The 72,089-nt window shown below is 43.1% G+C and overlaps 2 protein-coding genes across 7 annotated transcripts; one reads left to right on the top strand and one right to left on the bottom strand.

Annotated features, from left to right (window-relative positions):
* Positions 1 to 7,474: 7,474 nt before the first annotated feature.
* On the bottom strand, positions 7,475 to 33,224 carry NUDT22 (nudix hydrolase 22). 6 transcript variants are annotated; one of them, XM_073658517.1, is made up of 7 exons: positions 26,202 to 26,481; positions 19,560 to 20,134; positions 18,879 to 18,986; positions 16,807 to 16,904; positions 16,633 to 16,726; positions 7,695 to 7,862; positions 7,475 to 7,568 (listed from the first exon to the last, which is right to left on the bottom strand). In XM_073658517.1, exons 1-6 carry the CDS (start codon positions 26,359 to 26,361, stop codon positions 7,737 to 7,739), a joined length of 1,161 nt encoding a protein of 386 aa, XP_073514618.1. In that variant the 5' UTR covers positions 26,362 to 26,481; the 3' UTR covers positions 7,475 to 7,568; positions 7,695 to 7,736. The 6 variants fall into 6 exon arrangements, with proteins under 6 accessions (XP_073514618.1, XP_073514622.1, XP_073514620.1 ...); XM_073658521.1 differs by lacking the exons at positions 7,475 to 7,568; positions 26,202 to 26,481 and adding an exon at positions 33,096 to 33,224 and having other exon boundaries at positions 7,592 to 7,862; XM_073658519.1 differs by lacking the exon at positions 7,475 to 7,568 and having other exon boundaries at positions 7,592 to 7,862; positions 26,413 to 26,491.
* On the top strand, positions 26,412 to 47,106 carry DNAJC4 (DnaJ heat shock protein family (Hsp40) member C4). The gene is made up of 7 exons (XM_073658522.1): positions 26,412 to 26,549; positions 33,759 to 33,856; positions 39,077 to 39,170; positions 43,786 to 44,012; positions 44,331 to 44,489; positions 45,746 to 45,832; positions 46,911 to 47,106. Exons 2-7 carry the CDS (start codon positions 33,774 to 33,776, stop codon positions 47,011 to 47,013), a joined length of 753 nt encoding a protein of 250 aa, XP_073514623.1. The 5' UTR covers positions 26,412 to 26,549; positions 33,759 to 33,773; the 3' UTR covers positions 47,014 to 47,106.
* Positions 47,107 to 72,089: the final 24,983 nt, after the last annotated feature.

Below are 72,089 nucleotides of genomic sequence, written 5' to 3' on the forward strand. Positions count from 1 at the left end.
GAGGAGAGGACGGAGAGCAAAATTTGTCCATCTTATTTATTTTGTCATCCGAGTGCAGTCCGATGATTTCCACGCACCCATAGACTTGAATAGAAAACCGTTTGATCACGGACCGCTAATGTACAGGCTGACCGACCCAAGTGTCACAACTTCATACATTTCTATGAGACTGTCACGCCTCGGGTCGGGAGAGATGCAGCCAGCCTGTGCATTGCAGTCCGATTTGCACGGACACCTAAATGCGCCCTAGAGCAGGCTATTCTTTTAGACCGGGGGTGCATAATATTTTTTTGATCCAAGGGCTATATTGTGAAATCAAATCGATCCCAAGGGTCACAATAAAACTTAAAGGGGTTGTCCACTGAAAACAAATTATCACCGATCCCAATCCATGCATTAGTAGTTCGTGAGCGGACCAAATTGCATGGACGTCTGCATGAGTCCTCAGTCAGAGCTGTGCATAGCACTAAGCTGCCCATAAGCAGAGTTTTGTCTGCAGATTTCAGTCTGAGGCACAATGTGCGATTGCTACAAGACGCTGTAAAACATGAGGATTCTGGATATTTTCATTTGAGTCTCTTCTGTTCTTCTGGTGGAGGAGTGGCGCTGCAGCTTCCTTGCAACCACTCATCCCTTCATCAATATAACATGCACGTTATCCAAGCTGATTGCTTTTCAGACAAGCCATTCGGCGGACAGCTATGTAGGTATAGATGCACTTCGAACCGTCAGTGCCAATTTCCCAGTGATCATTATTGCTGGTTCAATGCTATTTAATTTGCCTTTCTACAATCCTATACTTTACAGTAAAGAAAACCATGGGGAAGGAGGGGTCAACAGAACGGTCCTGATCCCAGAGAGAACAATTTCTCCAAAAATGAAATCTATGTATCATTGCACTATATTGTGTATTGTGGCCTTAGGCATGTATTCGTTTTTCAGCATGATGGCATCTTAACGTTAGGCTCTTATTCAGACTTGCATATTTTGAATCTCTTTCCCCTTTTCTGCTCTAGTTTGCCATTTTCCAGGACGTCCCTCCTGACAGCACCCTCAAGAGGATGTCCTTCATATCTCTGATAGGGACAGGAAACAGAAGAGTTTAAAAGGCCCCCCTCCACCCATACCTTCAGTGTTTTTCCTGTCCCTATCGGAGACAGGACGCAGAAGACAACTCACCTCCAGCGAGCAGGAGCTCCTGATGCCGGACGCAGGAGGATCGGGATGGGGTCCTCGCACTGCTCCCCTTCCTTCTGTGAGGTCCAGAGGCCAACACCCCGCCAGACAAAGGGTCCCTCAGCCTGGCTGGTTCCGGTGTTCATTTGAAAAAAAGGGCGCCAATCCAATGCAATTAAAGGAGAAACGCCTAAATTTGATGAATCAGATGGAAGACAGGTTAGACAAAGGGCTATTTAACTGTGGGTGCTAGATCTGAAGGATCACTGTGTCTTGGTCACCAGCCATGGAAGGACTAACCACTGGTCGCCCCGATACGCCAGCAGAAACCCTGGTGCAAGTGAGTTAAACGGGAGTTCCTTTGTCTAAATTACCCTGTTACCATCTGTCTTCGGTAGCATACTATTATGATCCCTTGTTGTTTGTAGGACAAAGAGAGGTCTAAAAAATCCACAACGTCATCAACCCCTAAGAAAAAAGGGAAAAGATGCGCCATCTGTAACTTGAAGCTAACGGACACATATGGGAAGCAATTATGCACCGACTGCATTGCCCAAATAGGTAGGGATGAACATTCCTCCTTTATGTCTGACATAAGATCCATAATAAGAGAGGAAGTCCAAAGATCAGTTGCGGATTTAATCCCCACACAAGCCTCCCAGCCTGGACCTAGGCAAAAGAGACCCTGGTGGGAGATGGAATCTAGTTCAGAGGAAGAGGAAGAACGGTCAGTTTACTCCGACCCTGAACAGGATGAAGGAGAAGGCTCTATTTCAGTTCCCCCAGAAGAAAGGAAAAAATATCTCTTTTCATGGGAGAACACTGAACCACTTTTATCAGCAGTCAGGAAGACTATGAAAGTGGAAGACACCCTACAGCCCTCCTCGGTACAAGATGAAATGTTCGGAGGGTTGAGAACCCGAATGAACAGAGTATTCCCTGTCAATCATATTAAAGCAATGATTTTAGAGGAATTGGAGGAGGTAGAGAAAAGATTAGTCATTCCCAGAAGTTTCAGATCCCACTTGCCTTTTGAACCAGAGGAAATCAAACTGTGGGAGGAAACTCCAAATATTGATATTCCAATATCTAGGGTAGCAAAAAAGACGTTGATCCTCTTTGACGACTCTTCATGCTTAAAAGACCCTATGGACAGGAAGGCAGACAACCTCCTCAAAAAAAAACTTGGGAAACCGCAGCTGCTGTAATCAAAACAAACATCGCAGCAACCTCGGTAGCAAGATTCATGATCATTTAGTTGGAACAACTGGAAGACCATCTGAGAAATAAAACTTCCAGAGAAGATATCCGAGACTCCATCCCTCTGCTAAGAATGGCAACAGAGTTTATGTCTGACGCCTAGAAGCATGGACGGGTGTATCCAACAATCCATGGATACTCTGGTTAATTGCAGATGGGTACAAGATAGACATGGTAAAGGTTCCCAAGGAGAGATTCCATCTAACGACTGCCCAGTCCCCACTTGTCCAACAAAGGTTGCTGACAGATGTCGGAAAGCTGTTACTAGCAGGCGTAGTAATACCGGTTCCAGTGACCGAACAATTTTCGGGATACTATTCAAACCTGTCCAAAAAAGACCAGTTCTCGATAAAAAAGCCAGGAGGCGACTACCGCACAATTATAAACCTAAAGTCGTTAAGCATGTCGGTGGCGTACAAAACAATCAAAATGGATCATCAGATCCACCATTCCCCTGGTTAGAGAGAACATGGTGATGTGCATGTTAGACCTCAAGGAGGCATACTATCATGTACCTATTCACCCCCACAGTCAGAAATATCTGAGATTCGCGTTGAAAGACGGGCAGAACATACAGCATTATCAGTTCAGATGCCTCCTGTTTGGTCTCTCCTCGACCCACGCATTTTCACCAAACTAGTAGCCGGGGTTATGGCTTTCTTAAGGGAGCAAGGAATTCTGATTGTCCAGTACCTGGACAAATTCCTACTAATTGCAGACTCTCCCCAACAATTAAGAGCCAGTTTATCCTCAACCACCTTAGTGCTAAAGAATCTAGGTTGGATTATAAACTGGAAAAAAATCTGACTTGTTACCGGGAAGGAGAAACATCTTTCTAGGCATTCTCCTGGACTCAGAACGGCAGATGTCTTTCCTTCCGGAACTAAATCGAACAGATCTCAGAGATAGAAACATGGCTTTTGGAAAGAAATCAAAGGTTGCAATCAGAGAATGCATGAAAATCCTGGGTCTGATGACAGTCTCCATAACCGCGGTTTGGTGGAGCCAATTTCATTCAAGGCCTCTTCAGCTTCAAATCCTAATGTCCTGGAACAGGAAGATGAATGGTCTGGACAAGAAGATAACCTTGTCAGGAACAGCAAAGAAATCTCGGAAATGGTGGATTTCAAGAACCAAATTTAGAAAAGGACTTATGTGGAAGTTAACCCCCTTCATTAGCCTTATCAGCGACGCAAGCAGCAGAGGCTGGGGAGCACATGTGGAAGATCAGTACCTACAAGGCACCTGGCAGGCACAATACCTTCCTGGATCATTGAACCTAAGAGAACTCCTAGCGGTCTGGGAAACATTGAAAACATGTCAGACGGATCTGAAGCATGTCAGAGTCCTGTCAGACAATATGACAACTGTGGCTTTCCTCAGACATCAAGGGGGGCCAAGACATCACCAACTGCAAGCTTTATTGAACAAAATGTTTCAGTGGCCCGAAAAAAACAGTACTTTCAATAACAGCGATACAATTGAAAGGGTCTCAAAACTTGATGGCAGACTTCCTCACTCGGAAAACTATACAACAAACAGAATGGGAGCTGAATTGGACGGCGTTCCGTCGCATGGAACTCAAATGGAGTTCTCTTCAAATCGATTTATTCGCCACCCGGAAAAACGCAAAAACAAAAGAATTTTTCTCCCTCAACCCAACAGACAGACCAACAGGAGTAGATGCTCTGTCCCAGAAATGGGACATGGACCTGGCTGACGCATTCCCCTCCTCTACCCTTAATTCCGCTAGTGTTAAAGAAGATACAGGAAGAACGGGCCAAGGTAATAATAATCCTACCTTTCTGGCCCAAGAAGAGGCCTTATGAACCCCTCGGAGAGGCAAGTGAAAAATTTCTCTCCTTCAAGACGGCTTTTCTAGTGGCTATAACAACGGCGAGACGCATTGGGGAGATACAAGCATTCTCAATAAAGGATCCCTACCTAAAGATTCTGGACGACTGTATCATCCTCAGACTTGATCCAGCATTTTTTACCAAAAGTGGTTACACCATTTCACATGAATCAAGAAATAGTTTTACCCTCCTTCTGTCAGGACCATAAAAATGAGCAAGAGCTAGCCTTTCATTCCCTAGATGTCAGGAGGGTAGTTCTTCAGTATTTAGAAACAACAAAAAACTGGCAAATTGACTCTAACCTGTTTGCACAGTTTGCAGGAAGAAACAAAGGGAAAAAGGCTTCAAAAATGACTCTGGCAAGATGGGTCACATCTGTGATATATCTAGCTTATTCTTCAGAAGAAAAAACTCCTCCAGGTAATATCAGAGCCCATTCTACTCGTGCAATGACCACATCATGGGCAGAATGAGCAGGGGCATATATGGATCAAATGTGTATGGCTGCAACATGGACAAGTTTAAACACCTTTTGAAGACACTATAAGCTGGACATTCTGACCAAAAAAATGGCTTTTGGAAGTAAAGTCCTCCAAGCTATAATGCCTCCCTGAATACTCTGGTGATATCCTGAGGGTGCTGTCAGGAGCGACGTCCTGGAAAGTAGGTAATAGGTTTTCCAGGAGTCCCTCAGTTACATTCTCTCCCTAATATTCCATTCGGCTGTGTGATGTTAACATAGATAAAAGGAAGCTAAATAAAATAGCGCTGCATCCATCCTGGTGTGGTACTTTGAAAATCAATGAAGGTATGGGTGGAGGTGGGGGGGGGGGGGGGGCTTTTAAACTCTTCTGTGTTTCCTGTCCCTATCAGAGATATGAAGGACATCCTCCTGAGGGTGCTGTCATGAGGGACTTCTGGAAAACCTATTACCGGTAGGTCTAATGCCTACTTTCAGGGTACCTTTGAAGCAGTTTGTATTCGTTATGCAACAGATCCATCCACTCAAAAATTCTGTTCTTATCGGTTCTTGAAACGCAACAGAGAAAAGGAATTCAGAATTGCAGTCATGAACAGAGCCGCATTCATGTGGAAGGAGGGACTTAAAGCTGGCCATGCACATTGGATTGCCGTCGAGTGATTGATTGGCAGACAGAAATCTCTCCCAACTCCCCAATACACAGGACTGCTGGGATATTGTTCCCGTGTTCTCTAATCGAGCAATGCTGGATTCATCTTGGTCTCTCTCCCGTCAAACAAAAGGATTAGCCTTTAAACTTCCAATGTGATGTGATGAACTTTCCCTCCGTGGGCGTCATATTAGGAAGCGTCCTTTTATATTATGTGTATAGGGTTCTTTATGTGCAGTCATATACTTTTGTCATAGGTGGACTATAATGAGGGCAATCTTGGCTACCAGCCGAGGCTCTGGGGTACGCATGGCAAGATTGCCCTGATTAAAATGTTAGCGGCCCACATATCTCGGCAAGGAGCTTTCCTGGAGCTCCAGTGCCGACAATACAGAATGGCAGTGCAGCTCCAGGGGAGCTCCCGGAACCTCTGCTGTAATGTGCCAGCGCGATGACGTCATCAACTGGCGCCGCTGCGTGCCAACATATACACGCTCACCACAAGTAGAAGTGGAGCCTCGGGCCTCAGAGCAGAACGCTGGGGGAACGGGACCTAGGTGAGTATGTGTTGTTGTTTTTTTGTATGGGATGTGTGCCTCTGTATATGGGCTATGTGAGGGCTCATACTGTATATAGGGAGTTATGTGGTGGCTCATACTGTATATAGGGAGCTATGTGCAGGCTCATACTGTATATAGGAGGCTATGTGCGGGCTCATACTGTATATAGGAGGCTATGTGGGGGCTCATACTGTATATAGGAACCTGTGAGGGTTCATACTGTATATAGGGAACTAAGTGGGGGCCCATACAGTATATTGGAACCTGTGAGGGCTCATACTGTATATAGGAATCTGATGGCTCATACTGTATATATGGAGCCATGTGGGGCTTATACTGTATATAGGGAGTTATGTGGGGGCTCATACTGTATATTGGAGGCTATGTGGACTCACTGTATGTAGGGGGCTATGTGGGGGCTCATAGTGTATGTAGAGGGCTATGTGGGCGTTTATACTGTATATAGAGGAATGTCAGCATACTTAATTCTGCTCAATAATAAGTCATACAATATAAAAACATAACAATATGTTAATATTGAGCAGAAATAATTTCAGCCTATTGGTTCGGCCTCCACAACAGTCACGGTCTCTCATGTGGCTCCTTGGGAAAATCTCCCACTTCTGCTCTATTTTACATAGCGCTGTACATAAGGGAAAAATTTGAACACCGCTATCTCGTTTTCCGTCTACAGATGTGCAAAAGAGCACCTGAGTGTTACTCACATGACCTATCAAAGGGTATCATGTGACATGTCACATGATACATTTGGGTACCTAAGGGGTGAGGCCCACACCCTCTAAACTGCGCGGGGCCCTAGCTATGGTAATTATATTTTATGTGAGGCATTTGATTGGCTCCAAATTTATTCTGCAGCCGGATAAAGACCATCCAGCCATGTAACTAAGAACTATCTTCAGAGTAAAGAAGAACAAGGAGTCCCGGAAGTGATGATATGGCACCACAGAGCCCTGATCTCAACATCATCTAGTCTGTCTCGGATTACATAAAGAGACAGAAAGATCTGCATAAGCCTCATACACAGAAGATCTGTGGTTGGTTCTCCAAGATGATGGGAAGAACCTCCCTGTTGAGTACCTTCAAAAATGGTCTGCAAGAGGCAACTGTATCTAGAAGAATTGATGCTGTTTTGAAGGAAAATATTCTTGCTTTGCAGGATTTTTTTTACTTTACACACCTGCCTAAAACTTTTGCACAGTACTAATACAGTATATTCACATGAACATACATACTACTGATTTGCTACTGGTACATTTGGGTTTTATACTTGAAAAAAGATGCCAATCCGGCGTGGAAACGTGTTTTGGAATAAAACTTCTTATTTATATTTTTGATCAAGGATCATTTCGGTTAGCGCAGCCCAAAATCATCAACTATTTTGCTTTGAATTTCGGGGAGATTTCGAACCCAGCCCTCATTTGGTCGATGGTATTAGTTTGGATTGACCATTGATCCATCCTATTTTTCTCAACGATTCACTCAATTTACATCAGTAAAGATTCTCAACTTGCATCTTTCGGTCATCCACATCTGATGTGCGATTTCAGCGTTCACTGGATCCATAACTAAACAAATCAAATCCAAAATATACACTTATATTAAAAAAAACGTATTTATTACAAAACATAGTAAATATTCTACCAGAACGTGTGCTTCTTTATATACAGCGAGTTCAGACCACCATGTCCTACCTAGGAGTAAAAATTATTTTTGACATAAAGAGAACAATGCCGTCAGCGTACGTCCAGGTGTCCGGTCTCAGGCCTTTGCTCTCGTACCATGAGGTACAGTTTTGCACAACCTTTTGCAGAAGGACATAATTCTTTCCACATTTCTGAGTTTTCAATGGTCAGTAAATCCTGGGAAAAAAAAAACAAAACATACAATTAAAAAGAAAAACAAAACAAAACAACACCTTTTTAACCCCTTAATAACATTTGACGTACTAATACGCGTCTGTGCCCTGGGACTTAAGAACCAGACCCGTATTAGTACGTCATGGCGATCGCACGCGCACAGGCTGTGCGGGCGCGATCGCCGCCGGGTGTCAGCTGATTGTCACAGCTGACACCCGGTACTATGTGCAGGGAGCGGTCCTGCACCGCTCCCAGCACATTAACCCCCGCGATGCTGCGATCGAAGTCGATCGCAGCATTGCGGTGGCAAGGGGAGGTGATCGCAGATACTCCCCTCCTCTTCCGGCTTCCAGCGCTGACTGCCGTGGCTTCCAGGATGTTGCCATGACGACCCGATGTCGTCATGACAACATCCGGGTCACCAGACAACAGGAAGATTTTTTGGACATGCGCAGTGCATCTCCAAACAATCTTCTCCCTGTCCAGCGCTGACAGCCTGCATGACACAGGGATGGTGCTCCATCCCTATGCTATGCAGGCGATCAGAGAAAAAAAAGTGAAAGTCCCACAGTGGGACAAAGTAATAAAGTATTAAAACTATCAGAAAGTGAAAAAAAAAAAATTGTAAAAATATTTAAAAAAAATAATCCACCAAAAATAAAAATATAATGTACCCATCAATAAATATTATTATAAAAAAAAAAAACAACAAAAAAACCCAAACAATAAAAGTACACATATTTGGTATCGCCGCGTCCGGACCAACCGGACCTATAAAACTGTCCCACTAGTTAACCCCTTCAGTGAACACGGTAAAAAAATAAAATAAAAAACGAAGCAAAAAACAATGCTTTATCACCATACCGCCAAACAAAAAATGGAATAACACGCGATCAAAAAGACAAATATAAATAAAAATGGTACCGCTGAAAACGTCATCTCGTCCCGCAAAAAACAAGCCTCCATACAGCTCCATCAGCCGAAAAATAAAAAAGTTATAGCTCTCAGAATAAAGCTATGCTAAAAAATATTTTTTTCTATAAAATGGCTTTTATTATGTAAAAGTGCAAAACATAGAAATACGATATAAATGTGGTACCGCTGTAAACGTACTGACCCGAAGAATAAAGCTGCCTTATCAATTTTACCACACGTGGAACAGAATAAAAAAAAAAAAAAAAACAATTCCTGAATTGTTGGTTTTTGTTTATTCTGCCTCCCAAAAATCGGAATAGAAAGCGATCAAGAAATGTCACGTGCCTGAAAATGGCACCAATAAAAACGTCAACTCATCCCGCAAAAAACGAGCCGTCAAATGACTGTCGGCCAAAATCTGGAAAAATTATAGCTCTCAAAATATGGCGATGCAAAAACTAGATTTTACAAAAAATGCGTCTTTTAGTGTGTGACAGCTGTCAGTCATAAAACCCCATATGATTCTGGTATCGCTGTAGTCTCACCGACCCGAAGAATAAGGTCGTCTAATCACTTATACCGCATGAGGAACGGCGTAAAAAATAAACTCTCAGGTTAGGGTGGTGCTAGGGTTAGGGTGGTGCTAGGGTTAGGGTTGTGCTACGGTTAGGGTTGTGCTACGGTTAGGGTTGTGCTACGGTTAGGGTTGTGCTACGGTTAGGGTTGGGGTTGGGGTTGTGATGGGGTTGGGATTTTTTTCAAAAGTAAGAAAAAAAGATGACGATATGGTGACTAGTGTTGAGCGCAAGTGCTCGCTACTTGAGTTTGCATCGGGAGTTCTGGTATGCATTGAGTATCGTGGGTATTTGAGTGACATGCTCGAGTCTCCGCCCCATATGCTTCACGGCCCAAAAAACTTTGCGGGGATTGCCTGCCATGCACGAGCGATCCCCGCATGTTTTTTTTTGGGTGTCTAATAACCGTGAAACATCCAGACGGGGACTCGAGCATGTCACTCGAGCACACGCAGTACATGGTGCATACCTGAGTACCCGATGCAAACTCAAGTAGCGAGCACTTGCGCTCAAGACTAATGACAACTTATTCAATATGATGACCTAATGTTATCAAATTCTGTGTCGTACCTCTGGGTTCAAAATGTTCACTATACACCTTAATAAAATCCTTGAGGGGTATAGTTTCCAAAATGGGGTCACTTGTGGGGGAGCTCCACTGTTTAGGCACATCAGGGGCTCTCCAAACGCGACATGGTGTCCACTAACAAATTGAATGGAAAATCGGCTCAAATTGTTAGCGGACGCCATGTTGCGTTTGGAGAGCCCCTGTGTGCCCAAACATTGGAGCTCCGCCACAAGTGACCCCATTTTGGAAACTAGACCCCCCAAGGCACCTATCTAGATGCATAGTGAGCACTTGGAACCCCTAGGTGCTTCACAAATTGATTCGTAAAAATGAAAACGTGTTTTTTTTTTTTCACTTTTTCATTTTTACGAATCAATTTGTGGATCACCTGGGGGTTCCAACTGCTCACTATGCATCTAGATAGGTGCCTTGGGGGGTCTAGTTTCCAAAATGGGGTCACTTGTGGGGGAGCTCCAATGTTTGGGCACACAGGGGCTCTCCAAACGCAACATGGCGTCCGCTAATTATTCAAGCAAATTTTACAATCAAAAAGTCAAATGGCGCTCCTTCCCTTCCGAGCGCCCAAACAGTGTTTTTTCCCCACATATGGGGTATCTGCGTGCCCAGGGGAAATTGCACAACAAATTTTGGGGTCCATTTTTTCTTGTTTCCCCTGTGAAAATAAAAAAAAATTGGGTCTAAAGTAACATTTTTGTGAAAAAAGTTAAATGTTCATTTTTTTCTTCCACATTCCAAAAATTCCTGTGAAGCACCTGAAGGGTTAATAAACTTATTGAATGTGGTTTTGAGCACCTTGAGGGGTGCAGTTTTTAGAATGGTGTCACTTTTGGGTATTTTCTGTCATAAAGACCTCTCAAAGTGACTTCAAATGTGATGTGGTCCCTAAAAAAATGGTTTTGTAAATTTTGTTGGAAAAATGAGAAATCGCTGGTCAACTTTTAACCCTTATAGCTCCCTAACAAAAAAAAATTTTGGTTCCAAAATTGTGCTGATGTAAAGTAGACATGTGGGAAATGTTATTTATTAACTCTTTTGTGTGACATATCTCTCTGATTTAAGGGCATAAAAATTCAAATTTTGAAAATTGCAAAATGTTAAAAATTTTCGCCAAATTTCCGTTTTTTTCACAAATAAACACAAGTGATATCGAAGAAATTTTACCACAATCATGAAGTACAATATGTCACGAAAAAACAATCTCAGAATCAGGGGGATCCGTTGAAGCGTTCCAGAGTAATTACCTCATAAAGTGACAGTGGTCAGAATTGTAAAAATTGGCCTGGTCATTAACGTGCAAACCACCCTCGGGGGTTAAGGGGTTAACTTCCAACTTTTGGGACTAAGGCATCAATCAAATGTGTATGAATCGCAAACGTGGTCTGTGTTTTTCATGGATAGAACACACACCCATTATATTCTATGGGGATGTTCACATCTCCGGAGACATGTCCTTTTCTGATAGTAGTCACAGGAAAATTACCCTTACAAGTCTATGGGTAAAAAACAAAAAACAGAAAAAACAACAACACTGACAGCACACGCTACCATCTGTGTGATGTCCATTTTAACATTACAGTGAATAGGAGAAGGTTTTGTAATTTATAGAAATTTTTCTTCATACGAGAAAACCACTGATGGTAAAAACTGACAAGAACCAAACACTGATGAAAATCGGACAGTTTTTTTTTGGGTACCAGATAAATCCCTGATGTCTGAATAAGGCCCAAAAAAAAAAAATGTTAAAAAAATTATTCTGGGATGTAACCCGGTGCATTTTCTCTAGTGCACCCATGCACCCAGAGGATTAATTGGTGCACCTGGGAGCCGGGGTATGGGTTGCTAGGAGAGATGGGTGGGTCCAGCAATCCACATACCTCACCTCTGGGTGTGGTTAACAGCCTGGTCTGTATTTGGAGGGAGAAGACCTCCAGTGTGTGGTTTCCAGACGGAGCTGTGTGCTGTACGCTCACCAGCCTGTGTGACCACAGGTTCGGTGTACCAGAGACTTTGTTCAAAGTACTGTTCTCCTTTGTTGTGCCTGCACTAAAGGCTGTTTATTTGCACTTTTTACTTTTGTCGGTTTATGAAGTGAATAAACCGCTGGACATTTAAAGGAACCTGCCTCCTGTTTGCCTCTGAACGCACCTGAGTGAGTACCATCCCTACAATTGGTGGAGAATGCGGGCAACGTACCCAGCAGACACATGTGACTGCTACAGGAGGGACTGCATGTCCTGGGTCAAGTCTATCGCAAGCCAGCAAGCATCGCCAGACAAAATGGAGGACCGGCTGAAAAACTTGGTCCAGTCGCAGCAGCAGCAGGAGACCAACAGGCTGTTGTTACAGCAGATCCAGCACCAGCAGGCACAACGGCAGCAGATGCAGCTTTTGGCAACCGCCATCCAGGGAAGGACGAGCGGCCCAACCCCGAGTCCGGCTGATGACTCCCACGTCCGGAAGACGGTAAGACGGGCTTTGCAGAAAATGACACCGGGGGATGATGTTGAGGCCTTCCTGACCATGTTTGAAAGGGTCGCCGAGAGGGAGAAACTTCCACCAGACCAGTCGGCAGGGGTACTGGCACCATACTTGACGGGAGAGCCCCAGAAGGCGTACTATGACTTAACTTTGCAGGATGCTAAAGAGTATGGCAAGCTAAAGTCTGAGATCCTCGCAAGCTTGGGGATGACAATCACAGTGCAGCGAGTTCACCGCTGGGCGTATCACTGGGACAAACCACCTCGCTCCCAAATGTTTGACCTGTTGCACCTGGTCCAGTAGTGGCTACAGCCGGAGTCCTCCATGCCTGCGCAGATGGCAGAGCTTGTGGTGATGGACCAGTTTGTGCACTCTCTACCGAGGCCCATACAGACTAGGGTTGCCCAGGGTGATCCCTGGAATGCAGATGAATTGATTGGACTGGTAGAGAGATACCAGGGAAGGGGGGGGGGGTCGAAGGTTCTTTGGGAAGGCAGCCCCCTCCATACTGGGGGTCCCAGCAGGGGGCAGAAGCCCAAAAGTGGGTGGGGAGTCCAAGGTCCAAAGGGGCGGGGGAGGTGGTGCCCAAGGTCCCTACGGGTGATTTCATTTGCTGGAGGTGCCACGGCCCGGTCCATATAGCTGCCCATTGTCCCCAGACCCCTGAGCAGATGGATTGCAGCATAGGACGCCGTTGTTATTATGCGTATCCGGCCTGCAGTGTGAACAGTCCACCCAGCGAGGGCCCAGAAGCATGTCCTGTGAAAGTGAACGGGCGGCAGGTAACAGCACTGCTAGACTCCAGGAGTCTGGTGACCCTTGTGAGGGCCACTCTTCCCCTTCAACTGATCCCGGAGAAAAAAGTTGGCGTACGGTGCATTCATGGCGATGCAAAGGACTATCCAATGGCTAGAGTGGACATTGAAACAGCCCACGGTACCAAGTCCCACGAGGTCGGCGTCGTTCAGGACTTGTTGCACCCTGTAATAGGGTGAGACTTTTGTTTATTTTGGGATCTGTGGGGGATGGGTTCAGGGCTCGCTGGCGTGGTTGAGAAGCCAGGTAATCATGAAGAGGTAACACACCACATGCAGAGTCAAGATGGGTTTCCTTTTTTTTTTTTTGTGTTCTTGTGGGAGATGAGGAGGTAGTATCCCCTGAGCCTGACATTCCAGAGTTAGGGGTGACCAGTGAAAATTTGGGGTCTATACAAAATAGGGACCTATCTCTGAAGGAAGCCTTTAATAATGTCAGTCATAAATGGGGTTGCTCAGGAGTCAGGAGCTGACACAAGGTTTCCCCATTTTATGATGAGTGGGGAGTTATTGTACCGTGTCACGAAAGTGGGGGAGGAGCGTGTGGAGCAGTTAATAGTGCCAAACCCCTATAGACAGAAGGTGTTGGACATGGCCCATTCGCATATCTTGGGGGGACATCTAGGGGTGGAAAAAAAAACAAAACACAGGAACGGATTATGCAGAGGTTCTACTGGCCCAGGTGTAACAGGGAAATACTAAAGTATTGCAGGTCCTGCCCTATGAGTCAGCTAACAGCCCCCACCTCTCACTTTCAAAGTCCCCTCGTGCCACTGCCCATTATGGAAGTGCCGTTCTAGAGACTTGCCATGGACTTGGTCGGTCCCCTAGTTATATCTGCTTGTGGGCATCAATATATTTTGGTCATTCTGGACTATGCCACACGTTTTCTGGAAGCAATTCCCCAGAGAAACTCATCCGCAAAGAGTATAGCCCGCGAATTGGTCCACGTTTTCTCCTGGACAGGTTTACCAAAGGAGATCCTGACCGACCAGGGAACACCTTTTAGGAGTAAGGTGATGAGGAAGTTATGCAAGGTCCTGCAAATCTCCCAACTGAGAACTTCAGTTTACCATCCTCAGATGGCCTGGTGGAGAGATTTAATAAAACATTTAAGAGTATGCTGAGGAAGGCCATAAAAAAGGATGGTAGAGACAGGGACTGTCTCCTACCGCATCTGTTGTTGTCCATCCGAGAGGTTCCACAGTCATCTACGGGGTTCTTGCCATTCGAACTGCTCTATGGCCAACATCTGTGAGATCTGCTGGATATAGCCAAGAAAACCTGGGAAGCTGAGGTCACGCCCCACAGGAGCGTCATCGAGCACGTCGCTCTGATGCAGGAGATGATTGCGAAGGTGATGCCCTTCGTAAAGGAACAACTCCTCCAGGCACAAGAAGCTCAGGCCAGGGTGCGTCAATTCAATCCAGGAGACAGAGTCTTCGTACTAATACCTACAATGGAGAGCAAGTTCTGGCCAAATAGCAAGGGCCATATGAGGTGGTGGAAAAAGTTGGTGAGGTGAACTACAAGATTCATCAACCAGGACAACGTAAGCCGTACCAAATATACCATGTCAACCTCATCAAGCCGGGGTAAGACAGAGAGGCTGTGGAAGCTCCATGCTTGCTGGGCAAGTCAGAAGGTGACGTTGGAGGAGTCGCAATAGCGGAAAAACTCTCACGAAAGCCCAAAAGCAGCAGTGTCTGGAGTTGCTGCTCAAAAACAGGGATCTGTTCTCGGAATTGCCGGGGTGCACAAGGGGGAGAGAACACGAGGTTCTGACGGAGCCACATGTGTGGGTGAACGTGAAGCCCTCTTGGATACCTGAGGCCCGATGAGAGGTGATCTCCAAAGAGGTGACTCGTATGCTGAAACTTGGTGTCATTGAAGAATCCAAGAGCGGTTGGTCAAGCCCGATTGTCTTGGTCCCAAAGCCCGATGGTGAATGGAGATTCTGCAGCGACTATTGGACGTTGAATGAAGTCTCCAAGTTCGATGCATATCCCATGCCACGTGACGATTAGCTGATCGGGCGACTTAGGCCAGCAAGGTACATAACCACCTTGGATTTAACGAAGGGTTACTGGCAGATCCCCATGGCACAGGGAGCCAAGGAGAAGACTGCGGTTTCTACACAGGACGGATGCTTTCAGTATGTCCGAATGCCGTTTGGACTGCAGGGGGCCCCTGCCACCTTCCAGAGAGCCATGGATCGAATCCTGGCGCCCCATAAGAAATACGCTGCAGCTTACCTTGACAATATTGTTATATTCAGTCCAGACTGGGAGAGTCATCTGGAAAAGGTCCAGGTGGTGTTTGATGCACTAAGAAAGGCGGGGTTTTCAATAAACCCGAAGAAATGTGCCATGGGTAAAGAAGAAGCCAAATATCTGGGTTATGTAGTTGGTAGAGGCGAGATAAAACCCCAAATCAGTAAAGTTGAGGCAATCCAAACCTGGCCGAGACCGCTGTCAAAAAACAGGTTAGAGTCTTCATGGGGGATCGTGGGATACTACAGGAGGTTTATCCCAAAACTTTGCCATGATGGCCGCACCCCTGACTGAGGGGACAAAATCAGCCATGGCCAAGTGGACTGCAGAGGCGGAGACGTCCTTTCAAGAGATAAAAGTGGCTCTGTGTAGGCCACCGGTCCTGGTTGCCCCTGACTTCAAGAGAGTTTATATACTTCAGACAGATGCCTCAGATGTTGGTTTGGGAGCAGTCCTTTTCCAGGAGATACACAGGGAGGAGCACCCTGTTCTCTACCTGACTAGGAAGCTGTCCTCCTGCGAGAAAAATTATGCGGTCATAGAGGAGTGCTTGGCCATAAAGTTTGCGTTGGACACGTTGCGGTACTATCTGCTTGGTCGAAAATTTAGATTGGTATCCGACCATGCCCCACTCAGATGGATGAGGGAAACAAAGGGGAAAAATGCCAGGGTCACCCGCTGTTTTTTAGCCCTACAGGATTTCAACTTCCATGTAGAACATAGAGCAGGGAAGCTACATGGTAATGCAGAGGCCCTCTTGAGAATCCCCTGTCCAGTGGTAGAAAGTGCCAAGCCCCACGGCTTTAGGCAGAGGGGGGAGGTATGTAAGGTGGCTAATGGTCTTGTAATCGATGGGAGGTATGTATCCCAAAGATGGCTGGTCTCCTGCTTACTGCAGAATGAGCAAACAGATCCATCAGTGAGCTCTTTCTGACGGCGGAGTTTGTACCTCTTATCTATCTATTTTCAAGCTCCTTTCAGTTGATTTCTAACCACAAACATCGGATACATGCATTTAAGTAAAAAAGTCACCAAAAGGTAAACAATCATTTTAGACTCTATGCAGCAATACAACGTAAATTTATGTCATAGGGGTGCAGATCTAAGCCAAAACACCCAAGTTCTTACCTCTTTTTCAAGAAAAATTATTTCTGTTGATTCATGCGCTTCTGGTCCGCCCTGCAAGTATCTCTCCTGCACCTCTGCTGAAGTCAGACTGCACCTGAGAACAAGAAACGCCAAAAACATTCATTAAAAAGGTTAAAAAAAAACAGCTATTATTTGCGTCCAAACTGTGCTCACTTGACATAGAATTCAGCACTAGGTCGTCCTGCACTGGTGTGATTGCGTGCAATGCCCAGGAGAAGAGGTTCACTAAGAGTAGACAGGGGTAGATTAACCTAAAAAAATAAAAATATATAGGTTTCATGAATGTTTTATAAAAATGCATTAAATCAGTATAATTCAGGAGAGAAGCAAAAGCTGCAACGAGGACAGCAGGTGCGACATACTGACACCTCCTGGTCACTGCAGGTACTGCAAGTCTATAGGAGATGAAAGGCAGCCTGGAATTTAATTATGGAAACCACAAGATCCTACATCTGATGCCTACATCTAAGGCTATGTGCACACGATGCGGATTTGGTGTGTTTTTTTTCCATGCGGAAATGCAGCAGAAACGCATTGCACATCTTATCCCATGACATTTTGCAAGTTGTGTGCACATGGTCAGGATTTTTTTCTGTGCGGATAAAAATTGCAGCATGTCCATTCTTTGTGCGTTTCCGAACGCGGATTTGCCTATACAATGCATTAGAAAAACGCATGGCAAATCTGCAAGTAAAAACGCTTAAACACGTGAAAAATCCGCATGCGTTTTTTCTGCCAAGGACATGCAGAAATACTCTGGAAAATTTCTGCATCGTGGGCACATAGCCTATGGCTATGTGCCCACGTTGCATTTATGAAGCAGAAAATTTCTGCTGCATAAATGCAAGTCCTCTCCCGGAAAAACGCATGCGGAATTCCGCACGCATTTTTTGCGCGTTTATCACGCGTTTTCCACATGCGGAATTGCCTTGCGTTTTTTATGCATTGGACAAAGGCAATTCCGCTTGCGGAAACGCAAAATTAAATGACATGCTGCGGATTTTTGAACGCGGCATAAACGCTGCGGAAAAATCCGCAGCATGTGCATAGAACTTGCGGAATCCCATTGGGGACCATGGGGAGCGGATTACCTAGCGTTTTTCAAGCGTTTACGCTGCGGAAATTCCGCAGCATATACGCTTGAAAAATGCTACGTGGGCACACAGCCTAACACTTCCACCAAATACTCTCAGGTCAAAATTGTAAAGAGAAAGCCACTAAAACAATAATAAAAAAAAATTATATTAAAGATATATATATTTATATTATTTTTTATTTTTTAACCCTTTCTGGATGCGGCCAATTTTCACTTTTAGTTTTATTTTTATTCTTCTTCTGAGAGTCAGAGCGAGTTGCGATTTTGAATGGCACCATTTATTTAACCATATAACGGTACTGAGAAAATGAAAGAAATCTTCCAAATGATAAAAAAAATAAAAATTCACAATTCCGCCACTTTTTTTGTATTTTGTTTTTACAGCGTTCAGTTTGTGATAAAAAGAGACCTGTCAACAAGATTCTTCAGGTCAGTACATCTACGGCGATACCAATTTTTTAAGATTTTAGTGGCTAATAAAATTCAGAACTTTGTAGAAAAAAAGAAAATTTGTTTGTATCCAACTTTTATTTTTAGATCAATGGAACAGTGTGAAGACTTATTTTTGAAATGACGAACCAAAGTTTTTATTACCATTTAGGAGTAGGTACAACCAACCTATTGATAGCTTTTTATTGCATTTTTGGGGGCGGTGCGATGACCAAAAACCAACTGGTATTCAGATTTTTTTTTTTCTCTTTAGGGCGGTTACCTTATGGGTTAACTAGTTGTATCATTTTTATAGATCGGACTTGTACAGATGCGTAATGCCAAGTATGTTTATTTATTTTTTTAATTATCTTTCATTTATGAACTAATTCAAACTTTTATATTAAGCCTGTGGCAAAACTTCATGGGAGTGCAGAGATGGCGGTGACATGGCTAACCATTGGCTCCTGTAATCGCATCATCACCGATGTGTGACGGGAATGGTCGCGGGCGCGATCCCTCCACTTAATGTCACTGTCAGAGATGGATAGTGGGTAAACAGCAGCGATCAGTGCCAGCTCCTATCACTGCTGCTGGAGGCAGGTACTGGCTGTAGAACATTATATCATTAAATAATTATAGATGATTGTGTCCAGTAATGGGAAACCTTAGACCTGTACGGGTGGTAGGAGACCCTCACCTCGTCCCGTATCTCGGCGAGAATGGATGAGAACAGCTCTCTGATGACTAATTCTGGTTGCAGAACTTCCAGGCTCAGCTCTTCCTCAGGAATATTGGGAGCCACAGCCTAAAATGGGAGGCAGAAATTGGGCGTTGTAACTTTATCTCACGTCACCTGGTTACTAGCAAGGCCATCACCTCACCGTCATACATGACCTTTCATGTCAACTAGTTCTACCAGTCTGGACAAGTCTTCACCCCAACTAGTAGCCCAGCTTCTGATTCACTTCTAGGCAGGCAAAACAATAACCCCCTGGAGGCAACCAAAATCACCACCTGTCCTTAAGCTGGCCATACACACTTAATAGCACTGTTTGGCAAACAGCTATTCCTCCCGATCCCCCAAACATCTGGATGCTTGGCTGAGTGTGCATGCGTCCTGAATGGGAAGAGGGCTGTCAAACTCCGTTAAACACCGCTCTCTTCATGTGATAACTATAGGATTGGGCATATTGATTTCCAGCAGTCTGATCCTTTTGTCAGGGAGTCATAACATCACCCTACACATCCGACGGTCAGTCAGTCGCCCCAGAATTGGCCAACTTACTGTGATGTTCCTTGATACAGCTCGGTTATCCCTTACACTTTTGCTATGGGGCAGAGGTTGAGAAAGGTCACACGGTCTCCACGTTTTCTTTACCTTAGGTTCAGGATGTCCTCCTGGTACATCGAGTTGGCCCGGGGCCTCTCCTACTATATGGCTTCTTCTCAGCATCACAAAGCGCCCATCTTTACATTGTAGAGCGGCTCCTACACCAAGTGGCTGTGCCAAGTAAGCCTGCGTGTCCCCAAACTCTTGTCCTCCCTTCTCTTGCAGGGCACTTGCCTCGCCGGACCAGTTGGTACCAAGGAAGTCTCTGTAACATGTCAGTGCCAGGTGTAGGGTCAACCCTCCCGGTTCATCCAGGGTAGCTTCACCTTCTCCTCCTTTCCTTCCGCCATCTATTTTCACGGCCTCCTTTTTCTGCTCGGCTGCCTCTCTCGTTCCAGCCTCTCCTTCGGGCAGGACAGAATGAAGCCTGAATTTGGCTCCATTAAATACCCAAGGTTGCTTTCGCTGACGTTCTTCAAAGTCCGAGAGAATCCGTTCTTCCAATGGAGGAGGAAGGCGGCGGCGCTGATACAGAGGGGAGAGCTGAGCGTGAACTTTACCTTCAGGGATCCCCTTGGGGGTCGGACTGCAGTATAAGATGGAGATCTCGGGATCCATGTGTCCTGCAGAGAGAACATGAAATGAGATCATTACCGTTCAGTGCATCCGCTGGAGGACTTCATTTCCATCGCGGAAAGATGGGGGTTGCAGTTGCTCATTCATATGTTTTCTATGAAGTCCTTAAAAAGGGGTATTACCATCTCCAAGATCATATCCCAATATGTAGTAGGTATAATAATAATAATAATAATAATATTAGAAATGTAGTATAGTTTTTCTGATTTGCTAGGTCTCTTTCCTCATGTGCAGAAACTTAGGTATCCATGGTTATGACCACTAGTAACTAGCTGTCACTATATCAGTGATCGTAGCAATGGATACCTAAGTAACTGCAGTGCACTGCACATGAGGAAAGAGACATAGCGAATCAGAAGAACTATACTACATTTCTAATTGGAGGTACTTGCTAATATTATTATTATACCTACTACATATTGGGATAGGATCTTGGAGAAGGGAATACCTCTACAAAGTGTGAAAAAGCCCCCAATGGCTGCCATAAATGTAAAACATTATAATGATGACGGACAATAGCAGATATTACCAGTGACAGCGTGGTATGGAGAGCTCCAGTACTCCGGCCGGCCACCTGTAATGCATAGACCGTGCAGGAGCCACAGTGATTATAAGGCATACCACGCCTGTCTGCTCACGTCAGGGACACCCCGGAATGTCACCCATCCAGTGTAATTGTTTCTACCCCACCTAGTGATGCCTTACACAGCAGATACAGAAGTGTCATCACAGACCTCACAGACCATGTGATATTTTAGTTTTTCTTTTTTAATAAACTTGCAAAAATTTCTACATTTCTGTTTTTTTTTCAGTCAAGATGGGGTGCAGAGTGTACTTTAATGAGAAAAAAAATGAACTTTTTAGAATTTACCAAATGGCTGCAATGAAACAAAGAATGAAAAATTTAAAGGGGTCTGAATGCTTTCCGTACCCACTGTATATATACAGTACAGACCAAAAGATTTAAAGATTTTTCTGTATTTTCATGACTATGAAAATTGCACATTCACACTGAAGGCATCAAAACTATGAATTAACACATGTGGAATTATATACTTAACAAAAAAGTGTGAAACAACTGGAAATATGTCTTATATTCTAGGTTCTTCAAAGTAGCCACCTTTTGCTTTGAGGACCGCTTTGCACACTCTTGGCATTCTCTTGATGAGCTTCAAGAGGTAGTCACCGAAAATGGTCTTCCAACAATCTTGAAGGAGTTCCCAGAGATGCTTAGCACTTGTTGGCCCTTTTGCCTTCACTCTGCAGTCCAGCTCACCCCAAACCATCTCGATTGGGTTCAGGTCTGGTGACTGTGGAGGCCAGGTCATCTGGCGTAGCACCCCATAACTCTCCTTCTTGGTCAAATAGCCCTTACACAGCCTGGAGGTGTGTTTGGGGTCATTGTCCTGTTGAAAAATAAATGATGGTCCAACTAAACGCAAACCGGATGGAATAGCATGCCGCTGCAAGATGCTGTGGTGATTTTTTTGAATAAATCTCCAACAGTGTCACCAGCAAAGCACCCCCACACCATCACACCTCCTCCTCCATGCTTCACGGTGGGAACCAGGCATGTAGAGTCCATCCGTTCACCTTTTCGGCATCGCACAAAGACACGGTGGTTGGAACCAAAGATCTCAAATTTGGACTCATCAGACCAAAGCACAGATTTCCACTGGTCTAATATCCATTCCTTGTGTTCTTTAGCCCAAACAAGTCTCTTCTGCTTGTTGCCTGTCCTTAGCAGTGGTTTCCTAGCAGCTATTTTACCATGAAGGCCTGCTGCACAAAGTCTCCTCTTAACAGTTGTTGAAGAGATGTGTCTGCTGCTAGAACTCTGCATGGCATTGACCTGGTCTCTAATCTGAGCTGCTGTTAACCTGCGATTTCTGAGGCTGGTGACTCGGATAAACTTCTCCTCAGAAGCAGAGGTGACTCTTGGTCTTCCTTTCCTGGGGTGGTCCTCATGTGAGCCAGTTTCTTTGTAGCGCTTGATGGTTTTTTGCAACTGCACTTGGGGACACTTTCAAAGTTTGCCCAATTTTTTGTACTGACTGACCTTCATTTCTTAAAGTAATGATGGCCACTCGTTTTTCTTTACTTAGCTGCTTTTTTCTTGCCATAATACAAATTCTAACAGTCTATTCAGTAGGACTATCAGCTGTGTATCCACCAGACTTCTGCACAACACAACTGATGGTCCCAACCCCATTTAAAGGCAAGAAATCCCACTTATTAAACCTGACAGGGCACACCTGTGAAGTGAAAACCATTTCCGGTGACTACCTCTTGAAGCTCATCAAGAGAATGCCAAGAGTGTGCAAAGCAGTCATCAAAGCAAAAGGTGGCTACTTTGAAGAACCTAGAATATAAGACATATTTTCAGTTGTTTCACACTTTTTTTTGTTAAGTATATAATTCCACATGTGTTAATTCATAGTTTTGATGCCTTCAGTGTGAATGTAAAATGTTCATAGTCATGAAAATGCAGAAAAATCTTTAAATGAGAAGGTGTGTCCAAACTTTTGGTCTGTACTGTATGCACACACACATATATATATATATATATATATATATATATATATATATATATATATATATATATATATATATATATATATATATATATATATATATATATATATATATATATATATATATATATATATATATATAATGTGTGTGTGTGTGTGTGTGTGTGTGTGTCGTACGTCATCACTGAGTAGGGGAGACATCAGATGGGTGCAGCCATGATGGGGCAGTGATGCAAGCACCTAGACACCATGTGCACATTCCAGGCGCAGTTATGGAGCCGCCGCAGCACAGACTGGTTCCCACATTATGTACATTGTGTTACATAAGACACCTAATACCAGACCAGCAGCTGAACAAATGCTGCAGTGGTAATCCTCTGCTCAGTTCCTGGAGTGCCGGAGTTCACACCAATTAGTGCATATAAGAGAGGACTTGTTAGGAGGAAATTGAAAGTGTTCAACAATCCCACACACTGATTGTAACACGTCTACTGAATTACTTAAAAGACAGATCCCAACTGGATCAGCCACAGGGCTAGTATCCGCAAGAGAAATTATATACAGTGCAATGTATAGTATGCGGTGAATCCGCATGGTTCAATGAACACATGCGGATTCACCTGCGTTCATAGAACGTAGCATAAAGTATACTGCCTTCAAAGCGCTGCCTGTCCGGATCGTGTGCACATACCCTTGGCGTCCTTTATCCTGAAGCATTGCCACCAGAGGATTTGTGGCAAATCTTTTCCCTGTATGTTCATTAAGAGAATGAGCGGATTCTCAGCGGAAGCCGCCTGAAGAATGAACATGTTACTTCTTTTTACCACTTCAGTTTCCAAACTCTGTAGTGGTTAAAAGAAGTCATAAAAGGTTGAACGTGTGCACAACATTGTCATTTTTACATTGCTGTGAAGTATGCGTATTTTTTTAGGCGTTGTCTGGAAGGAATCTGCCTAAAAAAAAAATAAATAAAAAAAAAAAAGACACCATGACTGGCTTCTGCTTCAGAAACTCCTCGGTGTGCACACAGTCTAATAACAGATCTAGTAAAAAGAATCCCTTACAAACAATAGGGGTGAGATCAGAGCAGTGTGAGGCCGGTCGTTTCAACACCAAACTCCCCAAACCATGTCTTTATGGAACTTGTGGCACTGGGCACAGTCATGGCGAGCATGCTCAGGTGTTTTCCCAGTATCTTCAGCGTGCTCAGATGTTTCTTAGGCATTCCTCACATGTATTAAAGCTGTCAAACAGTCGTAAATCATGAGCACTGAGTGATTAAAACATATCACCGAGCACCACTGAAGATACTCGGGAAACACCCGAGCATGCTCGCCGAAAGGGTTAACAGAACATACTCGCTCATCACTAGTGCCTTGTGCTCAAGCGTTAAGGTTTCTCTTCACTGGAACTAAGGGGCTCAGGCCAACTCCAAACTTTATACTTGGAACAGTCAGCACAGTAAGTTCTGACATTTGGCAAACCCAGAATCATCCATCGGATGCCATTACTAGAAAAAACATGTTTCCTCTGCTCCAGAGTCCAGTGGTGGCGGATTTACATCACTCCAGCTAACGCTCGGCAATGTGCTTGGTGATGTACGGCTGCATGCAGCAGCTCGGTCCTGAAGCTCCCAGCGGGGGCGCAGTGTTTATACTGATGTTAATACTAGAGGAGGTCTGGACTCTGCAGTTATGGAGTCAGCAGAGCGTTGGTGACTTTTCTGCCCTCTGCTCCTCAGAACTCGGCCCCCCGCTCTGTAATGTTATGTGGTCTCCACTGCGAGGCTGAGTTGCTCCGATTCCTTCCACTTCTCAATATCACTCACAGGTGATGGGGAGAGGGGGAGATTTAAGAGGGAAGAAATGTCATGATCGGACTTGTTACCCCGGTGGCTCCTATTAAAGGACCGAGCTGGTATCAGTGAGCGCTGCCCCACCAGCCATTCTGTTACATGACAGTAAAGGCAGACGGCATGGCGGGGGGCCGGAGATTATACACCGGGGGGGGGGGGGGGTGCTCGAGACACCAGGGCTTATACACCGGGGGGAGGGGGGGGGATAAGAGGGGGTCAGAGCTTATAGCTTATACGCCAGGGGGAACAAGGGGCCAGAGCTTTATACATGGGGAGAGATGGAACTGGATTAAAAACCTGAACTCAATGAGTAAGACGTGGTCCCAATACTTTTATCTATATAGTGTACTTTATACTGTACAAAAAAAAGACGAACACCTTTATACCAGACTTGTCAGCTCATGTATGGTCTCAGTAGGGAGGTTATGCAGACAGACACTCTGGTATTTGTAATCATAAAAAAAATCTGCAAAATAATAACGATAAATGAAAACTTCACATCTATCCTTCTAGACTGACAGGATAGATTTCAGCATATACGCAGTTATCCGCTTATGTTTCCTGCCACCCATAATTGCCCTGTCTGGTGATCTTGCCCTCTCATCTTCCTCCCTACTTTCATCCTTTCCTTCAGATAACCTCAGCAGCATGGCCATCAAACCCGCGTCTCCTTAGGAGCTTTATGTCCCATACCATCTGCCATTATACTGGTATTGTTATTGCGATTCTCCTGTTCTCTCTCATTTTACCTTTGTTTATGTAAAACAAACAAACAATGTAATTTGAGTTTTTCTTCGCAATCTTGAGATTACTAAACCCGATTAACTTAAGAACACCTGTCTGCAGGATTGTGCTCAGTAAACTACATACACTGTCAGGTGGGTGACATTACACTGATCAAAATAATACCTTGGTTGATGAATTCCATCCTGTGCTTCTTGTGTAATCTTTACTTTCAGTTTGGAGATAATGATATGCTCGTGCTTCGGGGCGACCTGTGGGGGGCGCTCTATCTGGAGCTCTGCTTACATATTCATCTGTATGCTCTTATGACAGGTCACTGTGCCTTCACTGACCTGCCAGTCAGGTGATTCATGCTGCCCAAAAATCACCCGCAGTCTGACTAAACAATTGCAGCCACGTATACATTATTCTCTGAGACGCTCCAGGGTTTCAGAGAGGATGAATGCTTTAAAGAGACTAGTCCGGTCCTGCCCAGCGCCACTGCAAAACGAAGAGGGTTCGGGGCGCTGCCGTAGATAGAGACGAGCAAGTCAAGAGGCGATAGATATTTAGTTAGACCACGCGTTTCGGGGACGGTCCATCCCCTTCATCAGGTACCGGATGCCACTGCCAGCGATTGACAGGTCTCCCCCCACGTATACAGCTCAATCGCTGTTTTCCAGGTCATTTCACATCCCACAAAAAAAAATAAAAATGTAATAAAATGATCAAAAAGTTGTTCAGACCCGAAAGCAGTAATGATAAAAACAACAGCTCATCCCACAATACACAACACCTGATACAACGCTATCAACCGGAAAAAGAAAGGGAGAAAAAAAGTTTTAGCTCTTGGAAGCACAGAGGAGCCCACTGAGGATGTGTCAGGGAGTTTGACATTGCCCTTAAAGGGGAAGATCACTTTTACCGTCTGCCACGTCATACCTGCAGCTCTGGTGACGTCACGAGGGTCCTCAGTCGCTGATATCCGTCCTAGAAATCGCAGGAGGCCCTGTAGCTGCCAATGTGAACGTCCCCCTCTACATACGTCACTCACACGGACTGCACAGTAATCTATAGCGCTGGTCTCCCCGGATCCCGTCATACACCCGGCCACATATATTGCAATATATCGCACACGTCAATCTCCCGTTACCGGCTCCGCCGCTCCGGCCCCGCCTCCTCTGCTCTCATTGGATAACTTTACCGGCCACAAGGAAACACCAAAGCCAATCAGAACCGACCTCTAGTTAGCGCATGCGCGGCCTGTCGAAGGTGACATCTGTGAAGACGGTAAGTGGGATTGACTTGCAACTCCCCCTAATACGCAGATGGTTTACCCCGTGCCTATGTAGTCTTTAATGGGGGTTAGTGATCTGGTACCTCTTTATAGGGGGTAGTCTGTGAGGCTGAATGTTGTGTACATAACCTCAGTGTAAAGAGGAGGCCTACGTACCCTGCAGCCAGTCACAGTAATGGGGGACAGGGACAGGGACAGTTATGTTCCTCCATGAATATTTAATTCCAAAATGGCAGCAGATCCCCCAAATCTCCAAGAAGTGCCCTATTAACCCTCACAGACCCACCAGAAGCAGTATCACAGGCCTGTGTCATCATTTTGGGGCGCCCCGCAGTATCCCGGACACACAGGGCGCACACAATGCAGTATTATGGCCACATTGTCTTTTGGGGGGCTGAAATATCCCCTTAAAAATACTTTAAAAAGTTTTTTTGGGTGTTTTAGGACGCTTTTTTGTGTATAGGGTCTTTTTTTCTAATTCAGTTCATATCGTGGTCACATTTGGAGCATTTTCTATCCCTGCAATGGAAATGGACTTAACTCCAAGTCTACACTGGGGTCCGGACGTGTGGCGGGGGCTCCGAAGCTGCTGTTTAACCATTTAGATGCTATCAATCACTGACAGCGACATTTAATGTAGCAATCGCTAGTGCGAGCATGAGACTGCTCTCATCGGCCCCCCAAGATGCGATTGTGGGTGCAAATGGGTTAAACATGGCGGCCGGATATCTGCTGATGACCCCAATGGCTACCATCTTGGTACTCCTGTAAAGCCTTGTCTGTGGCCCATCATTTACACTGAATACTGCAGCATATAGACAATATGGGTCTCGTATCTCCCTAAAATCATTAACAAATGAAAACTGTTTATAAAATGTTTTCATTCAACAAATGTTTTTATTGCATCAAAAAATGCTGTAAAGAGAAAAAAAATGTTACCATTGATGTTTTTATTGTATTAAAAATGCGATCAATACTTAAATACGATAAAAATGGCAGCCCGCAAAACAAAAAAACAAGCTTCATTGCTGGAAATATTTTTGTTCTGGGTTTCAGAAAATGGTGACAAAAACTTTTTTTTTTTTTTTTACAAAGTTTTGAATTTTTGTAAGTACCTAAAATAATTTTAAAAACTACTCAGGTTTGGTCTAGTAATTACTACATTATCATACCGACCTGCAGAATCACTTTAGGTAATTATTACTGCACAATAAAGGTCGTAAAAAACAAAACACCCCCAAAAAGTGGGGGTCAGTATTTTCCATCAGTATTTGGTCAGTATTTCACATCAGTATTTGTAAGCCAAAACCAGGTGAGGAGCAATCAGAGGAAAAGTATAATAGAAACATGTCGCTACTTCTGTATTTATCACCCGCTCCTGGTTTTTGCTTACAAATACTGATGTAAAATACTGAGCGTGTGAACATGGCCGAAGGATAAGTTATTAAGATCATATGACTGGACAATTAGTTTAATGGTGAAGCTAAGTTCTCCACTCCCCTTCTTCCCTTTTTTTTAAAAAAAAACTGGTGGAATTGGAACTAGTGTGAAAATGCCAAAACTCACAACATTTTTTCACAACTGTTAAGTTTCAGACAGTTTTACTGCAGATTTCGGGTGTCAGATGTTTGATGAAATGGGTCCTAAATTCTTAAAAAAAAATTCCTGCTCGCTGACTTTCACTACTTTGGTGGAACTTTCCATATTCGGTGATAGATGTTATTCATTTCCACACATTTTTATCATAATCATTGCTAAAATCCTTTAAATTGTATCAAGATGTTGTTTGAAGCCTAATCCACGTACGCCAGTCTGCTGGGGTGTATCTATAGGGGGCATAGAGGAGGTAGTCGTGCCACAAATCCAGGTGTGTGAGGGGCCCACAAAAGTGTTATAAATGGCAAATGTGGACCTGGGGAGAATGATTTTACACTGAGATTCAGATCTTCACGTTACGCCTCCAATACCTACAGCAGTTCATCAAGGGGGATTTTTTTGCTTGATTGCTTTTAGGGAAAAATAGAGCAATACATACAACATCCAATCTACTACTATTGGGGGTGATTGTCAGAAGGTCCTTGTTAGGGATTCATTCTCTCAGGTAGTGTTCACACAGGCAACGCAGTTTGGACCAAACATGCAGTTTTATTGCTTTCATAAAATTCCAGGGGATTCAAAACCAAAAACAGCCTCTTCTGGGTGCAAAGGTATCACAGTAACTAAACAGTCCACTTAGCATATATGTTATCACGAGCTCATCTGAACAGATTACAGTCCTTTCTACCTGAGCAAACTTTATAGACAGAAGACATACGGTCCTACCAGTCTCAGTATCTCCTTCAGCCCAAGCTCCAGCATCTTCCAGCGCCAAACAAAAGTGTTCAACTACATGCACCGTTCACACTGAACATGCACAGTTCTCTGCAGCTCCAACACACAGACTACTCAGCTTTCCTAGCTGATCCGTGCAGTCGCCATTCTGAGAAAGACCTTGGCTTGTCTCTTTACCAGCTACTACTCATTTTGGCTGGTCACTCACCAGCTTAAACATCCAGTCGATTTACACAGGGTGAACCCATTTCCTGGTTCTTAGTCAAAGCTAGCCAGGTACACCTAATAGGACCCGCAGTACTAGAATTTAACCCAGTCCTATGTTTTTTCTACACCCCCAAAGAGTTTAAAGAATTATTCCAACTAAGTATATGATGGCATATTCCCAGAATAAGCTGTCAATAAATGATTGCTTAACTTGACCTGTGGAACCTCCACCAATCCTAAAAATTAAAGGGCTACAGTGCTGATTCAGCGCTATGTTCCTAGTTTCTACCGGCGACACTGCAGAAGGAAAACTGAGGAAGGTAACTTTGAAACCCTTTGTCATCAAGATCAGTGGGGGTACAAGAGGACGGACCCCTATCAATCTTTATAAAGTTTAAACAGCGTTGCCAATTTTCGTATGTGGAGGGGAGTGGCGTTGATCACATTGTGTCAGCACCTAGATGCCAGGAGCCTTGTACTATCAGCAGGTATTGTGCACACTTGCTATTCAATGAGGAGCGCTGATGAGTTGTGTCGGTGCATAGATGGCACAATGTTTCAGGCACCTGTCATTCATTAGATTAGGACACTTGCATGTGCAGGTATGTGCTGACCAAACGCCATTATGTCCTGATGCGTAAGCATCTAATAAGCCATTTAAGTGATGGCATATCTTATATATACCCCTTTCTACGGGGTTGCATCAGGTTTGGAACTAATCCCCCATCCTAAGGACAGACGATCAGTTCTGAACCGTTGGGACCACAACCTATCCTGAGAATGGGGCTCTGCTGAAGCACATCCGAAAAAAGTGGACGCCGAGCATACACACCACCACTCTATTCATTGCCTATGTGTCACGGTGTGTCAGGTGTGACAGACAGTCGTCCTGGATCCAGCTGTAGAAGGTCATTGCGCTTGTCTCTACAGGCTCCTTCTTGATCTTTTCATTTCTGTAGTGTAGTGATATCCTTCTCCCTCTAGGACCTAGCAGTGACCTCCACCTTCTGTTGCTAATTGACACACCCTTGCTGGATGTTTAAATACCTTCAGTCTCTCGAGAGTCTCCGGTGATTGCTCTATTTTCCTCTGTCCAGGCTTGAAGTACTAGTAGTTGAATAGTGTCTTCTTGGAGTTCCCTTGGAGGATAGTTGGCGTGATCTCTCTGATCTTCTCAAGCTAAGTGTATTCCCTTGTCTATTTACCTCTTTGTCTTTAGTTGCAGTGGAGCTGACTAGTGCTCACCCCGTCCCCTCCTTATCCAGGGCCTATCGCTAGGGGCAGTCAGGGATTAGGTTTCCTGCTTGGCGATAGGTGCGGAACCTATTTAGGGACGTTAGGGGAGCCAGGGTTATTGCCAGATCTGCCTAGGGGTCTCCACTCCCCCTTTCCCTAGTGTTTGGGCTTCCTCCCCCACTTCCCGTCATTGTGCACTTGGTTCTTCCCTCACCTTGCGTGACACTATGGGACTGATGGAGATAGCAAAGCACTGTACTCTGCTTTTTCCAGCAGTGCCATAGACAGCGAATGGAGTTGAGGTTGAGCATGCGGACCACCACAGAGCCCCATCCTTGGGATTGATACGAGTCCCGTTGGTCAGACCCTCAGCAATTAGGAAGTCCTATGGATAGGAAATAACTTTCAAACTTGGTATAACCCTTTTAAGTTATACAATCCCAGTTCCAAAAAAAAGTTGTGTAAAATGTAAAGAAAACAAGAATGCAGATATGGAAATCTCTCATGGCCGTATTCTACTCACAGCAGAACATAGAAGACAGATCAGAAGGTGAACGTTGGACATTTTTCGATTTGTTACCTCTGCCCCAATTTTTTTTTTGCTATGAGTTAATTTTTTCAAAACAAATGAAAAAATGTTCAATTTCTGATCTGTGTCCTATATTCTGCTGTGAATAAAATATGTATATGAGATTTCCAAATAATTGCATTCTTGTTTTCTTTATGTTTTACACAGCGTCCCAGCTTTATTTTGGAATTTGAGCTGTTTTCTGAATCTTTTGTGTGCTCAGCTGTTTTTCTGTCCGACTTTGATATGTGTCATATATACATACACTTTATATGGTGAAATCCCGTCTTTATTCTCCAATAAAGCCAGGTGATACATAAAGTCCTGATACTCGGTTGTGCTGTTTTCTTATTTGTAGCTCGGCCGCACTAGTTTTCATGTATGTGGTGTACATTGACCTCTCCACCCGTGCACCGTCCTCTCCCGGCGTTTGATCATTTATGTTTTATGTCTGAGCAGAAAACAGGATAATGGCACAAACAGGATTCCTCACAGTGGCGGCACTTCTAATTGCCAGCCTACAAAGTTTACCATACATTGAAGTGAAGGCCAAGATATTCGCTGCCATTTGTAGGCGATTACACGGGTATTTGCATTAGAACTATAGAGATGAAGGGTAGTGAGTGATAATTACATGCCGCGTCCAATGTGGAAGCCAAACCGTGACCTGATACTGACCGAAAAAATCACATGATCAGGGACATACATAGAAATCATGGGGCCCCATAGCAGAAGTTCTAATTGGGCCCCTCCCCCCTCCCCCAAAAAAATAATTGTCGGGTCACAGAAGAGCATTTCTCACAACTTTCCAGCCTTTACATAGTAATTTTCCTCCTGCTGAAGTCCCAGATTCCTCTTTTATTGCCCCCATAAAGTATTATGCCAGCAGAAGTGCCCCCCCAAACACAGAATGATACCCCCATGCTGAATTCCTCCACATTCACATTATAATTACCCTACTGTACCCCACCTCAACTCCCAAGGCAAAGTATGGTGACCCCAACACAGTATGATCCCCCAACTGTGTCCCTCACACAGCCCTCCATACGGTATAATGGGCCTACATACAGTATAATGGCCCGCACTAGCCCTCTAAACAGTATGATGGACCTACACAAACCTTCACACTGTATAATTGCTTGCATACAGTATAATGGACCCCCCACATATTATAATGGCCCCACATAGCCTTCCATATAGTATAATGCTCTCCCCATAATCCTCCATATAGTATAATTCTCTCCCCATGGTCCTCCATAGAATATAATGCACTCCCGTGGTCGTCCACAAAATATAATGCGCCCACCATGATCCTCCATGCAGTATAATGCACCCCATGGTCCTCCATACAGTATAATGTACCTCCATGGTTCTCCATAAAATATAATGCATCCTCCATGGTCCTCCATATAATATAATGCACTCCCCATGATCCTTCATACAGTATAATGCACTCCCCATGGTCCTCCATATAGTATAATATTATGCACCCCCCCATACTGTATTATGGTCACTGATTTAAAAAAATAAATACAGTACTCGACTCTCATGGCTCCACCCGATGCTCCAGTTCCCTCAGCATGCGGTGTGAAGCGCCAGACATCTCAGAGCCGCGAGCGCCCTGTAATGACGTCATCGCGCCCACTGGTCTGAGACGTCAGACACCGATGAAGAATGATGGGGGTGGAAGTGTTTGCTGACGCTCCCTCCTCCGTCATCATTGCTCGCATCTGGCCCCACCCCACTCCGGTAGCCAAGTGGTTGCGTTAGGTCTTGTGTTGCAACACTGTATTAAATGCAATATGACACAAAGATCTTCATGCCACGCTACACATCTCCCTTTGTTCAGAGGGGTCACATGCAACTTTCCCGCACAGTCTTCAGTGTAATTCACAATGTGTGAGTTTGGTCTTCAGTCAAATCTCTGGAGTCTAAGGCTACATTCTAACGTTGAGCTTTTGATGTAGCAGATTTTCTGCGCCCATTAAGTAAAATAGGTTACTGGCATTTTTTCAAAAATGCGCAGCTTAAAAAACTCACCAAAAGCTCATTGTGGGAACATAGCCTAAGGCTTCATACAACATAACTCAACTTTTAGCTCCCATATTTTGTCCTCATGTCTGCTTTGGCCAGCCCCTCTGACTAGCAGGTCCCAGGGAAGTCACCTTTTAATCCCTGTGCAGGGGTGTAGACTTACACATGGGTCCTGGGTTGAGTCCTTGGAGTAGCTGCAGGCTGTTGGAGTAGGCTGGCACAAATTGTCAGAACCCGCAGGGTTGACAAGGGACAAAATTGTGAGTCAGAAGAATCATCAGTAAGCCCTTGTTCTCACTTTTTAACCCCCGGAACAGGGATGTGGACTTAAACATGGGCCCTGGGTTGAGTCCTTGGAGTAGCAGCTGGTTGGTGGAGCTGGTTGTCAGGAATAGTCAGGCCGCCAGGTCAGAACCTGGAAGGTAGATAAGTGACATAACCGTGAGTCAGAAGAATCATCAGTAAGCCCATGCTCTCACTTCTTAACCCCGGAACAGAGATGTGGACTTACACATGGGCCCTGGGTTGAGTTCTTGAAGTATCAGCTGGCCGGTGGAGCAGGCTGGCAGGAATGCTCTGGTCGGCATGTCAAAACCTGGAGGTTAGACCAAGGACAAAATTGTGAGTCAGCAGAATCATCAGTAAGCAGGCTGAGGCCAGAACAGGAATCAGTAGTAAACCAGAGCTAGAATAAACTATAACTGGCAACTCCTAGCAGTAGGTCCATGTATTGCCTGATGTGTTATAATAACTGTGATATTTTAGGGCAATTTAATAGAACCTGAACCCTGATTTAACGCTTATCCAATTGTCTCTCAACTCACAGGGATTAACATGACCCATGATGTTATGGCGCGGTTTGTGTAAAGAAGGACGTCGACTATGTATTCTGCAGACTCATCGGTGTGCTGGAACGTATTCACGGTGAGGTGGTGTATGTCTCCAGGGCCATAGGGTATTGAAGAGTTGTCATAGGGCTAATAAGTGAGGAGCGTTTGTGACAACCCCCTCTGTCATTGCGCCCCCTGGATTCTGTATAAGTAATATATAGTTATGGGTGTCATTTGTACCCTGCTCTGGTCATTTATACTTATGTTTAACCACTTCATTAATTTTCCTTGTGATATTGTGGTCCAAGGCTACGAAAACCTTTCATATTATCACAACATAAATGAGACATGAAATTAGTAAGTGGTCATGGAGCACCTAATACCGACGTCGTAGGGGAGTTCTCCTTCAATAACCCTTTTTTTTAAATTATGACCAATCTTAAATGCATTAAAAATTATACCTGCAATTGGGTTTCATAAAAAAATGTGGACAGTTGGCTTTTACAGGCTCTTTATTTCTTTGCACATTCAACTGTGATTTGATTTGTGGTCACAAATGAGCTGAGAGGAACTCCGAAAAAGACCGATGAGAGAGTTAGACACTCTCTGATTGGACCGTCGGAATGAGCTCACTGACAGATTCTCAGATAACTAATTCTTCAGCCAGCAAGAGACTGTGCAACACAGAGGTAATGGAAGGCAAGTGGTGCAAAAGTTTTAATGAAACCAAATTGCAAAAATTATTTTTAGCCAAAGATTAAGTAAACAAAAATTGTCCTCAAACGCGGACGACCACTTACATTACACTGGTTTCTGCTGTGGATTTTTGAAAATTTTGAAAAATCCACAGACGACCAATTTGACCTTCATGAACATAGCCTTAAACAGTAACCGATGTTTTAATTTGTAATTTGTTTTCATTTTATAAATCAATAGTACACAAGAAAATAAGCAAATTTTCATATCTTCTCCTTCTGGATTGATTTTTCACTCTCAATTCATGAGTAAAATCTGTATTCAGTGAAGTCAGATTTTCCCGTTAATGAGATAGAAGATGACTGTTGGTACTTTTAACATTCTATGGAGGTAGGAGGAGCTAGTGGCCGACACAGACATTCTGCTGCAAGTTCTCCTGAAATGACAGTTGGTTATAGGAAGTTTCGCCCCCGGACGGGGGCGAACTGGGGGCGATATGTGCGGGGGTGAGATGTGCGGGGGCAAAACATCCTGGGGGCCAAATGCTGGGGACGAAATGTGCGGGGGCGAAATGTACCTGGGGGCGAACTGCTGGTGGCGAAACATCCAATTCCCTTTTTTTTTATGGATGCAACTCATACCCATTATATATGTAGCTGTTCACATGTTCATTTTTTTTTTGCGGGCAGATTACCTACCAAAAAAAAAAAAAAAGAAAACTGGTGATAGGGCTGTTTTTTATCCAGTTTAAGTATCAAAATTTTTCATGCAAGTGAATGAGTCTAAAACAATGGCTGCTATATGTGTGTTATCCTTTTGTTGTCCTTTTTTTCATTTTTTTATTTTAATGAGTAGAAAAAGGTTAGAATTTTTCTTTTTTCGTACCAGCAACATGGATGTCACACTGATGGTAAAAATTGGCACTTGGACCATAAATGAATGAAGATCAGATCCAGCGTGTTTCTAAAAAATGCTCCCTTTTTTTCTTGTACTCAGAAGAAAAAAAACAGATGTCCGAATGAAGGCCTAGATTCCTGTCTACATCAGACCCCTGAGCGGTACCTGACAGACCCCATAATGAGTTAGTGGGGTCGTTGGCCACACAAACGGATCAGGCAGAGTGTTGCACCTTCTGGAATAAATAAAGGCAAAGACGGAAATGTGAACCCGGGCTGCACAAAAGCAGAAAATCCCTAACTATTGTACCAGCAGATCAACACAAGAGCAAGACTAAACCACCCGTCATTCCATCGTTTGCATCCAGAATTGTGTTCATTCATTAAATATAATTGAATTTCCTTACCACACACATTGACGGGACTAAGGTTAATTATTCTGACGAGAAAACACCCTATTAACTGTGTTTATGAACTCTGGGGAGAAACTGACCTGCCAAAGGGAATGAACACCGAGGACTTAAAGTCTTCCAGATGCTTGCAACATTGAGGCCGAACTCATGACCCCAGCGTTACCCGATATCATTGTGATGCGGTGCCGCACCGTGCCGCCTATAGAACAACTGATCAGATCCCACCCAGACCTTCTTTCGATTGATCGAGTGGTGTCGAAGACATTTCTTTACAGAGTCAAACCCTATGACTCTACAGCTTCCTCAACCTGATGGCTCATCCCAAAGCTGTCACTCATAGGCTCCTGTAATGGCCCAAAAAATGGCCAAAATGCCCTGCCTTGTGTGGATTATCCGGGATCCAACGCTAGACCGTGCGATGATCATATATGTTTTGCTCCGACCATCCCCATCATGAGTGGTGTCAACAATAGATAAAGGAGGAAGCAGAAGGCTACTGTTACAAGTGTGTCGGGTGTGATGGACAGTCATTCTGGATCCGGCTGTAGAAGGTCGCTTCGCTTGGCTTTGAGAAGACACCAGAGCGATCACGACAACGATCACAAAGGAACTCCAAGAAGAAACTAGCCGACTGCTAGAACTCCAGACCTGAATAGAGGAAAATGCTTCTATCACCAGCGATTCTCTGGTGAGACTGGGTGTTATTTATAGGTCCAGCAAGGGTGTGTTCATTTGCAGACACCTTCTTGATCCTCTCACCATCCTTCCCTCTCTAGGACCTAGCGGTGAGCTCTCCTTCTGCTGCTAATTAACATACCCTTGCTGGACCTATTAATAACACCCAGTCTCTCCAAAGTATCGCTGGTGATAGAAGCATTTTCCTCTGTTCAGGCCTGGAGTTTCTAGCAGTCGGCTAGTTTCTTCTTGGAGTTCTTTTGTGATAGTTGTCGTGATCGCTCTGGTGTCTTCTCAAAGCCAAGCGTAGTGACCTTCTACAGCCGGATCCAGAATGATTGTCTGTCACACCCGACACACCCATGACAGCTGCTGATTGTGAAGATGTGTGGGAGGATCAGCACTTAATAAATTCTGGAAATTCCTTCCAAGTTCTCCTCCAGGTTTCGGTTTCGCGAGTAATATATATATTTTACCACTAAGCCAATCCGTAAGTGCCTCATGCTTCTACCCAGCATTATCTAGAGCAGACTTGTCCAGTTCTGCGTAAATCACTTCTTCTGCATCCTAAGTCAAATATAAATCTGTCTATTGAATGAAAAATATAACCGGCCTTTAACATTCACTCAAGGGTGACGGAGATGACCAAAGATGATCGCACAAGTTATAGATTTCGAGATTTAAAGAGGCTGAGTATCAAACAGACGAATACAATTTTTGTGACAATTTTGCATTTAATACTCCTCAAAGAAAATGTTGCAAGCAGTGAATGTTACGTTTTATAAATCAAATGCATTTTGGCTATTTATTTTCTATTGTTTAAATCTTTCCAGGGGGCGGCCATATTGGAGATGCACCCTTCCTGCATTTTCTGTTTACGTGCTTTATAGCAGCTGCAGTGAATGGGTGTTAATGTCCAGAAAATATGGGATACAACCTTTTACCCCAGGAAGTAGCATCGTATCTGTATAGTATAGTGTTGTTTTTCTGCCTTATCCATAACCCCAGTAGTACAGTACTGTCATTTTTCATTAAGAGGGGTGGGACATACTCCTTATTAATGGCTTCAGGGGCTGCATACATTTTAAAAAAAATCTAGAATTACCTCTCAGACCAGCGCCGCTCCTCCACTCTCAGTCCCATATGCCCTGCCAGTCTCCTGACATAAACCATATCAGGTGACCGCTGCAGCCAATCAGCATTAGCAGCTGATCAGCTGCAGCTTTCACAATTACATATGAGCAGAAGAACAGTATTTTTTTTCCACTAAGATATAAATGTGAAGGGTGCAGACAATTTGCAGTTGATGATTCGCAGCAGCGGTCATGTGATATTGTTTATGTCAGGAGACATTGAAATTATAACACCAAGAAGGAAAAGTTGTGGAATTATGGAAATCACAGGATGGATAGGCCTCTTTATGATATGTAAAAATTAAGACAGAATTTTCAAAACATCTCAATGTATTGAGTATGAACGCCATGTGCAGAATTCCTGGCACTTACAGCATGAGCTGCTATCACTGATGTTATTAATGGTCCTCTGAGGAATGTTCTGGTACTTTGGTAAATCATCAAGATCCTTTGCTGGCAGCTCCCTTTGCAATTGCCGACCAATGACATCCCAGGTATGCTCTATGGGAGACAAGTCTGGAGACACTGCAGGCCATGGTAGCACGTTTAGGCCACGCGGGCTGCTCACATTAGTACCAGCAACATGTGGCTTAGAGTTGTAGTGTTGAAAAATGGTTCCTGGGACACTTTGGAGAAATGGCCGTACCACTGGTTCTATGATTAAATCAATGTAACGCCAAGCTGTTAGTGTACCTGGAATAAAGAATAGAGGGGTCAGGCTACCGTACATTATACCCCCCACCACATCATAAGTACGGGAGTAGAACCAGTATGACATTCCCTAATTTTTCCATCATTCTCATTCTCCATCCTGTGTCACGCAAGGTGAGGGAAAGATTAAGTGCAACACGAAGGGAAAAGGGGGAGGAAGCCCAAACACTAGGGAAAGGGGGAGTGGAGACCCCTACGCAGATCTAATATCACCCTGCCTACCCTACTGTCCCTATATAGGTTCCACACCTATCGCCGAGCAGGACCCTAAGCCCTGGAAGACCCTAAAACTTGGCCCTAGATAGGGAGGGGGAGGGGTGAGCACTGGTTAGGCCCCACTACAAACTAAAGTCAACAAGGTAGACAATCAAAGCGGATACACTTAACTTGAGCAGACACCAGAGGAGTAACGCCAACTGTCCTCCAAGGGCACCAGAGAAGAAGTCAGCCAACTGCTAGTGCTCCATGCCTGCACAAAGGTACATATAACTATCACTTGTGATTCCCTGGAGCAAACTGAGTGTTTTTAACTCCCATTCAAGGGTGTGTCAATTGGTAGCAGGAGGGAAGTTGTTGCTGGGTCCTAAAGGCAGCAGGATTAAGAAGGCGTCTGTAATGCCAAGCGCAGTGACCTTCTACAGTCAGATCCAGAGCGACTGTGTATCACACCTGACATACCATAATTCCACTATTTTTCCTTCTTGCTTTTGCAATTTTAAAGTTGAGTGATGTGTATAATGTTAATATTACTTGATTAGTGTTCATTTTTTTATGTTAAATACTGTTTAAGGTCAAATTTAAAGGACCATTACCAAGTCCTAGGTGTTGGGAGAAAAGCCACAAGTGAGGAAATCAAGAATGCCTTTTTCACCTTGTCAAAGAAGGTTAGTTTTATTTAGGGCCATGATGTCGCTGTTATAATAAACTAGAAAGGAGAATAATGATGGTCAGTACTTAGTGTAGGGCATCATTATCAGATCACTGAATGATTGGGTCATGGCCTTCCAGCAGGGGCCGCATCCCCTACATTATTCTTCAGGCTGAGATAGATAAGATAAGTACATTTGGTAGTGGCTGTGAACAGTGGCGTTACTAGAGTCCGATGTTCCCCATTCTGATATATATATGTCCCCCGTCATGGGCACATCATTGTATATATGTTCCCCATCCTGGTATATATGTTCCTAATGATGGTATATATGTTCCTTATCCTGAGCCCATCCATGTATATATATCCGATGACGTACATCCAGTTTGCCTGATGTTGGTAGACCCCTCACCGGCCCTGTCGCAGTTGCGACCTTTGCGACCGCGTTCGTTACACCCCTGGCTGTGAATGAGACTTAGCTGGAGTATCGTACACAGCCAAGACTACAGGTCCTGTGCTGTACCAAGAAATCAATGAAGGGTATGTGGCCCCATTGTTGGGGGTATCAGGAGTCAGACCCCCGTTGATCTGATATAGCTGTAATTGCTCGTTCATCGGCTGATCACTACCATGTTTACATGGACCAATTTAGAGCGAGTGTTCTTGCAAACGCTTTTTCAACTGATTTCGTCCCTTGTAAAAGGGCCCTTACCCAGTGTGCAAGAGCCGGCTGCACGTGTGCAGTCACTCCTTAATTGAATATCAGTTATTGAAAATATTGTGGTGAAAAAATATCTTTAAAGGGAAGCTATCATCAGAAAACTACCTCTTTTTTTCTACATCAGGTTGATTTTAAAAATAATTTTAGCTATTTTTTTTTTATTTAACCCCTTCACACTGAGGCCAATTTCCGTTTTTGTGTTTTTTTTCCTCCCCTTCTTCCTAGAGAGGGAGACATTTTGGGAAAAATGCAATTCTGACATTGTTTTTTGAGAATTGTTTTTACAGTGTACATTTTGTGGTAAAAATGACCATCCAGTATGATTCTCCTCATCAATACGATTACGGCGATACCCAACATGTCCAGTATTTTCCTTATTTTAGTGGTGAAAAATAAATCAGACTTTTTAAAAAACAAAAATTTTGGGGGTTGTCGCCATTTTCCGAGATCCTTAACATTTTTATTTTTTGACCGATAGCTTCTGTTTTGCGGGGCAAGACGTTTTTATTAGTACCATTTTGGGATAAATGTGACTTTTTCATTGCTTGTTACAGCCTTTTTTTGTGGAATTGAGGCGACCAAAAAATGTAATTTTGGCGGTTTTGAATTTTTTGTGTTTACCGATCAAGTTAATTGTTTTTATATTTTGATAGATTGGATGCGGCGATATCACATATTTGTATTTTTTTATATCTTTATTTTCAATGGGGGAAAAAGGGGAGTGATTTTAACTTTTAGGTTTTCTTTATATTTTTTTCAACATTTTTTTTTTCACTTTTCTCTGTTGCTAGTCCCCTTGGGGGACTTGAAGCTGCGATCGTCTGATCACTTTTGCTATATACAGCGATGCTACAGCATCGCTGCATATAGCAAAAATCACAGTCTCCTTTGAAGCCCGGCCACAGGCTTCAATACAGAAGATAGGGTCAGTGTATGCTCATTGTGGCTATGCACATGTGTTGTTTCCTGAAACAACAATAAAAAGTCGAAATACATTTTCAATTTTTTTTAAAAAAAATGTAATACAGATTGTGATATGGATAAAAAATAAATAAAAAATTGCAAAAAAAAAAAGTAAACCTGATTTAAACAATCGGTAATTTTCTTCCCTTTACGGCTGGTTTCACATGTTCGTAAAATATTACAATTGCAAAATCTGTCCTGACCACCAGATCATCTAACCTGCGGTAACTGCCTTTAAAGTCGGGTCTGGATAATGACAAGGGCGCCAATACTTCATTGTGAGATTTCTACTGTACATCTGCTTCTAGCCGTAGCAAACGAAACGTGTTGGCATTGAAGGAGTTAATAAAATGTCTGAGGCCTGTATGTCCTTATCATGTCGCCGAGATCTCTAGTGATAAGCGAATTAGGAAAGCCTTGTTCTTCCATTAGTTTATACACATCCCTCATCATTCCTCCAGAAAGAATTCTGCGTTTCTGTAAGCATCCCTTGTCATAGGTTTTGATCAGAACATCTAGAAGTCCTAAAAATGCACAAAAAAATTCAGAATTTTGTAAAAAAAAAATAAAACTAAATAAATAAATAAAAATTATTCATTTTCAGAGACCCTTAGGTTTTTGATTTTTTTTCCATCAAAGGACCTGTATAAGGTCTTGTTTTATGTGTATCAAGCTGTAGTATTTAATAGCACTATTTTGGGGTAAATATGATGTTTTTATTACATTGTTGGAGGAGGTGCGGCAGCTAAATAAAATGGCAATTTTGCCACTTCTATTATTTTCCTTTGCACTGTTTATCATATGGTTTAAATAGTTTTATATTCTAATAGATCTGACTTTAGCGGACTACACTGGTAATACTGAATAAGTAATTTTTTTAAGTTTTAACTGGGGAAAAGTGGGATGATTAGCATTATCACTTTTTATTTTTATTATTTAAAAATGTATTTATTTTTTTTTTTACTTTACACTTTATTTTTTTATTCCCATAGGGTAATTAAACCTGCGATTGTTAACCAAAATATTTCAGTATTTTAATATATAGGACAAAGCACCGCTGTGGCTGGACCTCACAGGAGTGCCAAGTGGCTCCCCCGGCTGTGATGGCAACCCATCGGCTTCCCACAGTCACCTTGCAGGTGGTGGTGGTGGGCGATGGGCATATGAGTGGACATGCCACCGGAATGGCATGACTAAAATCAGTGATTGACAGTGGCATTTAACCCCTTCGCGACCTTGGGATTTCCATTTTTGCATTTTCGTATTTTGCTCCCCTTGTTCCCAGAGCCATAGCTTTTTTATTTTTTGGGCAATATGGCTATGTCAGGGCTTATTTTTGCTTGACGAGTTGTACTTTTAAATGCTATTATTAGTTTTACCATATCACGTACTGGAAAACGAGAAAAAAATTCCAAGTGCGGTGAAATTGCAAAAAAAATGCAATTCAACAGTTGTTGTTTTGTTTTTTTTTCTTTCCATGTTCACTGGATGCTAAAACTGGCCTGCCATTATTATTCTCCAGGTCATTACGAGTTCGTAGACACAAAACATGTATAGGATCTTTTTTATTTAAGTGGTGAAAAAAAAAACCAAAGTTTGCTAAAAAAAATTTTAAAAAATGGCCCCATTTTATGAGACCTGTAGCGTCTCAATTTTTCGGGATCTGGGGCCGGGTGAGGGCTTATTTTTTGCGCGCCGGGCTGACATTTTTATTGATACCATTTTGGGGTAGATACGATGTTTTGATCGCCCGTTATTGCATTTTATTGCAATGTTGCGGCGACCCAAAAAAACGTAATTCTGGCGTTTGGAATTTTTTTCTCATTACGCCGTTTACCGATCGGATTAATTATTTTTTTATATTGATAGATCGGGCGATTCTGAACGCGGCGATACCAAATATGTGTATGTGGGGTTTATTTTTTATTATTTTATTTTGAATGGGGCAAAAGGGGGGTGATTTAAACTTTTATATTTTTTTTTTTTTTTTTTTATATTTTTAAAAACATTTTTTTAAAACTTTTTGCTTGCTTCTATAGTCTCCATAGGAGACTAGAAGCAGCAACTGTCTGATCGCCTCTGCTACATAGAGGTGATCAGCAGATCACCTCTATGTAGCAGAAATGGTCCTGTGCTATGAGCGCCGACCACTAGGTGGCGCTCATAGCGATCAGTACATGACAACGAGTGTGGTATGCTGCAGATCCAGGGTTGTCATGACCACCCATCGGTGACCCGCGATCATGTGACTGAGTCACCGATGGGCGGGGCTAATGCTGCGCTTCCGGCGCGGTGATGCTAAATGCCGCTGTCAGAGATTGACAGCGGCATTTAACATGTTAATAGCCGCAGGTGGATCGCGATTCCACCCGTGGCTGTTCCGGGCACATGTCAGCTGTAATAATCAGCTGACATGTGCCCATTTCAGTGTGGGCTCAGCGCCGGAGCCCTCACTGAACCGGGGCTGATGGCCTGGGGCATACTAATACGCCCTGGGCCAGTAAGGGGTTAAGGAGTTAAATAACAGCGATCGGAGCCAGCTCCAATCACTACTGTTAGAAGCAGGTGCTGCCCGTGTTGCACAGCCGGCACCACATATACAGGTATAGAACATATTTATGATGGAACGTGAAGGGATTAAAGTAACAAGTTAATTTAAAGGACTTCTCCCACAATCAAAAATGTTATTTAAATTAATCAATAATGAAAAATTAAGCCGCTTAAAACTCACTGATTGACTGCAGAGCTGTTGACGTGACATTAGCTCTGCAGACAAAAAGCAGCCGCAGAGACTCAACGCTGGACCCGGGGATGGTGAGTAAAACACAGTTTGTGTCTTTAAAACATACTGCAGCCGGAGGGGCGGAGAATATTGGGGTTTTGATAATAATTACTTTAATAATAGACTTGAGATAATATCTTGCAAACGTTTGTCTATGTTTTTCAGTGCCATCCCGACAGCGACCCCACAAACCCTCTTCTGCATTCCCAGTTTGTGCGTCTGAATGAGGCCTACAGAGTGTTAAGCAAGCACAATTCCCGCACACAATACGACGACGTCTTGGACGCCATACAGAGAGAAAATTGGAATTTAAGAGGCCGCAGCCAATATAAACCTTCCAGTACAACATACTGGAAACCATCATATCAGGCGGAGCAGGGACCGTATACCAGGTGACAGCCTAAACTCCGTGCAGAAGACCTTCATACATCCGGATCCTTATTCTTGGTCTTCTTTCTGTAGCACCTTTCCCTTTCTCCTTCTTACTTTACGCCCCGCACTTCCCATCCTACCTCTCTTATCTCCTATATGCCTTGATATCAGAACATTCCTTCCTTGGTTGATACTGATGTATAGGGACCGGGGAAGGAATGCAGGGTCCTATATAATAAGCTATGAAAAGTCATTAAACCAAACTCACCTTTTCTCTGTCAGTTTTTCTACACTTACAGTAGATTTTTTCCTTATGATTGTGCTTATTCCCTAATCAGGTCCAAATCAGAAGACCATGGGCGATACTGGTCCGAATTTCCTCCGAAAGGAGAATGGGAAGAATACACAGAAGATCGCAGAAAGAGCAATCTTACAATAGTTTTTTATTGCTTATTAGTTGGAGGCCTAAGTATCTTTGTACATTATGAGCTTTTTAAGTAATTACCTTTTGATTACTTTTAAGTTTCGTTTAACCCAATAAGCGCCGTACATATACGTTGCTTGGTCTTTGGCGCCTGCAGTCCAGCAGAACTGGAGACAACCAGGCAGTGTTAAAATGTGCAGAATGTATTACAGTGGCTCAGGATGGATGATAAATTTGGCTCCTGAAACAAGTAATGTGTCTTAAACATAATGGCCCAGATTCATCAAAGTGTTTTCGACAGATTTCTAGTGTAAATTTGAAAAGTTTCAAAAGTTTTGCGCAACCTGAAGTTGCACAAAAACATTGCGACTTTTGACTTTTTTCGTGTCAGTCCGTGGGTGAGACAGGGCATGTTCATGCCCGTCTGACAAATTCTTCAAAAGTTATGCCAATATAGAGCACCAAAAATATAAAAATATACTAACACTCAACCCTGCCTGTGTGTAAATGCATAAAAAGTCGTTAATAATATGAAAAAAATATATACTAACAAAAATATACAGACACTTCTAGCGGGGTACACGGAGGCATACACCACTGGTAAGATGAGCCAAATTCATTAAGTAGCATGTGCCTCTTAATAAATTAAGTGCATCGTACAACTGCACGCTCATGAAAATGCCAGTTTTAAAGAGATTGTCCAGGACTTTTTTTATTTTTTTTTACAATGGGCCTAAAAACTAAAAAGAAGGTAGTTGCCAACAGAGGCATCTACCCGGTGCCAAGCTTTCACCGACCGCTCCTGCCAGCAATTCAGCTGCTCCACGTCAGAGCAGCTCTTCTTCTTCCTCTCTGCTCTGTTGACGGGGCGTGACTGTCGACATCATGCTGATTGACAGCCTGCTCCCCGCAGGTAGTCCGCGGGGAGCCGACTGTCAATGAGCATGATGTTGACAGTCACGCCCCATCAACAGAGCAGAGGAAGAGAAACCACCGCTCTGTCAACATGACGTCAAGGGAAGGTGCTGAATTGCCAGCAGGAGCAAATTTGCAAAAAACTTTTGGCTACATCCATGGAAAAATAGAAAAGTTATGGCTCATGTAGTAAAAATTCACAGGGGTGTATAAAAAAAATAATCCGATTTCACCCAATAACATAGGTCCAGATGCTGTGAGTTTTTTCCACGGACAGCACTCGTACTGAAAATATGGGCGGTTGTGTAACGTAGCCATACTCTGATCTAAGCCTTTTATGTAACTTCCATGAATATACTTGTATCAAGTGCTAAAATGTCAGTTGGCTAAACCTTGTTATTTGCCTGCTTATAGAGCATTTAGAAATGTTCGGAGTAAGGAATTGGACGAGCAGCAGATGAAAATATTGAAATTTTACAATGAGAGGAAAGAGAAGGCCAAGTGAGTGTACTTATGGCACATATAACTTATCGTGTCACTTCTACATTTTTTAGTTTTTGAATGTTCTATAACATAAAGAAGTGGATGAATCTTTAAAAAAAAAGAGGTGTCAAATGATTTAAAAAAAAAAAATGTAAGCTATCTTGCATTATCATGTTGTCTGTACTGTTCTGGAGTGCACTAGAGAAGAAGCCAGAAAGGGAAATTGCAGTCTATTACAGCCTTTTTACATATTTAGTCATATTATAAGATTTAATAACCTACAAAAATAAAATGGAAGACCAGAATACACATGAATTAGCTGTTGCCAATCAGTCTTTTGGTTGACCGCTATCACCCGTGAGGTAAATAAAGGTAAATTCTGGTTATTCCCATTATTATAAGCTCTCCTAGTACTGTGCAGCATCGTAGTAAAGAGGCCATGTAGTGAAGGCTCTGTGCACAGGCCTCCGCAGCATGCATGATCCCTCATAGTCTTATTAACGTGACCCGTCTTAACTCCAGCCCTATTAATGTGTCTTATGTTGTGGACACAAGACTTGTAAGAAAAGATAATAAAGCACTGAAAGCCACCTCTGGCCAAATAGTGAAAAATTCTTTCCCAGAACTTAGAAAAACATGATTTTATTAAGACATAAAATACAATAATCCTATTATAATTATACAATAAAATATATAATTTAAAACAAAAATCTTCATTAAGCAAGATAAATCCGCAAATAGAAATGCATGATAAGTCTCAAAGTATTCACAGGAGCTCCCAAAAATACATATATTCCACAGAATATGTAAAAGGATGAGAACACCATGTGGTACAATGCCTATATGATGCTAACGCTCAATCCTGCCTATGTGTAAATGCATAAATAAATACATAAAAAGTCCTTAATAATATAAAAAAAACATGTTTTGTACAAAGTATCTAATTGTAAAACAACATAAACCACAAAGGAATGATGCCATATAAAGTGAAGATACTAAGGACATACTTAATTACATGTTCCCCCCCAACGCACGTTTCGCCCACCTTCATCAGGGGGTGTAATAAGACTAATAGTCCATGTTATTCTTTGTATAGGGTGAATGGATTTAACCTGCAGCAGGAGATTCTACAGCAAAAACACGAAGAAAGGCTCAGGCAATTGTATGGACTAAACCTGGGAGATGAGGCTGGAAAATAAGAAAAATGGTGAACAAATTGTAATTTTTTTCTCTTCTTGTATATGATCCTTTGTGTGACAAGTATATACTGTATAATAAAGACAGTAAACTTACAGATAGTTTCATTCGTTATCGACTTTTCGGTGTGATCGATCTATATCACAGTATATCTCTTCAATAGTTTTTTTAGGGCTGCATTTTTGCACCAAACTTTTCCTGGGAAATATTAGACTCAATACATACACAGCCTTTTTTGTGATTTTTTTTTTTTACTTGCACTCTTTATGTTTACGTATTGAGCGAGATGAGTGGATCGCTATGCACAACCCCAGTCCACGGTCCAGGTCAGTGCTCTCTCGACGTGATCAGAAGCTGCCCAAATTTTCTATGCTACACGGTTCAGAGTTTGATTCTCCGACCCGGCGTTACATCATCTCATGGGTGACGTCTCGCCAGCCTGGGTAATCATAAGCCAAACCTGGAGGGTAAGGAAATTTGTGCAGCTCACGGCCAGAGACCGTGCACCGGGGTTGTGCAAAGTGTCACGGGTGTGTCAGATGTGACAGACAGTCGCCCTGCAGTTGGTTGCAGAAGATCTCTTCATTTGGCATTACAGACACCTTCTTAGATCTGTCTCACTCTAGGACCCAGCGGCTACCTTCCTCTTGCTAATATACACCCTTGCCTAGGTGTATAAATACTTTCACTTTGCAATAGGGAGGCGCCGGTGATATTCACACGACCCCTTGTGAAGGTTTGGAGAAAGTGCAGTTCTTACTTCCTCTCTGGTGCTAAGAGAACGTGTGTGCCATCTCTCTGAAGTTGACTCAAGCTAAGCTACTTCCCCCGTGTCTGTCTCCCCTTGCTGTATTTAGTTGTCAGTGGGGATCGACTAGTGCTCATTCCCACCCCACCCCCATTCCCTATCTAGGGCCAAGCGCTAAGGAAATACAGGGATAGGTTCCTGTGCGGCGATTGGTGAGGAACTAATATAGGGACGTTAGGGGTAGACAGGGTGATTGCAGATCAGCCTAGGAGGTCTCCACTCCCCCTTTCCCTAGAGTCTGGGCTACCCTCCCCTCATCCCTTCATGTCGCACTTTGTCTTTGCTACACTGTGACTGACACAAAGTGACTCTTCTCTACTTGTAATGTCAAAAACACAGCAAAAAGAGCAGCAAAAAATGCAGGTACTAAAATATATAATGCCACAAGAAAAAAAAAACACAGGAAAAGAATCGCTTAAAAACACTGGGGCATTTACTTGCATTTTTTTTCCGATAGGGGTAAAGTGGCCCTAAATTGCTTCCAAAAAAGTGTGTGGCCAGGTGGTTTTTCGTCTACCAGAATTGTAACAAACTAATGATAAACTCATGATAAATGTCTGTAATATATTAAAGTGCCAGCTCTGGCCTTACATGTATTACATCAAATGTTATAACATAAAACTTATAAAAGCTAATTCATCAATAGAATTAAAGAAAACACAAATTCACAAGTCGACAAAAATAGTGCTAAAGATGTATAAAAATGGCACCTATTATTAATTTGGTATGTGTCATGCTTCTGGATTCAACCTCTTGATTTTGTGTTCGGCGTCTCTTTCCGCTGAGCCACAACTGATATAGCTTTTTTTTGAGTGTTTTAGTTCTTTTATCTTTTAGTTGGTTTTGGGTGACAGGTGTTTTTCATTTACTCTGTTTGTCTGTCCTATCACCTTTCGGGTGTAGCTTTAAACACCTTTCCCTACTGGTGTTTACTGCTGGTGATAGATTTTGTTGGATTCATTCACTTTGCTGTAGTTTGTCGGTTGCAGTAGTTTTGTGTGTTATTTGTTTAGTCCTTAGGGAACTGCTACTATAGCGATCCTAGAAGCTGCTAAGGACATTCAGGGTAAGCCACTGCCAAGTGGGAGGCGCCATTACGTTATCTTAGGGTGCCAATCTCTGTGGTCAGGAAGAGACAGACCAGGATCAGAGAAGGATTTTTTCTTGTCTGAACAGGGACCTGTCGGGTTAAGGTATTTGTCTTCCTGGTTTTGTACACTATCCGTGTGAATTTGATCTGGCAGTCATAACAGTATGGCCAAGTATGTTAGACACTTCTCTTTCTTATGCTACATTTGGAGGTCCAATATCAACTGCAGGACGAGTGGGGACCATCAGAGTTCTAGTGCTGGAAAGGCGGAGGCCTTCTTAAGGCCCTGCCGCCACAACCTTAATACAGCCAGGGGTTTGACCTCACAGGAGATTGTAAATTTGATTCTATGCTGCAATATTGAAGTATTGCAATACATAGTACAAGTGATCAGACAATCGTCGGTTCAGGTTCCTCAGGGGCGGGGACTAAAAAGCAATAAAGTAAAAAAGTTCTTAAAATAATGTGTTTAAGGGGAACGTTTTTTCTTTTTTTTTAGAAAGTGCCAACCAGCATAAAGAGAATTATAGGCCTTATAATGCTCCTCTGGAGATTTAATGTGCAATATGCTCTTCACAGAGGAAAAGGACTAGATCTCTAGTGTCACCTATTGAGCATTGCAATCCTAAAAGTCAATATCGACTTTTTCACGGGCCTAGCCACTCTGTATAAAAAGCTAAACCATAAACTCAATTTTCCATCATGTGTTTGCTCCTCATCAGTGCTAAGCAGGAGGACTGATGTGGCTGGGTGAGAGGCCTCTGATAGGGGGGTCTAAGGAGGAACCTTTCTTCTTGTGGACAGTAATAAGCCGGCGCAAGGAGACTTATAGGCCATGCAATGCTCCTCTGGGAATTTAAATATGCAAGTATCCTCTGAAGAAGCACTTTCCACAAGGAGAAACATTCCCGTTGATCACCTACCAGAGGCCTCTCATCCAGCCAAATTAGATCTCCTGCTTTGTACTGATGAGGGGCAAACACCCAAAATACATGTCTGCAAATAGAGTGTTTGTTTGGGCTTTTTATCCTAAGTCATGGATCAAAGCTTGTTAAAAGGTAGATATTGACCTTTAGGAGTGCTACATCCAATAGGTGGCATTAGAGTTCAAGACATCTTTTTTTTTTGAAGACTATTTGCATGTAAAAAAACAAATAAAAAAACATAAGTTTGAATCACCCTCTTTTTTCAATGAAGAAAATAAACATATTTGGCATCACCATGTCCGCAAAAGTCTGACCTATCAAAATATACAATTATTTATTCCATATGTTAAATGTGGTAAAGCAAAAAGAAAATCAAAATGCCAGAAATGTTGTTTTTTTGAGTGATGCACTTAACTAAAAAACTTCCAAAAAAGTGATCAAAACATTGTATATATTACAAAATGATACCTATGAATCCTACAGGGGGGTTCTAAGCATATATGATTCTCAGACTCCTTAACCCCTTTCTGGAGCAGACAGAATCGTTGTCATGGTGATCCGGTGTCGTCATGACGATATCCGGGTCACCAGGCATCAGGAAGTTAGGTAGATCGTGCCCAGTGCGTTATTTATCTAGTTTGTGCCTGTGCATGGCTGACAGCCTGCATAGTATAGAGATGCTGCTACTGCATCTCTATTCTATGTAAGTGATCAGCCTGCAAAAAATGAAAGTCCCATAGAGGACAAAGTGTAAAAGTGAAAAAAGGTGTCAGAAAGCGAAAAAAAAATTGTAAAAATATAAAAAAATAAAAAAAAATCCCCAAAAAATAAAAATATACTGTACCCATAAATAAATATTATTGTGAAAAAAAATAATAAACCAATAAAAAGTACACATATTTGGTATTGCCACGTCCAGAATGACCTGGCCTATAAAACTGTCCCACTAGTTAACCCCTTTAGTGAACTTGGTAAAATAATAAAGCACCGTTTTTTGCTTAGATTTTTATTTATCATCATACCGCCGAACAAAAAGTGGAATAAAATGCGATAAAAAAGACGAATGTAAATAAAAATGGTACCGTTGAAAACGTCATCTTGCCCTGCAAAAAACACAAGCCGCCATACAGCTCCATCAGCCAAAAAATAAAAAATTTATACAGTAGCTCTCAGAATAAAGCGATGCAAAAAAATATTTTTTCTATAAAATGTTTTTTATTGTGTAAAAGCGCCAAAAATAAAAATATATAAATGTAGCACCGCTGTTAACGTACTGACCCGAAGAATAAAGGTGCCTTACCAATTTTACTACACACAGAACAGCATAAAAAAACAAAACAAAAAATCAATTCCTGAATTGTTGGTTTTTGTTTATTCTGTCTCCCAAAAATCAGAATAGAAAGCGATCAAAAAATGTCACGTGCCCGAAAATGGTACCAATAAAAACGTCAACTTGTCCCGCAGAAAACAAGCCATCACATGACCCTGTCGGCCGAAATGTGGAAAAATGTTAGCTATCAAAATATGGCAATGCAAAAAATAGTCTTTGCAGCAAAAAAAAGCATCTTTTAGTGTGTGACATCTGTCAATCATAAAAACCTGATATGAATCTGGTATCATTGTAATCGCACCGACCCAAAGAATAAAGTCGTCTAATCACTTATACCGAACGAGGAACGGCATAAAAAATAAACTCTAGGATTAGAGATGCAGATAGGATTAGGTTTGTGTTAGGATTAGGGTTACAGTTGTGTTAAGGTTAGGTTTGTGTTAGGATTATGGTTACAGTTATGGTTAGGGTTGGGGTTAGAGTTGTGTTGGGATTTTTACAAAGTAAAGAAAAAAATGACGATATGGCGACTAATGTTGAGCGCCAGTGGTCGCCACTTGAGTTTGCATCGGGTGCTCGGGTATACACCGAGTATCGCCGGTGCTCGAGTGACATGCTCGAGTCCCCGCCCCGCCTGTTTCGCTGCTGTTATACATCCAAAAAAAAACACGCGGTGATTGCCTGCCATACACGAGCAATCCCCACATGTGTTTTTTTGGGTGTTGCGAGCAGTGAGGGGAATCATATGCGAGGGATGGTATTTAGTCCCCAGGATGCGCATAGAAGCTTATTGAACTGCTGGAGTGCATTGCAATCACAGGCACGACTGTGGCTGCAATGCAAAATAAAAGTAAGTTTGGACTTGGTCAAGCTGTTTGACCAAGTTGGATTAAGAAAACCCGGCATGGGCTTTTATTTTTTGGAGCGATCTACAGGATGGAAGTGGGGCGGTCCACTCCCTCAATCTCGGGTCTTACAAGTTGCTCATGTCCACAGTTTTCATTTCAAAACCTGCAGCAAAGGTTTGTGTGTGTCAGTGGTTTGTTTGCAAGCTGCAGAGCTCTGTGCACTGCAAGCCTATGTGAAGGCAACGTAACTGGCACACCTCAGAGTGAAACCACAGCCGTCTCCCACGGCAACAGGTTTACACAGACTGTTTGGATCACCCAGCTGCGATCCGGAGGACATCTTTGGCATTTGAGTTGTGAGTTTTTGCAAATAAAGACATTTAAGTAGAACTTTCCTTGGATCACTGCCTCAATAACGCACAGTGTGAACACCGCCACACTACAGTGTCTAACAACCGTGAAACATGCAGGACGGGGACTCGAGCATGTCACTCGAGCGCCCGTGATACATGGTGCATACCTGAGTACCCGATGCAAACTCAAGTAGTGAGAACTTGTGCTCAAGACTAATGACAACTTATTCAATATGATGACCTAATGTTATCAAATTCTTTGTTGTACCTCTGTGTTCAAAATGTTCACTATACCTCTTGATAAAATTCTTGAGGGGTGTAGTTTCCAAAATGGGGTCACTTATGGAGGGTTTACATTATTTAGGCACATCAGGGGCTCTCCAAATGCGACATGGCGTCCTCTCTCGATTCCATCCAATTTTGCGTTCAAAAAGTCACACAGTGCTCCTTCCCTTCTGAACCCTGTCGTGCGCCCAAACACTGTATTTTCCCCACATATGGGGTATCTGCGTATTCAGGAGAAATTACACAACAGTTTTAGGGGTCCATTTTCTCTTCTTACCCTTGTGAAAATAAAAAAATTTGGGGCTAAAAGATCATTTTTGTAGAAAAAGTTAAGATTTTTTTATTTTCACGGCCCTACGTTATAAAATTCTTTGAAGCACCTGGGTGTTCAGGGTGCTCACCACACATCTACAGTTGAAGCCAGAAGTTTACATACACTATATAAAAAGACACATCTGCATGTTTTTCTCAATATCTGACATGAAATCAGAATAAACCTTTTCCATTTTAGGTCAATTAGGATTACCATCATTTTTAATAATAATAATTGCCAAATGCCAGAATAATGAGAGAGAGAGAGAGAGAGAATGTTTTAAGGCAATTTTATTACTTACTGCAAAAGTTTACATACACTAAGATTACTATGCCATTAAACAATTCTGGACTGCCCATATGATGATGTCATGTGTTTGGAAGCTTCTGATAGGTCCCCAAACATGACATGGCATCCACTAATTATTCAAGCAAATTTTACATTCAAAAAGTCAAATGGTGCTCCTTCCTTTCCCAAAGAGTGGTTTTCCCCCACATATGGGGTATCGGCGTGCTCAGGAGAAATTGCAGAACAAATTTTGGGGTCCATTTTTTCCTGTTACCCTTGCAAAAATAAAAAAAATTGGGTCTGAGGCTATGTTCACACGAAGCGATTTTAATGCGTTTTTGCAGCGTATTTTCGCCCCAAAAATGCATTAAAATCGCTTGTGATAGGTCTGCCATGTACTGCAATGCAAATCCGCATGTGCTGTGCACATCATGTGGAGATTTCCGCTGCGAATTTCATTGCGGTAAAAACCGCAGCAAGACCAATTCTAGTGCGATTTCGCTGCGAAATCGCCGCCATTGACTTGCATTGGACCGCATAAGATCCGCATGACTACATGTAGTCATGCGGATCTTATGCGATTAATGCGCAGATGGTACTCAGGTCTGGAGAAGAAGAGACTCATCCAGACCCAGGTACCATAGTACCTGTAGTTAAAAAAAGAATTAAAATAAAAAATAAACATATACTCACCTTCTGATAGCCCCCGCTCTGCTCCCGGCGTCGCTGCTGGCTCTTCGTCTGCTCGGGGTGGTGTAAAAGGACCTTCCATGACATCATTTAGTCATGTGACTGGTCACGCGACCGCTGACGTCTACGGTCGCGTGACCTGTCACATGACTAAATAACGTCATGGAAGGTCCTTTTACATCACCGCGAGCCGCCGAAGACACCGGACGCACCGGAGAAGGAGACCGGGGGCCATCGGAAGGTGAGTGTAATGTTTTCTTTTTATTTTTCATCTTTTTTTTTTTTTTTTTTTTACTATTGCTGCTGCATTTGCAGCATCGTAACTTGGTCACACAACATAAATCCATGCCGGTTGACAACCCACATGCGAAACGCTTCAAAAACGCTTCTACCTGGCAGGAAAAACGCATATGAAACCTGCATGCTTTTTTTCTGCCAGGGAGATGCAGAAACGCTCCGCAGCATTTCTGCATCGTGGGCACTTATCCTAAAGTAACATTTTTGTGAAAAAAAAGTTAAATGTTCATTTTTTTCTTCCACATTCCAAAAATTCCTGTGAAGCACCTGAAGGGTTAATAAAGTTCTTGAATGTGATTTTGAGCACCTTGAGGGGTGCCATTTTTAGAATGGTGTCACTTTGGGGTATTTTCTGTCATAAAGACCCCTCAAAGTGACTTCAAATGTGATGTGGTCCCTAAAAAAAATGGTTTTGTAAATTTTGTTGGAAAAATGAGAAATCGCTGGTCAACTTTTAACCCTTCTAGCTCCCTAATAAAGAAAAAATGTTGGTTCCAAAATTGTGCTGATATAAAGTAGACATGTGGGAAATGTTATTTATTAACTCTCTTGTGTGACATATCTCTCTGATTTCAGGGCTTAAAAATTCAAAGTTTGAAAATTGCAAAATGTTCAAAATTTTCTCCAAATTTCCGATTTTTTTCACAAATAAACGCAAGAGTTATTGAAGAAATTTTACCACAATCATGAAGTACAATATGTCACGAAAAAACAATCTCAGAATCAGCGGGATCCATTGAAGCGTTCCAGAGTAATTACCTCATAAAGTGACAGTGGTCAGAATTGTAAAACTTGGCCTGGTCATTAACGTGCAAACCACCTTCCGGGTAGAGGGGTTAAAGGGAATCTGTCAGCAGATTTTGTATATGTCTTTGAGCAGCATAATGTAGGGGCAGAGAGCCTGATTCTAGCAATATGTCACTTACTGGTCTGCTTGCTGTAGTTTAAATAAAACACTGATTGTATCAGCAGGAGATTATCCCCAAAGGACTAGGTTTCTTGTGCCTGGCAGTGCAGCTAATCTGTGCAACCCCGCCTCTACCACTGATTGGCTGCTTGCTGACAATGTACACCAATCAGTGATGTGGGCGGGTTTACACAGAGCTCAGCATTCCGACCACTGCTACATCTACAGCAGAGAAAACAGGGATTTTATCAAAACAATCCAGTAAGTGACACATCGCTGGAATCAGGGTCTCTGCCCCTACATCATTCTGCTTTCTGATTGCATAGCAAAAACCTGCTGATAGTTTCCCTTTAATAGATCAAATAAAAAGCGATTGTCTTTGTTAAACCATCATAACTATGAAAAGAAAGAATGGAGTTCTGCTCAACCTAACAGATGTAGTAATATCCACACTGTGTGCACGGAGTCAGGGCAGGAAATATAGAAAGAAAGGCTGATCCAGCGCTCGTCAGATGACCCACAAAAAACATTGGTTTATTCAAAAAAGTTAATAGTAATCCATCAGTGCATAGTCAAAAAAAATTAAGACGGAAAACAAGCTTCACGCGTTTCGGACCCCAATTTATAAGTTTTTAATCGAAATCCCAGGAGTTGGGGGTTTGAAACGCGTCAGACTCTTCCGACAAGTGCATGATCATCCTTTTAACTATGTCTACATCATGTCCGACAATTTTCTTTTTTCATTGTTTTGTACCAAATAGCTACTCTATATGGTAGAAATAAATGTGATTTATATTTAGCTGACGACCCACGTAAGGGCACATAGGGCACTAGCAAAATTTGCATCGAAGATCTAAACGGCAGCGTTGTCCCGCTCTGTGCTGAGTCATCGCTTTCTGGACCGGCTACCCAATTTAATGATAATGAGGTTTTAGATTTGCTTCACTGAACTTGTCTAGTTTTTAATTGTCGCTGCCATCGCGCCGAGCATAATTATTACACATGACTTGCATTTGCATGCGTTGCTCTGACAGATAGGATTCTCTTGGGATCCCATCTAAGTTTTCACCAGGGGGAACTAATCAGGAAATCGTATAGTAAACAGACACTTTGTTAAAAGAAATACTCGATTTAACAGCCTTTTATACGGCCGCTCCGTAGTAAATAAAGATTCATTATTTTGAAAACCTTCATCAAAACAGTCGCAGTAAAATTGGCTGATCCGAATTTTCATCTAGTATAACGTCCCATCATAGCGCAACGTTTTATCCCTAAGTTTTTACAGTTTTATGGGTTTTTTTCTGTGCATATATTTTTATGACTTTTATCTATCATTTTCATGGTTTCAAAGTCCAGAAACATAATAAGTTTCAAAAGATGTTCATATTAATCACTTCAGTATTTTTGCTGGTCATTTTTGTCTATTGCTTGTGTTCTCTTTAACAATGGAAGATGATCAAGCCGTTTCTTTAGTTAAAATTATTCAAAAACTTTATTCCAAAAAAAGTTTGGTGCATTTTTAGACCATTTAGTCTAAAAATTAGACTAAAAAGATGAGTAACAAGTTTTGCATCCAATTACTTTTGCAAGAAGATAACCCAGCAGTTTCTTTGGTTAAAATGATTCAAAAACTTTATTCCAAAAAAAAATTATAAAAAGGTCAGTCTCGCGATCTTTCGTTTCCTAAGCGTTTCATTTTTGAACCTCAAGCAACAATGGGACAGGGTCCAACAAATTTTTGCCACAAAGCAATAGATGATGGGAACGTAAATAAAAGTGTTTAAAGATGCACCAAATTTATTATCAAGCATGAGCACCTGGATTACATTTGGTACATTTTTAGACCGTTTAGTCTAAAAATTAGACCCAAAAAATGAGTAACAAGTTTTGCATCCAATTACTTCTGCAAGAACTGTTGGATTGTGGTCCACATCTACAGGCATTTCCTCCGTTACCCATGATGCTGAGACCCATAAAGAGAGCATAAGTGTAGGTATAGTCCAGCTCACCCAAGTTGAGGCTTCTGAATAGATTCAGCATGGAAATGCTTCTGCCCGATGTGGCCGAAGAGAAAATAACAATGGAAGATGACCCAGCAGTTTTTTTTGTTAAAATGATTCAAAAACATGCTAAAAAATTGTCAATCTCAGTAAATCCAAGCAATATGCGATTTTTTTCTTTTCTTACGCGCTTCAGACCGAAAATAAGTGGTCTGAAACGCGTAGGAAAAGAAAGATTGCATATTGCTTGGATGTACTGAGATTGACAATTTCTATCCTGTTTTTGGAATAAAGTTTGTGAATTATTTTAACTAAAGAAACGGCTGGATTATCTTCCATTGTTATTTTGTCTTTGGCCACATCGGCCAGGAAAGGCGTTTGTGCAGAATCTATTCAAAAGCCTCAACTTGGGTGAGCTGGACTGTACCTGCACTTGTGCTTTCTTTACAGGTCTCAGCATCATGGGTAAAGGAGGAAACGTGTGGGTAAAGATGTGGACCATAGACCAATAGTTCTTGCAAAAGTAATTGGATGCAAAACTTACTACTCGTCTCCCAGACAAATTTGTGTCTAATTTTTAGACTAGACGGTCTAAAAATGCACCAAATTTATCCCAGGGGCTCATGCTGGTAGATAAATTTGGTGCATCCTTAGACACTTTTGTTTCAACTTTGTGTTTATTAAACATTTTTCATAAAAAAAAAAGACTGTCATTCAGTTTGCAAACAAATGAGGTACAGAGAGTGGAGAGACAATGACATGGAAAATAAACAGTAACAGTAAAGGGAGTAAATATAAAACTCTAGAGTTCTCTCTTCGGTCTTAAAGTGAAACGTAGGATGTAAACAAAGTTCCACATGGCATGGTGAATATTCCTCACAGGTACACAATACCTGTCATTATTACAGGTTAGTGAGAACATAGCAATGAACTTCCAAACATGGAAGGGTTATAGACGGAAGCGTTCTCTAAACAGGTCCCATAATCCCCATATTTTTTCGAAACCATCTCCAGTGTTGCGTAGGTTTGCAGTCATTTTTTCCATAAGGTGGTTGTCGCTTATTCTAGTGTAAAGGTCAGATATCATGGGAGCAATGGGTTTTTGCCAGAATAACGGGATCAGACATTTAGCAGCCATCAGTAAATGCAATAATAATTTACTTTTTGATTTTTCTAGTCCTCTAGGGGGGGGGTTCAGCATGTATATATGTGGGTCTAGGGGTATATAAACCCCAAGGGCGTCACTTAGCAACTGCTCCACTTTTTCCCAATAGCTCAATATCCCTGGACATGACCAGAATATGTGGAAAAGGGATGCCCCATTGGCACCACATCTCCAGCAAATATCTGGGATGGTATGATTCATTTTGTGAAGTAGTTCTGGAGTATGCATCAGGATCTTTATCTGGTTTTCTTTATAAAGGGTGTTGGCAGAGGATTTGTAGGCCCGAGACCAAATCATTTGCCATTGTTGGGTAGTTAGCGTATGGCCTAGCCAGCTTTCCCATCTGGACATGTAGGAGTGTTGCACATTAAGTAATGGAGTCGGGGTTTGCAAAATAGAATATATGTCTGAGATTAGTCCTTTGGTCGAGGGGACGCCGGCGCATACCTTAGACACTTTTATCTACAGTACAGACCAAAAGTTTGGACACACCTTCTCATTTAAAGATTTTTCTGTATTTTCAGGACTATGAAAATTGTACATTCACACTGAAGGCATCAAAACTATGAATTAACACATGTTTAATTATATACAGTGGTGGCCAAAAGTATTGGCACCCCTGCAATTCTGTCAGATAATACTCAGTTTCTTCCTGAAAATTATTGCATTCAGAAATTCTTTGGTATTATTATCTTCATTTAATTTGTCTTCAATGAAAAAAACACAAAAAGAATTGTCCTAAAGCCAAATTGGATACAATTCCACACCAAATCTAAAAAAGGGGGTGGACAAAAGTATTGGCACCCTTTGAAAAATCATGTGATGCTTCTCTAATTCGTGTAATTAACAGCACCTGTAACTTACCTGTGGCACCTAACAGGTGTTGGCAATAACTAAATCACACTTGCAGCCAGTTATCATGGATTAAAGTTGACTCAACCTCTGTCCTGTGTTCTTGTATGTACCACATTGAGCATGGAGAAAAGAAAGAAGACCAAAGAACTGTCTGAGGACTTGAGAAACCAAATTGTGAGGAAGCATGAGCAATCTCAAGGCTACAAGTCCATCTCCAAAGACCTGAATGTTCCTGTGTCTTCCGTGCGCAGTGTCATCAAGAAGTTTAAAGCCCATGGCACTGTGGCTAACCTCCCTAGATGTGGACGGAAAAGAAAAATTGACGAGAGATTTCAACGCAAGATTGTGCGGATGGTGGATAAAGAACCTTGACTAACATCCAAACAAGTTCAAGCTGCCCTGCAGTCCGAGGGTACAACAGTGTCAACCCGTACTATCCGTCGGCATCTGAATGAAAAGGGACTGTATGGTAGGATACCCAGGAAGACCCCACTTCTTACCCCGAGACATAAAAAAGCCAGCTGGAGTTTGCCAAAACTTACCTGAGAAAGCCTAAAACATTTTGGAAGAATGTTCTCTGGTCAGATGAGACAAAAGTAGAGCTTTTTGGGAAAAAGCATCAACATAGAGTGTACAGGAAAAAAAAAGAGGCATTCAAAGAAAAGAACACGGTCCCTACAGTCAAACATGGCGGAGGTTCCCTGATGTTTTGGGGTTGCTTTGCTGCCTCTGGCACTGGACTGCTTGACCGTGTGCATGGCATTATGAAGTCTGAATACTACCAACAAATTTTGCAGCATAATGTAGGGCCCAGTGTGAGAAAGCTGGGTCTCCCTCAGAGGTCATGGGTCTTCCAGCATGACAATGACCCAAAACACACTTCCAAAAGCACTATAAAATGGTTTGAGAGAAAGCACTGGAGACTTCTAAGGTGGCCAGCAATGAGTCCAGACCTGAATCCCATAGAACACCTGTGGAGAGATCTCAAAATGGCAGTTTGGAGAAGGCACCCTTCAAATATCAGGGACCTGGAGCAGTTTGCCAAAGAAGAATGGTCTACAATTCCAGTAGAGCATTGTAAGAAACTCATTGATGGTTACCGGAAGCGGTTGTTCGCAGTTATTTTGGCTAAAGGTTGTGCAACCAAGTATTAGGCTGAGGGTGCCAATACTTTTGTCTGGCCCATTTTTGGAGTTTTGTGTGAAATGATAAGTGATTTGATTTTTGCTTCATTCTCTTTTGTGTTTTTTCCTTGCAAGCAAATTAAATGAAGATAATAATACCAAAGAATTTGTGATTGCAATCATTTTCAGGAAGAAACTGAGTATTATCTGACAGAATTGCAGGGGTGCCAATACTTTTGGCCACCACTGTACTTAACAAAAAAGTGTGAAACAACTGAAAATATGTCTTATATTCTAGGTTCTTCAAAGTAGCCACCTTTTGCTTTGATGACTGCTTTGCACACTCTTGGCATTCTCTTGATGAGCTTCAAGAGGTAGTCACCGGAAATGGTCTTCCAACAATCTTGAAGGAGTTCCCGGAGATTCTTAGCACTTGTTGGCCCTTTTGCCTTCACTCTGCGGTCCAGCTCACCCCAAACCATCTCGATTGGGTTCAGGTCTGGTGACTGTGGAGGCCAGGTCATCTGGCGTATCACCCCATAACTCTCCTTCTTGGTCAAATAGCCCTTACGCAGCCTGGAGGTGTGTTTGGGGTCATTGTCCTGTTGAAAAATAAATGATGGTCCAACTAAATGCAAACCGGATGGAATAGCATGCCGCTGCAAGATGCTGTGGTAGCCATGCTGGTTCAGTATGCCTTCAATTTTGAATAAATCCCCAACAGTGTCACCAGCAAAGCACCCCCACACCATCACACCTCCTCCTCCATGCTTCACAGTGCGAACAAGCATGTAGAGTCCATCCGTTCACCTTTTCTGCATCGCACAAAGACACGGTGGTTGGAACCAAAGATCTCAAATTTGGACTCATCAGACCAAAGGACAGATTTCCACTGGTCTAATGTCCATTCCTTGTGTTCTTTAGCCCAAACAAGTCTCTTCTGCTTGTTGCCTGTCCTTAGCCGTGGTTTCCTAGCAGCTATTTTACCATGAAGGCCTGCTACACAAAGTCTCCTCTTAACAGTGGTTGAAGAGATGTGTCTGCTGCTAGAACTCTGTGTGACATTGACCTGGTCTCTAATCTGAGCTGCTGTTAACCTGCGATTTCTGAGGCTGGTGACTCGGATAAACTTAGCCTCAGAAGCAGAGGTGACTCTTGGTCTTCCTTTCCTGGGGCGGTCCTCATGTGAGCCAGTTTCTTTGTAGCGCTTGATGGTTTTTGCAACTGCACTTGGGGACACTTTCAAAGTTTTCCCAATTTTTCAGACTGACTTACCTTCATTTCTTAAAGTAATGATGGCCACTCGTTTTTCTTTATTTAGATGCTTTTTTCTTGCCATAATACAAATTCTAACAGTCTATTCAGTAGGACTATCATCTGTGTATCCACCAGACTTCTGCACAACACAACTGATGGTCCCAACTCCATTTATAAGGCAAGAAATCTCACTTATTAAACCTGACAGGGCACACCTGTGAAGTGAAAACCATTTCCGGTGACTACCTCTTGAAGCTCATCAAGAGAATGCCAAGAGTGTGCAAAGCAGTCATCAAAACAAAAGGTGGCTACTTTGAAGAACCTAGAATATAAGACATATTTTCAGTTGTTTCACACTTTTTTGTTAAGTATATAATTCCACATGTGTTAATTCATAGTTTTGATGCCTTCAGTGTGAATGTACAATTTTCAAAGTCATGAAAATACAGAAAAATCTTTAAATGGTGTGTCCAAACTTTTGGTCTGTACTGTACGTTCACACCATCTATTGGTTGGCTGGCTTTGTCTCAAAAATTTGTTGCAGTAACCCACACCCCTTTTAATTTAGACACTGTCACATTGTTGGTTGAGGTTCAAAAATTACTTAAAGGGAATCTATCAGCAGGTTTTTGCTATGTAATCTGAGAGCAGCTGTCACTCTGGGTATGGGGAGAACCCAGCGTATAATGACAGGAAAAGGGAACGGTGCCCTATAAGTGGGGAAAGGGGGAGTGGAGACTCCTAAACAGCTGATACTGCAAACCTTGACTCCCCCTTTGGACCCTGTATAGGTTCTGCACCTATCGCCGAGCAGGAAACCTGGCCCTACCTGATCCTAAAGCTAGGCCCTAGGTAGGGAGGGGGAGGGGTGAACACTAGTCAGCCCCACTGCAAACTAAAGTACATACAGGGAAAACAAACAAGGGAATACACTTAGCTTCAAGATGACACCGGAGAGAACACAGCAACAACCCATTAAGGAACTCCAAGAAAATTCTAGTCGACTACTAGCATTCCAAGCCAGAATAGATAAGAACAGTCTATCACCAGCAACTCTCTGGAGAAACTGAGTATATTTAAGGATACAGCAAGGGCGTGCTAATTAGCAGCAGAAGGTAAGGGTCACCGCTGAGTCCTAAAGGTATAATCCTCAAGCAAGGTGAGGATCACCGCTGGGTCCTAAAGAGAGAGGAATCATGAAAGGATCAGAAAGATGTTTGCAAGGCCAAACGCAACGACCTTCTACAGCCGGTCCCCTTATGACTGTCTGTCAAACCTGACACACTCGTGACAGGAGCTGAGACCCTGATTCTGGGGATGGGTCACTTGCTGGGCTGAGGTCTGTAGTTTCAATACAATCAGTGTTGTATTATCAGGAGATTATCACTTCTGGACTACATGAGTCCTGCTGGCCAGTCAGGCTAATCTGTGTAACCCTGCCCCCACCTCCAATTGGCAGTGTACACAGGAAGCTACCAATCAGGGGTGTGGGCAGGGTTAAAAGCAGGCCAGAAGTCTTAGCTCTGCTACATCTACATCAAGAAAAACAGGGATTCTATCAAAACTACACCCAGTAATTAAGTAAGTGATACATTGCTGGAATCAGGGTCTCTGCCTCTACATCATGCTTCTCTCAGATTCTGTAGCAAAAACCTGGTGACACATTCCCTTTAATAATCAAAGTGCAAGATGTACTTCATGTTTTATTATGCAAATTGTGCCTGTATTTTTAATTTAATTAAATGCATACATTTAAAATAATTTTTGCAATTGGGTTTTTATTAAAAATTTTGTAGGTCCCGAAATCAATAGCCTCCAAAATGCCTGTGAGAACCCAGCCCTAACCCTCATAATGATTTTATATCTGAAATTTTGTTGGGGAGCAAATTTTGCAACATCTTATTTATACATGCGACTTTTTAGTCTGAAAAGTGGAAAAAAAAAGGTTAATGCCCAAAATAAAGAGCATTTTTTATTTTTCCCAAGATTCTGGTGAATTTGATGCAAAAAAACCATCAATAAATACGATAAGACAACAAAAATTTGATCTTAATGACAAATTCTTAGTTAGCCAGTGCAACACAAAGCCTATAGGAGGCAAATGGCACAAAATTTATAATGGAACCCAACTGCAAAAATAATTTTTTTGTGAGTAAAACAAACTTGACGGTGTCCATATATTACACTTTTTCTTTGTAATATGTGATGTGACAGGGCAAGAAACTACCTGCATAGGTCCTGAGAACCCCACCAATCACTTAAAACATGTACGCGTACGCTGCCCTGGAACTTGAGTGCTGCTCTGGAAGCTCGAGTGCTGCTCTGGAAGCAGGAGTGCTCCGCTTCTACATGAGCATGCACACAGAGGCAAGAATATACCTGCATAGGTCCTGAGAACCCCTTCAATCACTTAAAACCCGTCATGTACGCTGCCCTGGAACTTGAGCGCTGCTCTCGAAGCTCAAGCGCTGCTCTGGAAGCAGGAGTGCTCTGCTTCTATATGAGCATGCACACAGAGGCAAGAATCTACCTGCATAGGTCCTGAGAACCCCTTCAATCACTTAAAACCCGTCATGTACGCTGCTCTGGAACTTGAGCGCTGCTCCGGAAGCTCGAGTGCTGCTCTGGAAGCAGGAGTGCTCTGCTTCTACATGAGCATGCACACCGAGGCAAGAAACTCCCTGCATAGGTACTGAGAACCCCTCCAATCATTTAAAACACGTCACGTACACTTGTCTGGAACTTGAGCGCTGCTCTGGAAGCTCAAGCGCTGCTCTCGAAGCTTGAGTGCTGCTCTGGAAGCAGGAGTAATAAAGTGTAGGAAAACCCTGAAGCAGTTAAAAGAAGTGACCAGTGAATTCTACAGGCACCTTCCGCTGGGAAGCCGCCCGCTCTTTATACCCCTCACTATAGAGTGAATGACGCCGGTTGCGGAGCCTTTGCAAGAACGACTGCAAAACAGTCAGCAAAGTAGCTTCAGAAAATCATCCGCCGGTGTGCTCTTGAAGCGGCTTCACCTGGAAAAGCTCGTCAATACCTAAAAGATGTTGCATGTAAAAAAAAAAAAGAAAAACTTAGTCTCAGCTATGGTCTCTCTTCAAGTATGGTGGTAGATAAGACTTGTGAGAGTTGCATAAGTAAATTTATGGGGCCGCCATGGTCCTCTTACGTGTTCAGTTCACAGCTGCTGGCCATCCATATTTTTCGGGAAAGATGAAAGCAATCTCTCTCTGTGACTTGGCATTGAGAACATCACGCACAGCCAGCTTTACATACACATGGCGCGAGCACTCCGGCACTCCCAGTGTGGACAGAAGGCTTGGACCGGGGTGTAAATACCTAAACCATAATGATAATATATCACAAATGTAATGCATGGATTAAATCCTTTTTACGCTGCGCCAACATTCATACGAGTGTCAACAGAGGTAATTTGCTATTACTTGTAGAGGAATATGATAGCAACATCTGAGAGTTACAGAATCATAAAAGGACCCGAGGACATGTGGTAGAACATCAACAACACAACCTGACCAGAACATGGGAAGACATGACCGGGATCAGCTCGAAGAACAGGACTTGGCACCAAAGTCTGCTCGTGAGCCGTATGTGGCGTCATGTGTATTGTTGGGTGGTATTAAGGTTTCGCTACCTGGTATTCTCGGGATGTTTGAATAGCTGGAGAAGGCTTCCTCCCCGAGTGTCGTAATGGAGCAGCTGCGTTGAGCTCAAACTCGGATTTGACGTAAACAAGTCGTGTTAGAAATTAATGAGAAAACACATTTTGTCATTTTCCTTCCTTTTTTGTATTGTCGACCCATGCGTCGGCTTCCTCCATATCCTCCGAGTGGTAATGGCACAGGACGCCCAGCGTGCCCCTGCGCACAGCTGTGAGCGGGGAAATCTGGCATCTGCTCGCAAACAATACTGAGGAAACCGGACTCGTACCTCAAGAACTACAGAAAAAATGATGTCCTTGAAATCCATTATTCCTTCTAGTAACAGTTATCGTAGTCACAATATGTACACAAAGTGTGTGAATAATAAAATGAAAATTAAATGCTGAAAATGATGGCGCAAATACACATTTGATTTTTTGGGCACATGGCCAAAAGATGCATCAAAATTAAGAGGTGTCCACCTGTCAATAAATTTAGCAAATTGTACTTAAAAGTGTACCTTCAGAATAAACTGCCCTGTGTGAGTACATGAGGAATAACACTATTTCCAGCCATTACATGATTTGTACCCAGGATTTTTAGCAGTTTTTTTCCCACTGTACTAGAAGCCTCAGCAGTGTCTCCTTGTGTCTCTCTGATTTTATTTCTTCAAGCTTCTCCACACTCCATGGTTTTCTATAGGCATCGGTTCCTCACTGAAGACAGATTTGTAGACAGATTTGAGCAGTTTTTGAGAGTTAATGATCAGTGCAGGAAACAAAAAGTGTCTGATAAGTGTGGAAAGAGGCATTTTTTTCTAATCACATATACTTCTACTTTCTATTTTGGAAAAAAATAGTATACACTGTGTTCCAAATTATTATGCAAATAATATTTTCTCAGATTTTCCCAAATTACCTATATGAATTGCAGTCATTGTAATTTTCCAGTCAAATAACTATTAGAGTACAATTGAAAGGTTTTTGTACAAACTGCCTATGATAACAGTATATTTTTTAAAAAATAAAAAACTCAAACTGCACTCAAAATGCATGTTCCAAATTATTATACACAGCAGAGTTTTCAACCTTTTCATTTTAATAAAGAACAAAAAAATGGTCATTTTTGAAATTATAAGCATTAGCAGGTTATTACAAACTGAAATCAAACAGTTTTCAACTAAAAACTTTATTCTAGGTGATGTTACATTTGCACATAGGACCGCTTGTTCGAAAGGAGCTTCAGAACTCTCTCGTCCATTGAATTTGTCAGGTTTTGGATGGTTTCTGCTTTAATTGTTTTGCATGAGGACAGAATACCCTCCCAGAGCTGTTGCTTAGATGTGAACTGCCTCCCGCCATCATAGACACTCCTTTTGATGATGCTCCAGAGGTTCTAAATGGGGTTGAGGTCAGGGGAGCATGGGTGCCACACCATAAGTTTGTCCCCTTTTATGCCCATAGCAGCCAGAGATGCAGATGTGTTATGTGCAGCATGAGACGGGGCATTATCATGCATAAAAATGATCTTGCTGCGGAATGCACGGTTCTTCTTCTTGAACCATGGAAGGAAGTGCTGTTTGAGAAACTCAATATTAGAGATGAGCGTTGTTCTACTCGAACTGTTCGCCAATCTCAAATTCGAGCTGTTTTGGGCGGTGTTCGAGCCGTTCGGCGAACACGAACAATTTGATAAAAATTCGGCTGTTCGAGGTTATGTTCGATAACTGTTCGTGCACCAAAATCATAACTGGATTTTTTCTCAGTAATGATGAAAATTAATGTTAATACGCAGTTTGAGTGTACAGCGGGGTGGGGGGAGGGGCAGGGGATGGATCTCTGCAGGAACAATGAAGATCTCCATTTTTTTTTCTCTTTCCTGCATTTGCAGTGGGGAGGTGCAATCTGTCAGCCTATCAGCAGCGCACACACGGAGCGAAGTGCTTTTTTTCACACAAGCAAGGGCATGTGTCATTGGCAGTGTATGTCACATGTCCTTGCCCTATAAGACCAAGCCATTTTCCCCGTCGCCACCATTTTCTCACTGCTGCAGCTGCGTGTTAGACGGCACCGCTGTTGCTGTGTGCGCTATACCTTGTTAATTTCAAGCCAATTTTCGCACAAATATACAGATAGCTTGGGAGTAGGGAATAGTTGTGATTGCAGTCCTTTTAAGGACTAGGTTACAGCATTTCCTACGACTTTTATCAGGGAGGTCTGTGCTCTTAAATAGATAGATTGTGGGAGTAAAGACTAATTGTAATTGGAGTCCTTTTCAGGACTAGGTTACATCAGTTCCTATCAGTTTTTGCCAGGCAGGTCTGTGCCAGTGCTGTGCAAGTTTTTTTCACAGCATTTGGCTGAATCTAGCAAAGCTAATCCTTTTTGGCCTATTGCAGAGTGTGTTAGTCAGTGGAGTAGCCTATCTGTGTTGCAAGATATACCACCTGTGTATAGAATACCAATTTTTTTACTGCACCTAGTGAAGTAAAATCTTTAGGGCATAGCATCATTCTATTAGTCCATCTATACTGACCTCCATCAGGTTGCAAATTAAAACTAATTTTTATCTGCATCTACAGTACCTCTGAAAAAATATTTGGGCTTCTAGCTGTGTGTGGGACTTGTTGTATTAGTCCATCTATACTGACCTCCATCAGGTTGCAAATTAAAAATAATTTTTATCTGCATCTACAGTACCTCTGAAAAAATATTTGGGCTTCTAGCTGTGTGTGGGACTTGTTGTATTAGTCCATCTATACTGACCTCCATCAGGTTGCAAACTGAATATATTTTTTTCTGCATCTACCTCTGAAAAAATATTGGGCTTCTAGCTGTGTGTGGGACTTGTTGTATTAGTCCATCTATACTGACCTCCATCAGGTTGCAAACTGAATATATTTTTTTCTGCATCTACCTCTGAAAAAATATTGGGCTTCTAGCTGTGTGTGGGTCTTGTTCTATTAATCCATCTATACTGACCTCCATCAGGTTGCAAACTGAATATAATTTTTTTCTGCATCTAGCTCTGAAAAAATATTTGGCCTTCTAGCAGTGTGTCGGACTTTCTCTATTAGTCCATCTATACTGACCTCCATCAGGTTGCAAATTAAAACTAATTTTTATCTGCATCTACAGTACCTCTGAAAAAATATTTGGGCTTCTAGCTGTGTGTGGGACTTGTTGTATTAGTCCATCTATACTGACCTCCATCAGGTTGCAAACTGAATATATTTTTTTCTGCATCTAACCCAGCCAATAGTTTTGGCCTAATACCACAGTTTGGCCACTCAGCTCTGCTCGGTTACCATCCATTGTTTTTTTGTGCAAACAACTCCAGAGTTGTGAATTAGTTAACCACCAAAATGAGTGGAAAAAGGCCTGCTGCTGGTGGAAAGGGGAATAGGCGTGTTGGGAAGGGGAAAAAAGGTTGTGTCCGTGGGGTAGGTGTTAAAGCAACAGTAACATCTGCAGAAGAAAGACCATCTTCCAGCCAAACTAAAATGTCTACTTCTTTTAGCGGACAATGTGATAAGATCCCTTTCTTACGGCCACGCCAATCGCTACAAATTCCAGATGAGGCACAAAAATAGCAGGTGCTTCAACGGATATCAAGTGCTCCTTTAAGTGGGCTCTCCTCCACATCAACTTCAACATCACAAATACTCCAGTCCTCAAAGGTGTCACCCAAATCGCACTTGCTTCCTCACAGCTCCCAAATCTCCAGCTGCCCGTCTGAGTATGAGGTAGAACAGATGGTTGAGTCTGCAGAGCTGTTTACTCATACTATAGCCTGGGAATCAGAGGTCGACTCCAGCGCTTCTGTGAATCCAGACGAGGAAATGATCTGCACTGATGCCCAGAATCTTTATGAGTCGGATCCAGGACCAGACGCAGAAGGTTCTGACCATAATGTAGACCCTCATTCCCAAACTGTAACTCCTGTTGGTGGAGACAATGAGGAAGACGATGATAAGACTCAAATACCTGATTGGAGCGACAACTTTAGTTTTTTGTCAGGTCAGGAACAGGTTGGCTCTGAGGACGACGGGTGTGATAACACACAGGGTGATGATGATGAGGTTGGAGATCCCACTTACTGTCAACCCACAGTCAGCCAAGAGATGAGGTCAGCAGAGGAGGTGGAGGAAGATGCTAGTGACGACGAGGTCAGGTTGCGCCTTCCTGGACAGAGACGTAGTACTGGAAGCACGTCAACAACTGCATCCTCAAACACAACTCTGCCTCTCACCACAAGTCGTGGTGGCTCTTCAGGTCGCATGGGTGCTAAGCCTTGCATAGCCTGGGCATTTTTTCAGATCGATAAAGATGACCCAACTCGTGTTATCTGTAACATTTGTCAGCAAAAGCTAAGTAGAGGCCAAAAAATACATAGTTTGAGTACTTCATGCATGAACCGGCACATGGACATGAAGCATAAGTTGCAGTGGGAAGCTCAGTGTGCTACAATGCGGCCTAGCCGGCCGGGCCAACCACCGTCTGCCATATCTTGTGCATCCGCGGCCTCTTCATCCTCTGTGACTGGGGGGACAGCAGTCACACCTGTTTTGGGGCGCAGACCTGCCACCTCTTTACCCGCAACAGCCAGCGTGATTGGCAGGTCATCATTTTCTTTGGAGGTGGTAACAGCAGCTGGTGTTGAGCGCTGTCCGACATCGATAGCACCACCTTTGGATCAAGGCAACCTAACATGTCCGCCTGCATCTTCCTCACAGACCGGCAGTTTGCCGGGGACACCCTTATCAACCCCGTCTAAGCACAATAGCCAGCCCTCGGTCCCTCAGATGTGGACAAGTAAAAGACCATTTCCTCCTAGCCATGAGAAAGCTAAGAGGTTGAATTTCACCATCTGCAAGCTCTTGGCTACAGAAATGCTGCCTTTCCGCCTGGTGGACACAGAGGATTTTCGAGACCTTATGTCCGTCGCAGTGCCCCAGTACCAGATGCCCAGTCGGCACTACTTCTCAAAGAAAGGTGTGCCTGCGCTCCACCAGCATGTCGCACACAACATCACCGCTTCTTTGAGAAACTCTGTGTGTGACAGGGTGCATTTCACCACAGACACTTGGACGAGTAGGCATGGACAGGGGCGTTACATGTCGCTGACTGGGCACTGGGTAACTATGGTGACAGCAGGACAAGGGGCTGCTGTCCAAGTCTTGCCGTCCCCACGAGTTGTGCGTCAATCCTCTTTATGTCAAAGTTCCTCCACTGCTTCTGCCTCCTCAACCTCCTCTCGGTCTTCCACCTGCACCCAAAGCCTGTCTGGTCATGCCACAAGCTTTCTAACTGCGCAGAAGGGATCCTGCACACCTCCTTATTATGCTGGCAGTAGGGCTCAACGTCATCAGGCGGTTTTTACATTGAAATGTCTGGGAAATGTGAGTCACACAGCTGAGGAGTTGTGGTCAGCTCTGGAGAACCAATTTCATGAATGGTTGTCTCCACTGGACCTGAAACCAGGGAAGGCCGTGTGCGACAATGCTGCAAACCTGGGTGCGGCCCTTCGCCGGGGCAATGTCACACACGTGCCTTGTATGGCTCACGTGTTGAACCTGGTTGTCCAGCAATTTTTAGCCCACTATCCGAGACTAGATGGCCTTCTGCAGAGGGCACGGTCGCTGTGTGCTCACTTCCGCCGTTCGCATCCCGCAGCTCAGCGACTTACATCTCTACAGAAGTCGTTGGGCCTGCCACTTCACCGGCTAAAATGCGATGTGCCTACCCGGTGGAATTCAACTCTGCACATGTTGCAGCGACTGTGGCAGCACCGACAAGCCCTGGTGCAATACGTTCTGACGTATAGCCTGGGCCAACGAGATTCAGAGATGGGGCAAATCACGCTGGAGGAGTGGTCTCAGATCAGGGACCTATGCACCCTTCTGCACAGTTTTGAAATGGCGACGAAGATGTTTAGTGCTGACGATGCCATTATCAGCATGACTATTCCGGTGATTTACATGCTGGAGCACATGTTAAACAGAATTCGGAGTCAGGTGGTGGCACAAGAGGAGGTGGAGGAAGTAGAGGAGGAGGAGTTGTATGCGGAAGGGCTAACATCTGCAAGGTCCAGACGGTCGGCAGCACCAAGGCGGCAGGCATGTGAGGGTGGGGGAGATGGTTTTACCAGGGCGCATGGTAGCAGCCAAACTAGTGAGGAAGGTGCAGGAGCCCAGGAAGAAGTGGAGGACGAACTGATGGAAGACTCATCAGATGAGGGAGACCTTGATCACATTTCTGTTGTGCGAGGTTGGGGGGAGAGGACAGAGGAAGGAAGCATGATTGTTACCTCGCCACCAACACAACAGGGACTTGGTGCTCCTGGATGCGCAACACACATGAGTGCCTTCTTGCTGCACTACCTGCAACATGACCCTCGAATTGTGAGAATTAGAAATAATCCTGACTACTGGGTTGCCACACTGTTAGATCCCCGGTACAAAAGTAAATTTGCAGAAATTATTCCTGCCATAGAAAGGGATGAACGCATGCAGGAGTATCAGCAGAGACTGTTGCAGAATCTTACATGTGCTTTTCCACAAAATACCAGTGGTGCACGTAGTGAATCTCACAGTTCCAACTTGCCAACCGTGGGACCGTCAAGTGTTCAGCACTCAAACCGTAACAGAACCACAGTATCTGGTGGTAACATCAATTTTGCGGAATCATTTCACCACTTTTTTAGCCCATCCTTTGCAAGGCCACAGGAGACAAGAAGTCTGACACATAGTCAACGCCTAGAGACGATGGTACAGGAGTATCTCCAAGTAAACATTGAAGCCACGACTGTGTCACTGGACCCTTGCTCTTTTTGGGCTTCCAATCTGGATAAATGGCCGGAGCTAGCCACTTACGCCTTGGAG

The sequence above is a fragment of the Phyllobates terribilis genome, unplaced genomic scaffold (assembly GCF_046119375.1).
Source record: "Phyllobates terribilis strain yellow unplaced genomic scaffold, ASM4611937v1 Scaffold_13__5_contigs__length_258822181, whole genome shotgun sequence".
In the NCBI taxonomy this organism is placed as follows: Eukaryota; Metazoa; Chordata; class Amphibia; order Anura; family Dendrobatidae; genus Phyllobates; species Phyllobates terribilis.

Coding starts and splice junctions, on each gene's coding strand:
- DNAJC4 (XM_073658522.1), top strand. CDS start 33,774: ATGATGTTATGGCGCGGTTTGTGTAAAGAAGGACGTCGACTATGTATT. Junction 33,857..39,076: donor TGTGCTGGAACGTATTCACG/GTGAGGTGGTGT, acceptor ATACTGTTTAAG/GTCAAATTTAAAGGACCATT. Junction 44,490..45,745: donor GTACATTATGAGCTTTTTAA/GTAATTACCTTT, acceptor GCCTGCTTATAG/AGCATTTAGAAATGTTCGGA.
- NUDT22 (XM_073658517.1), bottom strand. CDS start 26,361: ATGACGGGATCCGGGGAGACCAGCGCTATAGATTACTGTGCAGTCCGT. Junction 20,135..26,201: donor TGACGTCACCAGAGCTGCAG/GTATGACGTGGC, acceptor TTCTCTCTGCAG/GACACATGGATCCCGAGATC. Junction 16,905..18,878: donor TCGCCGAGATACGGGACGAG/GTGAGGGTCTCC, acceptor TTATTTTTTTAG/GTTAATCTACCCCTGTCTAC.